Here is a 72,089-nt window from a genome sequence, read left to right on the forward strand (position 1 = left end):
CATCCCCAGTAACATGTGGGACGCCTTCCAACCTGGGGGACTGATCTTCCGGCGCCATATCATTAATGGTATTGTGACTGGCCATAGGGTTTTCTTGGCAGGAAATACTGGAGTGGGTTGCCATTACCTTCTCCAGTGAATCACATTTTGTCAGAACTCTCTGCCGTGACCTGTCTATCTTGGGTGGCCCTACACAGCAGAGCTCACGGCTTCATCGAGTTTCGCAAGCCCCTCCGACACGACAAGGCAGTGATCCAAAGAGAGGACTTACCTGACCACTGAGAGAATAAAAAATCTATTCGAATCCTGTAAGTGCAACTTTTTTAATTTTTTTTTTAAATCATGCAAATTTTTCCTTTTTTTTTAAATCGCAACGTTAAATTAAGCTACTAAGATTTCGCCTGGGGTGTGTTCCCCTTTAGGTTGCTATATGTGATGTTTTCAATTCTTAATAGCCGTAAAACCTGCCGTGAACAGAGGCACGAAGTGACGGCATGACAACAGTAACACTATTCAGTTACCTTCACCGTAACCATTTCCTGCCTTCAGTTCAGACACATCTCTCGATAACAATCGCCGTTTAACCCGCTCAGAGGCAAACCAGTGAGGAGAAAGAAGTTGCGGGACCCTACCTTTGAGGAGACGGAATTATGCATGTAGGACATGCAGAAACCGGATTTCGCCACGTACCAACTGTTGTGTTCTCTTTAGCCAACAAAATCGATCCGATGACGTCACGTGACAATGTCAGAAGTTTAAAGCCCAAGCATATCTTGGGCTTTAAACTTCTTGCTTGGTTCTAAGAGCAATGATAAAACGTGGCAGGATTCCTTAGGAAATTTTCAATTAAGCCGAATACCAAGCAATCACCTTTTATATACATACAGTGTATAATACATACCACATGTCCCTGGTAATTTCAGCCAAGTGCTTACGAAAAACGAAATATTAGAGGCGAGCGAGAGAAACCATGCAGTTGCATATCGTTGGTAACCACCTTGCACACCACAGGCAATTTTTGTGTTTTAACACTGGACGTTAGTCAATTTTATGGTAGAATTTCTAAATATTGACCATAGGGGAGAAATGAGATTGCAAAGTGGGAGAGCACCTTCAGAAACTCCCATTGAATTTTTCGCTATAAAAAAAACCTGCCATGTATCTTCTTCCTCAGCTCAAAAGAAAATTTGCGATATATTAAAAGGAAGCACGGGAGATTAGCGCACTCATGCATTACGCAAAATATTACTAGATTAAAAAGTGCAAATTCCCGCGACATACCAGCGATGGTAGAAAACCAAGGGCTTTATTTCCTTGCACTTTTGAAAGATGTACGGCCGGGGATGTGTTTTTATCTGCTATAATTTCAGGGGTAATTGGGGAGGACGGGCACGGGCAAAGAATTTAACTCCTCACCCCCTCCCACTCAGGTGAAAAATTGAAGGCCATCCTGGTTTTCCTGAAGTCACAGGGAGCCGTGAAGGTACACGTAGCAGAGGACCAGAGAATAAGGTCGGCTTGTCGTTCCGATCACAGAGTCCAGCACCAGCGCGCCGCTCGTGCCAACAACAACCGCTTCGTCGTCGTCGGCACCAAACACGGCTGTCGCGCGGCGCTAGGCACGTGGCATTATTTTTTTCTCCTCTCACCTTGTCATCGGGACGATGTTTTCTTTCACGGGGGGGAATAATGAATGCCACGTGCCTAGCGCCGCGCGACAGCCGTGTTTGGCGCCGACGACGACGAAGGGTTGTTGTTGGCACGAGCGGCGCGCTGGGGCTGGACTCTGTGATCGGAGCGACAAGCCGACCTTATTCTCTGGTCCTCGGCTACGTGTACACTCACGGCTCCCTGTGACTTCAGTCGTATATATATATATATATATATATATATATATATATATATATTATATATATTGCGCTTGGGGACGCCGACGACGACGAAACGGTTGTTGGCTCGAGAGGCGCGCTGGTGCTGGACTCTGTTATATAAACTAGAAGCCGACCTTATTCTCTGGTTCTCGCCTACGTGTACCTTCACGGCTCCCTGGGGCTTGAGTCGTGACAATATACTTTGCGGCTGGCTTGGTTGGTTGGTTTATGATACAGAGGAATACAGCGCAGTAATACCGACAAGAACAACAGTTGCAAACAGGGCAAACTAAGGTAGGTTTGTGTCCATCTTTCTTGTCTGTGGTTCTGGTGCGCTGTATTCCTCTCTACACTCGCCAATCCTATGTCGGATAAAGCTGCATTTATAAAACTTGCTTCGACGGGTGGTACCTTCTTTTAGTATTGTAGCTTCGTAACTCAACGGTCTCCTTTCGCCGCATTTTTGTCCTCTTCGCAGATATGCACACTGAAGACAGTTATTGGCAACCGGTACTACGAAGCCGGTAACTTCTCATCTGCCCTGCGATGCTTTCAGCTAGCAAAGCAGGTCATGGGCTCGACCATCGAACCTGGTGACCAGGAGGGACGCGATCAGCGCAACGACATGCTGGCCACACTGCTTGCCAACGAGGTCCAGTGTGCACTGCGTACACATGACTACAAGCGGGTGCGTTTGACAGAAAGAACATTTAGGTTGTCGAATTTGCGAAGGCTCATCTAAGTTGAACGCCCCTCTTATTTTTAGTTTTGTTAGCAAAGACTGGTTAATCATTATTTATAGTAATCGCAACTGCTACAGCCGCATATCTGCTGGGCGCCAATTTTTCGATGTAGTTTCTACCATTTTGAACGGTTTAGAACGACCTGTGTACAAGGAAAAATTTGCATGCCTTGTTTGTAGTAGATTTTAATGTAATGGCGTCTACAGTAGAAAAGGTGGTGCAAGGTGACTACATAATTCTGAATGATCGAAAGGGTCCGCGATGCAGTCATGACGTAACGCGTACTGACTCCGCCGAAATTTAGAAACATTGTGACACAAGTGGTGGTTCCAACCTTCTGTTGCGAGTCAAGCTATATCCATTACGCCACCGAGTCACTTTGTTCGGCTGAGTAAAAAAAGGATACTGTGGTAGCGATAACTGTGTCGATATCTGCGATATAATACGCCAGAAGGACGCCCTCAGATCTTAGGCTACTGATTATACCGCATGTGTCCCTTGTAAGCAGTTCGTGATGATGTTGTTCTAGTGCGAATAAACAACCGCCAGCAAACGGGCTTTCTCCGTCACTCTTATAGATAACTTGGGAGCCCTCTTATAAGCGATCACACTGAATGCAAGCGCAAAGAAAGAACTTATGATGGATTGATCGCACAGTGGGCGACGGCCGTCTGTGCATATCAATAAAACGTAGCAAAACATGGATATGATACTGTAATGTTGTGTTGCAGTCCAAGCGTATCGATGACACGGATCCCCTACATTTACCTTTTTGAAATTTTGCACCGCATGTAACTCTGAGCGCTGATATTCGCTTTGAAATGGGCAGAAAAATGTTAGAGCTTTCGCTACAGTCATGCTGCACGTATCACTCGCAACCGAACAAAAAGCTTCAAGGCAACGGAAAGGCACTTATTTCTAGGAACGCCTGATAATAGCTAGCTGTCGGTGGTAGAACTTCAAGGCGGACGTACAGGGTTTGAAGCTTCCCACTGGTCCATTTTCCAGGAGAAAAATAGCGCAGAGTGGAATACGAGAGCTATCGTTTGGGAAAGCACGTCGTTTCACGTCGTCATCGCCATCAACATCGGCGTTGTCCCTCGTAACCAGCTCTGCAGGCAGGGCAGCGCGCTCTCCATCCTCTCCGATAGAGAGCGCGCTCTTCGATCACAAAGCTTGCTTCATGACAGTCAATAACTGTTAGTGGAGTGTTTCTTGAAGGAATATGCGTGAAAAATAAAACTTCTGTAATTGTACATACATGTCTGGCTCCAAATCTTTGTTTCAATCTATCGAAAAGGTGAAACACTGTGAGCTGCGCTCAAATTCTCATTAGAAAGCAACGTAATCGTCAGCAATTTTTTTTAACTTGCTAATAGTCTTTAGAATGCAAATATTACAGCACAAGTTTTATGTGCATTTATTACCCATTGTTACCGTACATGCATATCGAGTATTCGTTTTTGTTTTCTTGCTCTGTTTTCACTTATCTTAAATATGATCTGCTTCCACTTTTGTTTCTGTATGCACATTCGTTAAATGTCTTTTTTTTTTGTTGGCAATTTTGTCATGATGGTTAAATATTCTTTAGTTATTAGTTCCATCCGGTGTATGTGCGTTTTTGTCGCTTAGTGCCATTTAGAGGTGCCTGGGCCCAGTGAAGCTGCTTTTATCAGCTTTTAGCCCTTTCATCTCTCTGGGATGCACTCTCTTCCTGGAAAATAAAGTGAATTGAATGCAGTTAACTGCCCATTTTAAACATGAAATACTTTTATTTCCCGTTGTCAGCGACCTTGCGCTGACGTCGAGCCAAATCCGAGAGGCGTCATCCGGGCACCGCCACGGCCACGGAAACATCCGGACACCGAACGAGATTCAACGAGAAGAGTTCACCCTCGTACTAGACCGGCCGACAAGTGCTAGGTGCTGACTAAACTAGTTAATTTCCATTCAACGTTCGTTGAAATATCACTCAAACTGTGTATTGAAGATACGCTTAATATTAACCTCACATTTCTAATAATACCATGAAAACGACTGATACATTGCGCCATGCACCTATCAATTGGCTGTCAGGGGCCTTAGAGAAAGGGCTGCTCTAGGGTAAGCGATCCAGTGCGAGGGGGTCTATACGCGGAACAGCGGTACCAGCGCCGTCCAAGTAAGGGTGCCACGATCTCATGTTCGCCTAGCCGAATAAACCTACAGGGCAGTGCCGAAAATAAGGCAAAATATTCTGCAGTTCTGCACTAATGTTAGATATTTGTGCAATTTTGTCTATAGTACTTGTCAGCAGTCTGTAGTTTTTTTTTTTGTTTTTTTTTTTTACATTGTGAAGTTTGAATCTTACGACAAACATGTGTTGTCACAGCATGTTAACGGTCAAGAATTGCACTGAAACTCTACTTTTACAAAGAAGAAATTTATATAGATTATTTTTTCGACTGAGAGTAATTATTCCATGCTTACATATGCTTGGGCTGTGGAGCAGGCAGTAATTTTTCTATAGTGCACTCAACGGATCTCTGACGTAGTCACTGTGAGGCTTTAACGAGGATGCAAGTAAACGATGTTTTTTCTTTTTATCTTGCGGGCTATATGTAGAATCTAAGGCGGGGCAAAGTAACTTTAAAGAGAAACAACAAAACTGGGTGTTTCTCACGTGCTCAACAGAATTTACGCAGAATGTTTAAGCACTACGCAATATAACTTTTTTTTTAAGACAGGAAGTAAGTTTCGCATCATTAAAGTAAATGCAGTGACGTACAGTCGTGAGCAAAAGTGGTATACAACACTCAGCCGGTGACGCAGCTCGAGAAAGCTGCATCCCAACTTTACCTAGCAACAGCTATCTAAGATCGAGACAATAGTGGCAGTTCCCCATTTAATCCACATGCGTGTGTCGATGTCGCTATCCCTTACGCTGTCGCTAGATGGCATTTCGATGCAGTTTTCCCCAGCACTGTCACTGGCGGAGTGTTGTACTTTGCTCACGACTGTACGTAGCTAGCTTCAGACGACTGCTCAGAGTCTTTCAGCATTTAAATATTTGTGTAGTGCGTTGTGATTTAGGACAAAAACAATTTTATGTCATGTTGTCACTTGCCATTTTCATACTCCTACAACGAAATGCAAGAAACAAGGAAGCTGCACGAAATTAAATTTTCTCAATTGTTACCAAGCCGCCTTCTTAAAAAGCTTTTCGCAATTCTGAGCACCGAAATATTCTGGACGTGAGAAAAACTGACCCCCTTTCCCATTTGAAACCTAATATATGGTATAGAAAGCCATATCAGATGGCTCCGAAGCAGACCCCTTGGATTATTTAAAGTTCACAGAATCGTAGCGGGTAAGCCTCTATAGACAAGAACAGGAGGGGTGGGGAGGGGGTTGGGTGTTTAAGGCCATCATACTCTGTCAGAGCATGAAACTAATTAGGCAATGAAATTAATAGTGTCTGGGTAGAAGAGATGAACGTAGCTATGAAGTGGCTTTTCCTATGATGAAGTGGCTTTTTCTTCTTTGCCTTCTCGAATTCCGGCGACGTGGCGAGCAGCAAAGTGATGCGGGCCCTGGGTGCCACCGAAATCCGAAAGGAGGTCCCGGAGGAGGATTGTGCAGCGCGTCAGCCTCGCCTGAGGACCGAAGGCAGAGTGCATCCAAGAATCCGTGGCAGGATCCGCGGGGCGCTGCAGGCGCTGGTTCATGCGGAAGCCGGCACAGAGCTCAACTTTGACCCAGAGCACCCGCGGGTGGAGATAGATCACATGCAGCAGCTGTGCGGACCTATGGGCCTCACGCTGCAGCGGATGTCAGGGGGAGGCCACAAAGTGCGTCGCGCCCACGACGTCGCCTGAAGGGCAAAGCCACAACCACACAACTTATATCTTGAAAGCGGACGTGTGTACACACGAATAAATACGAAGTAGGCCAGCTCCCTTCTCCTTGCTCGTGTCTTCAGACATGTGAAATGCTTTTTGTGTGGTCCTTGTTTTGCGATGACCACGCGTTTCGCCGTTCGTCCGTACACAGAAGTGTTTAGTAGGAGCAAGATTCGCATTATCTCAGGGCGGGAGAAAAGGAAAAAAATGAAAATTCATTTTGAAGAGTTGAAAGATACAGTAATAGCTGTCGATCGGCGCGTCAACCGAGATCGGAGAGAAGGGAGGAAAGTAAGTGCGGATGAAATGTCTTAGTGAAAGGTTCAGAAATAGTTTCGACCACCCGCGGTTCTTTAACATGTGTTCATATTGCGCTTCAAGTCATCACACGGGCGCTTTTTGCGTTTCGCCATCAAAACTCAGTTCTCATGGTCGGGTTCAAACCCAGGGAACTTCGGCTCGCCTTCGCTTAGGTAATAATTTTTAATTGATTGTATATCCTTTTCGTTTTTTTTTTCAGTAGCCGAACAGTAGTTGCAACGTCACAGACGAGGGTCCACTCCAGACGTTCACGCGTGCGTGCACGCGTGAACGTCTGCGCGTAGCTTACTGCACGCGCAGGAACACGCGCCCACACAGAGAGAGAGCTTTTGTTCACCAAATGCGAAGTATATGCGCTGGGAGGTCGCTGTTTGACTTTCGGTTCGAGGCTAAAATGTCGCGGCCTAGCCTGAAAATGAAATTTCTGAGAACACTGCAGAATCTACACTGGAAAAATGCACAAGCTTGAACGTTGCTGTGCTGTCCGCTTTGCTTGTGAAACGTGTTATTTCCTTTATGAGAGGACGAGAGCCGGCGAAGATGGTGAACGCCGGCCTAAGTTGGTCAGCAGCCTCAGTCCGGGCCGCCGCAAGTGCCAGCCGCCTCGCGAGCACGGCGGGCCAGGGCCTTTTGGGCCCCGACCGACGAGCACCTGAGGAGGAAGGCCTCCCAAGCCTCTTGAGTAAGGGCGAGATGGGAAGGAAAGCGGAGACTAGACTGACATGCCCACACCATGTGGGATAAAGAGCAACGACTCTCTTCACAGTGCGGGCATTCGGGTTTAATGTTTGACTCGTAGCGAGCAGCCTGGGCCGGACAACCAAAAAGCGTTGTTCTGCTGCTGTCGCAGAACGCTGTCAACAGTTCCTTCGCCGAAGGTGGGTACCGTTGGTGCCGAGCTTCGCAGTTGTCAATAACTTCTCGGGGCCGCAGCAGGGGTCGCCCTAGCTCGTCATCGGGGGATCGGAGTTTGGGTGCCCGGAGGATAAGCGCGCGGGCAACGGCGTTGGCCGCTTCGTTCCCTGGTAGTCTCCGATAGGCCGGCGCCCACACGATGCGCCTAGGCTGGGGTTCCACGTCACGGACTGCATTTTAAAGCGGTAAGCCGGTGTGCCCACCTCACCGCGCATATAATTTTCATAGGCCAACCTCGAGTCGGTGATGACCGTTCGGCATTGGGGGTCAGAAACCGCGAGGACAATTGCGACTTCCTCGGCCCGATGAGCACTCACGGCTCGGAAAGAGAGCCCATATTGACCTGTGTGTTGCGGTGCGCTACCGCCACCGTGTAGTGGCCCGAACGGATCGGACCAGCCACATCGAATTAGTAGACTAAGCGATGGCTTCGTGGATATCGGGATTCATATTGCGTGGGACAGAGTCTACACACATCTTCTGTCGCCAATCCACGGGGATATTTAGAGCTTCGTTCTCCGGAAAACAGGGTGTTGCGATTTTTAGGCGCTAGAGCAGACATTGTCCTGGCCCCGTTTGCGCCAAGCCTGTGTAGTGGCTAACGGTATGGGCCTCCCGCAACTCCCAGTGCAAAGCGCACCCAGACAGAGACGCCGGTCTGTGGAAGTTGTGATTGGGAGGCCCAATTCCCACTTCAATGATGTTGGTTGCGGCACTTAAGCTGCGCTGAGGTGTAGGTACGAGGTAAAATATAGAATGGGGCTGGTAACGTGGGCCTGCGCAAGACGGAGCGCGTCGCCTCCACGGAGACCCTCACCCCGGTTCTATACCCGCCGCAGCGTGTGGCCCACCATTTCCAGCTTAAGTTAGGCGATTGTAGTGTCTGCTTAGAACTAACAGTGAATTGGAGGCCCAAGACCCGGACCTCACCCACCTCGCGCACATGCCCCTCGCGCAGAGATGTTTATTGAGGTGGGTTTGGTCTTGGCAGCTCGAATGTGTAGTAGTTCAAATTTGGTGGGGCGCAGGTGAGCCGGCAGACATTAGCATATGTCTCGACTATGGTGGCTGCCTGCTGGACGCTCTCCTCCATGGCGCCGATGGATCCCGTGTTGATCTAGAGGGTGATGTCATCGGCATAAAGTGAATGGTGCACACCCTCCAATTGCTGCAGTAGTTTGAGATGGCCCATCAGGGCTATATTGAACAAGGGCGAAAGCCCAGCACCCTGGGGTGTACCTCTGGTTCCCATGATTCAGTGAGTGACGGATACCGCGTGTTTCCTTTCTTTTAAGCCAATTCTAGAAAGCCGGTGTACTTTGATGCGTTCAATGGAATGCTTGTGTTGGACAAGTGGTGCGCGGTGTACCTTGTGCAGCATCAACGCTTAGGCTTTTGCATTTCTCCACTGCAGACTCTGCAGTGCTCTCGGAACTTTTCCGGCTGCAGTTGGTTGATTACCTCTCTTTGGAAGCTTTCTAACCATTCCCACCTATATGTGCCCGCAAATCACACCCTTTCCCACTCGTTCACGTTCACACATTTCAAACAGCCTGCCACCGGAAGTTAGGCCTACGTCACCGGATGTCGAGTACAACGTGACCACAATTAGGCGTCGCCATTACTCCTCCCGGCTATTTCGACGTCTGATTGACTAATTGAATTTAATTAGATACTTGACCCATATGCCACCAAATTTCTGTCCCAGCGAGATTTATTCGCCCTCTATCTTTGGCTTTGGCTCGCGTTCTGCGCACTCATGGTGTGCACGTCACTCCCGTTCCTGCTTGTAAGTGAATAAACTTTATTGAATTAAGACAAAACCAAAGGTAACGTAAATGGGCCCTTAGTCCAGAGCCATAAAAATGATTTAAAAAAAAAAGGATTAAGCATCCGGAAGGACCCTGTTGATATGGCACACGAAGGCCCTCCAACATGCCACCGCGTCTGCCCCTTCAGGTGGAGCGAGCCACTTCCGAAGTGAACTAGGTCGATGACTGGGTAGAAGAGAGTTTATGTACTGTTGGCGGGATTGGAGGCTGTGTGGGCAGTCCCACAGTAGGTGCATGGTGTCAGGGTATCCCGAGCAATGAGATCATTTAGGGCGGGAAGGGCATCCGGCGATATAATTGAGGATGTGAGGGGTGGGAAAACTATGTGTCCGTGCTTGTCGGACACGGCAGGAGTCTTTGTAAACTGAGGCACGAGCTGGTGATCGTTAAAGACAAGATAAAAAAGATAAGTTTCCTGGCGTCATTTACAAGATACCCTGCGTAGATTGTGACTATACTGCTATATCGGCGAGAGCAGCAACTTCGAAAGACGACTGAGGGACCACAAGAACGATGTCAGAAACAAGACTGTTGCCTCTAATGCACTTGCAGAACACGTGGAAGCCGCGACGCACAATATAGCCTGGGAAGAATCATCCGTCATCAGAAGATAAAAGGATTGGCTTTTAGGTCGATATCCTTGATAATCCGTGGCAATTCATACTACAGAAAGAACCCTTAACCACAACTCAGGCAACCTGGCGCCTACGTAAGATGCCTGGGGCGTTTACTACGACGCACTAAAGCTTTATGCTTTGTGCTTTCCGCTCAGTGATCAAGGCTTCCGTATGGAAGCTGAAACGCCTGTCTTCATATTACTAACAACAACGTTTGGTCAGCGTTTTCTTTTCTTAATAGTATACAGAGGTCCAACGGCAAGGCACGCTTACTCAACTGCGGCGAGCTATCGCCGGTTACAACAACGAGCTCGGTGCACGCGCGAACAGTCGTCTCTTGCACACAACTCACGACGCGCCAGTCGAACTCATTCGTGTTACTTGCTGGCACTGTGCCGTTGCAAGTGGCGTACGTAGCATACATTGCCATTTATTTCGCTTGCCTTTAATGTGCAAGTTAAACTGAATAAGTAAACAAGGTGGCTTTCAAAGCAGCAGTGCCATTATTTGCCTTCCGGTGAACCACAAACTCGAATCTACAACGCACTTCCGGGTGAGCTAACGAAATGATAGAGTGAGTCACGGGTAGGCACAAAGAAGAGTCCAAGAATATTGAACGAAAACTGATGAAAGCAGGTCTGCGCTAATGTTCCAAGGTGTTAAATTCCTATGAGCAATAATCTCTCGGAGCCTTGAGAGCTCCTGGGATGTCTGGCGTATAGACATTCCAGGAACGCGGTCCTCCCGAGAAAGCCGCTGCGGTGGGTGCCCGCAGTCGCTAGTAGAAGATGTGTGGCCGGATCTGGCGACACTTCTCGGCATGTGACGCCATCGAAGCCAGAGAGAAGCCGTCGAGCGTGATCTCGACCGTGTCGTTGTCCAGGCCGCGGAACTCTGGCCACTCGCCGCCTTCGTGTAGCCGCGGCAGCGCCCTGCGTAGGGAGAGATTGATTCCGCTCATCTGCTCTTATTATTTCCGGTTTGCTCTGGTTTTCGGGGTTTGACGTCCAAAAGTGACTCAGATATGACGGACGTCGTAGTTGATAGCTTTAAATAATTTCCACCATACGGGGCTATTTAACATGCGCCCTCATCGCAGACTGTAGGGCGAAAGGAAGATACTGAGCGTTTCTGGATAAGACTTTACGGCCACTTATAGCGAATAACATGAGAATAAATAAAAAACAAAATGATGGTACAAGTAACCCCATGGGGCGCTGCATACAGCTTTAAGGATGCGAGGTGACGATCTTTTGTAGCTCTAGTAAAAAATAAAATAAAATTAGAGTCTCTCTTATCAACGAAAGTAGCTTAAATTTTTTGCAGCACCAGCGTACCATCATCTGAAATGGGTCACAGATGGCACAGGCTTCATTCGTTACTCAGTATCGCCCAGGTCATGTCACGCAGCATCACACCCTAAAGCCCTTCTACTATCGACCTCGCTGAAGCTCAGAAGGAGCCGGATACAAAAGTGCTTCCGATCAACAGTCCACGAACCGTAACCTTACTTGGTTTTCAGTCAAAGTGAACTTCGTTTCAATGTCTCGCCCCTGGAACTATACTTCGTCTCACAAGATGTTTGCAGCACTGCGAAAGGCAGAGGCACCCCGGGCCAATCAGGATCACGCGCACTACAATAGACAATTGTGCTCCTACGCGCCTCTTGCCCCTCCAATTAGGTGGGGGGGGACTGTAGGAGCACAATTCTCTATTGTGCGCAGGGGCGAGAGGCAGTTAGGAGCACAATTGCAAAGGCTCCTCTGCCTTTCGCAGTGGTGCAGCTATTTTGTGAGACGAAGTATACATGCCATCTACGCTGAAGCTGGCGTATTAAAGTGCGCGTCCCAGATCCGCCTCGCTCACTTTTATTTCTTACAAATTCCACGCACCTGTTCGTCGTTTAGCCCTGAGCTATGGAATGCGCAAATGCATGCAACCTTGAAATTTCACCCACTTCCACTCCGGCGGGCTTGTGTGCGCGACAGATTCGCGGTAAAACGCCCAACGCTGCGTGGTGCTTCCGAGAGTACGACGTTCGCCGTGATTGCAGAACCATCGAATACCTGCACAGTGCATTGTCACTCATGTTGCTCTGTTCGCAAAGCAACAGTGTACGCCTCTACTCATCAGCGCTGTAGTCGCGGTATACGCTCGCTCACAATGTCACGTGTTACTTTTCAGCCACCTAATCAGCTTTTCTTTTCTGTTGTCGAGAGGAAAAAGTTCGTTAATGACTTACTCCGCATTAATTCCCAACCAGAGACGTTTCACAACGTGCTCCACTTCAGCCGAAAAAAAAGAACATGATTAAAGTATACTCCAAATTCGTTTGTCGAAAATTGTTGTAACGGAAAGAGGTAAATAACTTTCACACGCATGACTCAGTATCGAGTAGCAGAGAGACTCATCGGAGAAGATGTGAAAAGTACAGATGATATGGTGTGGTGAGATGATGTACATTTGGTCTAAAGTACTTACGACGCTGGACTGCAAGCCCAAGGAAGCGGGGTCGACTGAGGTCATGGCAATACTTTTTTATGGGGGCGAAAAACAAGGGTCCGGAGTTTTGTGTAATGTCAGTGCCCGTTAAAGAGCCGGCCGAAATCATCAGAGTCCTCCACTACGGCCTCTCAGACCATGTCGCTTTAGAGCTTTAACTTCTGTATGTGATATGCCGTGCTTTTCGATGTATTATTCCGCTGACTTACAAGCCTCTGCACACTGTAATGCTATGAAACTGGATGGCATAGCCAAACGTAGTGAAGTGGCATATTGCTGTTGGCTGTCATCACCTCCCTAGGGCAGTTACCAGGTTAAGCATGTTTCTCCATTTCATGCAAGGAGACCTGAAAATGTGCATAAGCGCTCCAGGAAAAAGTGTCACGTGCAGCAGAAGCAGTACAACGCAAGTAGTGCGTTTTTCAAATGGTCAACTTTTGTGGTCTAATTGACAGCCACCTTAGTTTCTGTTGTGACTTCTTAAATCTGTACTTCAACTGACTACTGATAGCTGACAGAAAGCAGCCTTGTTTCAAGATATATTTATAAAAATTCTCGCGCTTCATGGGAAGTTAGCTTCTCTGCAGCTGTGCCTGCAGATAAACGCTACACAATACAGATCACACGGTAGCATATTGCTTCGCCCATGACGCAGCCGCCGCCAGGTGTGAAGTATTCGGAGTCGTTATACCTCAGTTGTCACCGTGAAAATAAAAGTTGAAGTGGTGGTAGTAGACACTGCCCGACAAAGCGGAAGATTAATACCGCCTTTTCGTTGCTGCGGGTTCTCTCCACTCGAGTGCTGCCACGTCAGCCTGTGGTACTTCTGTTATGCGCAATGGCGAGCCCAATGCATATGCAGCGCGTCCAGCGCCCCATCACGTTTGCGGGCAGTGCTGTGAGCGGGCCGGAAACGCGAGTTATTTTGTCACCTGACATCATGAGGTACGAAACAATTCAGACTTGAGTACGATACGCATCGCTGTTCCTATAAGAGCAAGTCGCTACTCGGGACTTCAGATGAAAATGCGGGTCAGTGCCGCAAAGTCCGAGACGATTGACAACCCTAGCTACAACATATGAGGCAACCACATTGCCACCATGCCCTTCCCCCTTCACTTCCTTCTTCGCAAGCCAGCCGCCTGTGCACCTAGTGAAAGACAAGCCAAGAATCACCGCCGTTGTTCTTGCGACCATCGCATCCTCATTTCGAACCTCCTTCCATTCGGTGAACCCCACATTCTCCCATCTTCGAAATATTGCTGTTATCTTACTGGCTCCGCCATGTGGCGAGCTCGGGAGACTGGCACACGCTCGTCGTCTTCGCTCTCGGTGCTCGCCCGCCAGTCGGTTCCGTGCCTTATCTTGGCGGTGCTTTTACTTAGTTGTAAGTAAACCTGCTGAACCAGTTTCAATGGTTTCTGTGACATTTTTGGTGGAGGTTCTGGGTGGATCCCATGCACGAAGAGCCTCTGGCTGCCCCCTACGCCCATCTACACACCGTGGACACGACACCTGAGCACAAGGCGAGCCGTCGCTTGAGAGGCGAGTGTGGTCCTCTTGTTTCCCCACCGCGAACCACGATGACTACAGCGGCAATTCAGACCACTCAGCTTCCCGTGAGTGCCCAGCAGCTGATCTGCCATACTCCACGTATGCCCACGCCGTTTCATGGCGGCAAGTTCGAAGACGTTGAGGACTGGCTGACCAGCTACGACCGGGTCGCTGTGTTTAATGCGTGGGTCGAGGAGCGGAAATTGCAGAATGTTTATTTCGCACTAGAGGATGCCGCAAAGATGTGGTTCGAAAACCATGAGGGTACCATTTCCACCTGGCAGGATTTCCGGTGGTAGCTGTTCGCAACATTCGGCAGCGATGAAAGAAAAGAGATGGCCTAACTCGCTCTAGAGTCCCAAGCACAGCGGCCTAATGAAAGCGTCGCCATGTTTGTATAAGAAATGACTCGCCTTTTCAACCGGGCGGATCCGTTCATGTCGGAGGTAAAGAAGGTGCGCTACCTTATGCAAGGCGTCAAGGAGCAGCTGTTCGTTGGCCTTGTACGTGACCCTCCACGTACTGTTGCTGATTTTACGAAAGAAGCAACAAGTATCGAGCGTGCCTTGAATCAGCGATTTGTACATTTTGATCGCTCTGCGAACATCGCTGCCGTAGACTTCCGCTTGCCAATGGCCGGAAACGACAGGGAAGCCCTTCGCGAACTTATCCGAAGCATCGTGCGCGAAGAGCTGCAAAAGCTACCCTCTCTCGAACAACATCCACGTGTTGGGGGCATCTCGGATATTGTGCGCGAAAAGCTCAGCCAAGCAGTGCCATCAGTACCGTCACCCCAGCCGCCTGCGTCACAGATCATGACGTACAGCGACGTGTTGCGTACCCCTGCGCCTGAACAATTGGCACCCTGCAACCCTGCTCCTCCCGCTCGGCCTCCACCCCAATATCCAGTTTCGACTGATGTGCCTGAAGCTCGACCACCCGTTCGCAAAGCACACGCGTGGCGCACGCCGAACAATCTGCCTTTGTGCTTTCACTGCGGCGAAGCCGGTCACGTTCTGTGCCACTGCCCGTACCGTCGGATGGGCTTGCGCGGATTTTCCCCGGATGCCCCTCGGCCACGCTATGGCGAACGACCTCGGGACATCGACCAATACCTCAGCGACCACGTCCCACCTGCGTCCCTCCGGCGACGCCAGTCCAGGTCACCACCGCCGAGACAGTTTTCAACCAGCCGCCGTTCTTCCCTCAGGGAGTCCCCAAGTCCGCACCGGAAATACTGAAGACGGCGACCCTCGGGGGTAGGGCCGCCGTCGATGGACACTACGACCAACATCCTCCGCTCACCGATTCGATCACACTGACCGACCTCCGACCCTTCGCTCCTACCAACGGTCCGACCACTTTTCGACGATCGCTGAAGCTTTCCTCCGACGCCCCCAATCGACGCACCGCACGATCAACGAGTCCGACGACCTCCCGACGATCACAGAAGCTTACCTTCGACGCCGTAATTCGACGCAACGAACGACCCGTCAGCCCGACGATCTCTGACACGCCGCACTTTGTCGACGGTGAGCTACATTCCGCCGAGATACCGATCGTCGTTGATAACCACAACACGACTGCCCTTATAGATACCGGCGCTGATTTTTGCGTTATGAGTCATGGCCTTGCTACCATTCTGCGAAAAGTCCTGACTCCTTGGCACGGAGCTCCGATAAGGACAGCCGGAGGGCATGTGGTAACGCCGCTCGGAGTGTGCACCGCTCGCGTCGAGATTCACCACGTAACTTTCTCGTGTTGCTTTGTTGTGCTAGCAGAGTGCTCCAAGGACCTGATTCTCGGCCTTGATTTTCTTAGAGAAAACGACGCAATCATCGACCTCCGTGACTTCATGGTGACTTTTTCCACTCACCGCGCAATTTCCGACGAGTACATACAGCACAGCGACGACTACACAGGCAGGCCAGTTTTCCGAGTGTGCGACGACCATGTCACTCTACCTCCACGCACCAGCTTGTTTGTTACAGTTCAGTGCGACACCCTCCCCCCCCCCCCCCCCCCCGTTTTTCAAGGTCTCGCGGAAACGAACGTGGATTTATTGTTGAGCCTACAAGTCTGCGTCGCTCGGGGGGTCTTTGCCCTGAGATATAAACGAACTGAACTGCTTTTACCGAACTTTAGGGCCGAATACCGCCATTTACCGCAAGGTACAGCTATCGCTTATTTTGACGAAGTCAGTGCGCCATCCGCCCATTGCGCCCTTTCGCTGGCCAACGAGAACCCTCCCGAGAGCACTGGACATACTGTTCAGACTGACGTGAATCCTGCTTTGTCTCTTACCCAGAAACGCCGCCTTCAAGCAATTCTGGACACTTACCGTGACTGCTTTGCCGTCACTTCCAAAGTGAAATAGACGTCAGTAACCAAACATCGAATTATAGTTGATCCCACCGAGCGCCCTATCCGCCAACACCCCTACCGAGTATCGCCGAAAGAACGAGATGCTATTTGGGCGCAAGTTGATCAAATGCTCCGCGATAATGTGATCCAGCCGTCCACAAGCCCATGGGCCTCACCAGTTGTGCTGGTCGCTAAAAAGGACGGAGCACTCAGATTCTGCGTCGACTATAGGAGGCCTAACAAAATTACGAAAAAGGACGTCTACCCATTGCCTCGAAGCGATGACTCGTTCGAACGACTCCGCCACGCCCGATACTTTTCATCGCTCGAGCTACATAGTGGGTACTGGCAGATCGAAGTCGATGAACGTGATCGAGAGAAAACCGCATTCATTACTACTGACGTACTGTACGAATTTAAGGTGCTTCCATTCGGTTTGTGTTCCGCTCCCGCAACCTTTCAAAGAATGATGCACATTGTCCTAGCCGGCCTGAAATGGCAGACGTGCCTCGTCTACCTTCATGACGTTGTCATTTTCTCTGCGACCTACGAAGAGCACCTCAAACGATTGACGGCCATGCTAAATGCCATCCGCGGGGCCGCACTTTCACCAAACCAGAAAATGCCACTTTGCATTCCAACAGCTCAAGTTCCTGGGTCACGTCGTGAGTGCTGAGGGAATTAGCCCTGATCCAGAGAAGACGGCTGCCGTAGCTGATTTCCCGACCCCCCCTGATAAAATTCCGTGCGTCGGTTTTTGGGCCTCTGTGCATATTACAGGAGATTTGTGCACGACTTCTCCAGAATAGCGGAACCATTGACTCGTCTAACAAAGGATGACCAGCCTTTCATCTGGGCCGACGAGCAGCAAAGGGCCTTCGAGGAGCTTCGCAGCGCCTTCAAACAACGCCCGTTCTTGACCACTTCGACGAGGAGGCCGACACAGAATTGCATACCGACGCCAGTAACGTTGGCCTCGGTGCAGTTCTCGTTCAGTGGCAAGAAGGCGTTGAGCGGGTGATTGCTTACGCCAGCCGCACCCTGTCTCGTTCCGAAGCGAATTATTCTACTACCGAAAAGGAGTGCCTTGCAGTTGTGTGGGCGGTAACAAAATTTCGGCCGTATTTGTATGGTCGGCCGTTTGGAGTGGTCAGCGACCACCACTCACTCTGTTGGTTAGCGAACCTTAAAGATCCTTCAGGCAGGTTAGCCCGCTGGAGTCTCCGCTTACAGGAGTTCGAAGTCACTATTGTGTACAAGTCCGGCAAGAAACACAGTGACGCTGACTGCCTATCCCGAGACCCTATTCCGTGTTCTTCAAGTGAAACAGATGACTCCGTCTTTCTGGGCGCTCTCTCGACGCCAGAACTCGCTCAACAGCAGCGGGACGACACCGAACTGCGGCCCCTCATCGATTACCTCGAAGGAACCGCCTCATCGCCGCCTCGCCTTTTCACGCGTGGCCTGTCGTCGTTCTGCTTGCGTGACGGTGTCCTCTACAAGAAAAACTACGCTTCCACAGACATTCAGTACCTGCTGGTTGTCTCAACGCCGCTCCGTACCGACGTTTTGCAGGCATGCAACGACGAGCTTTCTGCCGGACATCTCGGTTTTTCGCGCACCTTGGCACGAGTACGACAAAAGTACTACTGACCCAGGCTTGTCGCTATGGTTCAGCGCTATGTTAGGACGTGCCGTGATTGCCAACGTCGGAAGACACCACCTGTCAAGCCGGCCGGCCTGCTGCAGCCTATTGTTCCTCCGCGAGTACCTTTTCACCAAGTCGGTATGGACTTGCTCGGGCCATTTCCTACGTCATCATTGGGCAACAGGTACTTTATAGTCGCCACAGATTATCTAACCCGCTATTGTGAGACGAAAGCTCTTCCCAGCGGCACGTCTACTGATATTGCGAACTTTTTCATCTTTAATCTAGTCCTTCGTCACGGTGCCCCTGCGATGGTTTTAACTGACAGAGGCACGGCATTTACTTCAGTTCTAAGCCAGGAAGTGATGCGGCTCAGTGGCACTTGTCATCGCAGAACAACAGCTTACCACCCTCAGACGAATGGCCTTACTGAGGGACTCAATAAGACCATCGCCGATATGCTTTCTATGTACGTCGACGAAGATCATAAGAACTGGGACCAGATACTACCGTATGCAGCATTTGCTTATAACACGCAGTCCAGGAAACGACCCGCTTTACACCGTTTCGTTTGGTGTACGGTCGCGAAGCTGTCACCATGCTGGACGCAATGCTACTGCCAGATGTTGCCCACCCATCGATTGCCGGTGCCGACCAATTTGTGCAGCATGCCGAGGCCGCTCGCCAGCTGGCTAGACTGAGAGTCCTACACAGCAAGTTAAACATGCTCGACGGTATAACCTTCGTCACAGGGAGGTAATTTACAACCCTGTCGATCCGGTTTGGGTGTGGACACCTGTTCGCCAGCGGGGTCGCTCCGAGAAGCTTCTGCGCCGCTACTTCGGCCCGTACGAACTACAGCGCAAACTCAGCGACGTCACCTACGAAGTGACCCCGCAAGGAACTGTTCGCTCATCCCGACGGCAAGCACAATCGGAAGTTGTACATGTCGTCAACATGAAGCCCTTCTACTCCCGCTAGGCCAAGCTACATGTGTTTTTTTTTCTTTGCTTCCTTTACCTATTTGATGTGAACGCGCATCCTCGCCGACTACGGTTATCCTCGACCTCGCCACTCGGCATCGGGACGATGCCTTTTCCACCGGGAGAGGCAATGCCGCAATGTTATCTTACTGGCGCCGCCATGTGGCGAGCTCGGGAGACTGGCACGCGCTCGTCTTCTTCGCTCTCGGTGCTCGCCCGCCATTCGGTTCCGTACCTTGCCGGTGCTTTTACTTAGTTGTAAGTAAACCTGCTGAACCAGTTTCACTTATTTCTGTGACAATATTTAAAGTTGCGCTGCACTGCCCATTGTCGCCCCCTGAATAAGGGACCGAGGTGGTCCCCAAAACGCAATGTCCCGTTCGTCCAGTGGCACTTGCATAACTAGGTACAATGCTATAGCACCATCCACAGGTCGCGCGAGCACCAGGAATGCGTGAGGACTTGCCCGTCCTTGGCGAAGGCGGCCACCAGCTGTATGAGGCGGCGGCTGAGCGCCTGCTCCTCGGGCGTTCCCAGGCCCCGGCGCAGCGGCACGCCGAACACGAAGTCCAGGTCCTCGTACTGCGCCGCCTGCGGGTCGGGCCACACACTGAAGCTCGGCTTGTGCACGAACAGGTAGCTGCGCACGCGGTTGTTGGACAACGACAACTGCTCCGCCAGATACTGCACCGGGCACGAGAAGAGCACGTCGCCTGCGTCACATCCCCGCCGGGGTCAATTTCAAATAATTTGGATAAACGTGCTGAGACTGCGCTGATGCACTGAGGAAGCAACCTAAGCAAAGTGAAGCATTGGGAGCATTTTCATTTTATTGTAAAGTAGTGATCAGTGAGAAATTTGTTAGTGTAATCGCTTATGCATTGAATAATAATTGGTTAGGAAGTAGAAGAAAAGTCAATCCAATTCCGTCAATGGGATCCAAGTCCACGGCTTTGGCATTTCACATACGATTCCCTACCAGCGAAGATATATGTATCCTCGACCTTAGGCATTAGACACGCTCCCTATGCTTCTTGGTCTCGGTGTCTGTTTGCTTCCTCATTGCATACGTCACAACGAACCTCTCATTTCCCTACCGTTGGCTTGGCTTGAGTTTTGAGAAAGCAGCGACACTAGGTAGTTCAGGTGTATAACCTGCAGAAAAGCAATCAAATTCGGTTTCGATGAAGCTGACATCCTGCGGCGTAAACAATTAGTAAACACTGCATGAAGTTCGTCGAAACTTATCCCAGCCGCAAGCCTGCGGTAGAGTAGCTAGTTTACATGCTCGCATCAGCAGAAATGAAATCTGCAAGCAAATTTGGTCGCATCAGCTAAACTCTTCGCGCTGAATGGGTGCGGGCCGCGAAGCAGTCCTCCCGCGCAGTGCGCTTCCAAGCCAAAAGCTCAGATGGCAATTAGCTGGGCGGTATCGAACAGCATATGTGAATACAGTTCACGAAGAGCTAAGTGACGGACGCCTCTTCGTGATTCCAGAACGCCAGATGTGGCTGCATACCGAGGAGTTGCTTGGCGAGAGCCAGGTTCCCGGTGCGGTTATCCCACTGGCTGGCATAGAGCGCGACCAGCTGCGGGGCGTCCAGCACGCCGTACGCGGCCAACAGCTCTATCAGGTTGATGCGGGAGCGGCTGACGTACAGCTCGGCAAGAACGACGCCCTCGCCGGAGACTGTACCGAGCAGCACGTCCTTCGAGTTGATCGCATCCGGCAGCAGTTGGCTCGGGAACGCTGCGCACAGTGCCTAAGTTTATGTATACTCAGGGTGTAGAACCTAACCGGATGAAAGTGTTTTGGCCATAACCACCTTTACCCCCTTTTACCCCTTGGCGCCGAAGCTCTGTGCTACTTATGTACTTGCGCAGAGACCTTGAGCAAAACACGTTCCCCCAAGGGAAGCAGGTGCAATTATCCGTTTGGTCAGCGAGCTGGGATCGAGCAATTGGCGAGCGAGCAGGCATCTGGTTTACGAAGTAAAGGATGGTTAGTGTATCCATCGCCGAATCAGGATTATCGCGAGTCAGGAAGCTTGATTTAGAAAAGCCGACCTTGTTTCTTTTCTAACTGCACGACTGCGGTCATACATTCACACAAAGAACGTTCCCGGCAGCCACCGCAACAAGGACGGAGGCAGAACCAGCAATCAAACACCAAAACCTGCACAAACTTAACCTCAAATCCACCACGTCGCACGACCAAGGGAAATGGAGTAAAGGAAGAAATGATTGGTCTCTTTTTCATGGCAGTAACAAACTCAAATACCTCAATGATTCATTGGGCTGGAAACGGCTACAATGCGCAGGTAAGTGGCAATAGGAAAGTATAGAAGTCATCATGTCCTTGCTGAAGGCGAGAACACATACTAAGCGCAACGCGCGATACCCCCCTTCTTTGAAGCCACACACATCCCGCGTGCCCTCCCAAAAAGCTGAGAGTGCGGCGTACCGGGTAGGAACTCGGTGTTGAAACTGGGCCCAAATGCGAAGTCGGTGTGGGTGACGGGCTGCGCGAAAGCTCCTGGCGCCACATCTTGCAGGCAGGAAAGCGGCACTTTATTATCCTCGCCCAGGGCGCCGCACTTGAGCTTCAGCTGAAGCGCTCGCACGTTGCGTTGGCTGGCGCTCGTGTTGTTCTTGAAAAGGCGCAGCGCAGAGCCGCTCTGCAAAATCAGCCTACAAGGGTCGCGAATAAAAGCACGTTCACAAAATATTTTAGATTTGATCTGCGCAATTATTCGTTCGCAATCGCACGTTTGCAAGCATCCCGCGGGCGGTCAGCTGCTAGTCGTGTCACAGGTATCTAATTGATTCCACTCTAGTTCATTCCTAGCTAAAACACTAATTTATAATACCTTAAGGATCTAACATAATTGGAAGATTGAGTGTGAGGGGTTGACTTAAGATTGGCCTTCAAGTCTATGACACTGCAGCTTTAACAGCTTCCCTTTGTGATGCTCTGCCAGCTCTGAGAGTGGGGTCTTTACCGCTCTCTCTTTGGAGTTCCAGGTTAGTTATACAAGGCAGCAGTTACTTATATAGACGGGCTTTTGTAAACTTTGAGCTGACCTCGACAGTAGTTCACTGTGGTGTAAGCAGCAATTCACGCTGACCATTTTAACGAATATAAGCGTATTTGGATGAAACTCAAATGCCCAAGTGCGAGTGAACTCTCGCTTAATCTATACAAGTCTGTTTCCTGACTTACACCGTCCTTGTGGGCATACCAATTTACTGTGCGGATGGCCCACTGGCTTTCCCTCCCGCATATCACGTTCACTCTCAGGGAACTGCTTCCACATGCACTCACTCAGGTTCACACAAACTCTCCAGCTTATCACTCACTCATAGTCATGAATGACCGAAGGAATCGAAGCCTCAGTTTGGTGAAAAGCCTGAAAGGCACATTGAACTTCTCGCGTCAAAACAACGGATAGCACACAAAGGCTTCGCTATCTCGCTTTGTTCGAGTTCGCGCTTGTAGAAAACCACATCATGATTCCTTACCTGCGCACTGACTTGACCCAGTGGTCGAGCGGCGACAGCAGGTGGTAGCCGATGGACACGGCGCCGGCCTCGTATCCGTGGAGAACCAGCCGGCTGGGGTCCCCGCCGAAGTAGCGCACGTTCTCGCGTGTCCAGTCGAGCGCCAACCGCTGGTCGTAGAGCGCCAAGTTGCCAGGCGCCTCACTCGTGTTAGGGTTGAGGAAGCCCAGCGGGCCGAGCCGGTAGTTGGGCACCACCACCACCAGGTCACCCAACGCCGACAGCAGCTCACCGCTCAGCGAGTCCTGACTGTTTCCCCCGTAGTAGAACTGGAAGCCGTGCAGGAACAGCAGCACAGTCAGTCCCTGCGCGCGACGACAAGAAGCCACGGGCCTTCCTCCGGCGAACTGACAATGACCGCCTCGTCCACTTGAGACGAGTCATACGACAGTAAGATCGCGTGGCCTATTCTAATTAGCCGCATTAACCATTTAAATGACGCCCATACGTCCGACCACCACAATCATGCAATCGCCACAGGAACCTAGTAATTGCAATCACTACAGTTTCACAGACTGGTAATTGTCACCCACTTGTAGCACTTACGGGTCATATGACTGCCTCATTTTCGTGTGATTGATTAGAAGCGCCGACCCACCTACCACCGGCATACAACAAAGAATCCAACGGAGCAAACACAGCCACTAGTCGCAATCTTCCTCGCTTCCTATATATATATATATATATATATATATATATATATATATATATATATATATATATATATATATATATATATATATATATATATATATATATATATACAGCAGACGACAACACTCACGCCACACTTTACGGCCCTTAAAGGAGTGTGGACGACACATTTCGATAGTCTGACATTTCTTTTTAATATTAAGGCGAAACCCTTCATATTGCCGCATAGAAGACGACGCCAAGGATGATGACTGGCCCCACAAACGCGAGCCTGGAAGAGAAGGAAGTTTCAGCGCAAGACTCGTCCTGGTTGATTATTAAACCCGTCTTATCTTTGGGTAATCCTTGGCGTTCTATCGAGACGTGACACTGGTGGAGCGCTGGGGTATGCATAAGACTCCTTCTGGCAGTCCGCAGCGGATCCCAGACATCGACACGCCTGTCCATCGCGCTAGCCGCCGCCTTCTAGGCCTAGCCCCGGAGTACAACTATCTGCCGAGCGACTCTTCAAACGCCCAAGTCCATCATGTCTCCCAAGCCATGGCACATCCCAACACGCCGGTAACTCTTCAGAACGTCAAGGTGCCAGTGCTTTCGCGGGGAAGCGTTTGAAAGATGTCGAGGACTGGCTTGACCAGTTTGGGCGAGTGGCCAAGATTAATCAGTGGAGCGCGGATCACAAGCTTTGTAATGTTTATTTTGCCCTTCAAGATAATGCTAGAACGTGGTTTGAAAACCACGAGGCCAACTTATCCACATGGGATGACTTCCGCCGCCAGCTCGTAGACACCTTTGCGAGAACTGATCGACGAGACAATGCGCTGCGCCTGCTTGAAGTGCGTGTCCAGGAGCCGAATGAGAGCTTGGCTATGTTTGCGGAAGACATGGCTCGCCTTTATCGCCGTGCCGACCCTGCTATGAGTGAGCCAAATAAGTTACGGCATCTCATGCACGGTGTCAAAGAACGGGTGTTTGCCGGCTTAGTACGCAACCCACCTAAAACAGTGAGTGAGTTCATTAAGGACGCTACAGCTATAGAGCGAGCCCTCGAAGATCGGTGCCGCCAATACAACCGACCTGTCAACTGTGCCCCGACGACTGCGGCGGCGCTGACTGCAACAGATCATACCACTCTTCGAGACATGATTAGAGAAATTGTCCTTGAGGAGCTGCAGCGAATTACCGTTACGAAAGCTCAGTCGTCAGAGGCCCTCATGCAAGCTGTAAAGAATGAAACTCGGTGCTCCCTATCACCGTCTGCTCAGTGCAACCAGCTTCATCCAGTCGACAACGCGGCAGCCATTTCCGAACCATACCGCGTTCCACAATCGGTCAACTACACGGCTAACATTCCTGCACCTTATCACGAGCCGCAATCTGAGAGCTACGTCGCGGTCCTACATCGCCCGCCTCCAGACCACGCCCCACCGAGCTCACCAAGCCGTCAGGAGACGTGATTCTTCCAGGAGCCTCAGTGGGCGCCTTCCAGGCGCTCTCAACCACGTCGAACGGACAGGTGGCGCAGTTATGACAGCCGGCTACTCTGTTTCCATTGCGGACAACCTGGCCACGTATATCGGTACTGCCGCTACCGCGAAGAAGGGGAGGCCTTTCCGTCTACTTCTGCTCGCCGCAGCTTCGACGCTGACACTGCCCAAACCGAGGACGGCTTTCCGGTCAGCAGGGAAACCGAATCTCCGGGCTTCCGCCGCCGCTCCTCTCCATCGCCACAGCGTTATTCTCCGCCGATGCGTCGTGGCAATGCTGACGTTGGCGGACGGCGGTCCCCTAGCACTCACCGGGAAAACTAACAGCCGCAACTTCGCGAGGGGAGGTTGCACACAGTCGAAAAGTGTCAAAACCCTAACCACCGCCGAAACTGCCGACAACCCGTGCTTCTGACGCTGCCGTTATATTGACATTGCCGCACTACCACCGGAAATGCCGCCTACATTACCGCCGAAAATGCAGAACCAGATGAGCAGCCCCGACGACGAAGCTGACACGGCCAACCTTGCCGCACTTCCGCCGCAAATGCCGAAAGAGACGAGCAACCCAGATAACGTTGTTAGCGCTGACCTCGCCGTTTCCATTGATGGGCTGGAGGTACATGCTCTGGTGGATACCGGGGCGGATTTTTCAATTATTAGCCAGAAACTGGCCGACACGCTGCGCAAAGTAAACACCCACTGGACTGGGCCAGTAATAAGAAGTGCTGGGGGCCAGCTACTGGCACCGACCGGGAAGTGCACTGCCCGGATAGGAATAGGAAACGCGGTGTTTGTTGGCAGCTTCGTTATTCTCCCTGAATGTTGCAAAGACCTCATCTTGGGCATGGACTTTCTGCGTCTTCATGGGGCTGTAATCAGCATTCGTGACAGCGTCGTTGCCTTCACCAACAATCATGAAGACCTTGGTTATGCGGAAGTACCACTGATGCCCTTACGCGTCGCCAATGAGACGGTGACATTAGCTCCGCGATCATGGTCTCTTGTTGAAGTGAAGTGCGAAATGGTGCATACCAACGATGGTATCGCCGAAAGGGCAGTCGCCCTGGTACTAAGCCGAGGTGTTTCTATAACTCGAGGGCTAGTCAACGTGACCAATGGGCAGACCGAACTGCTTCTGACAAACTTCAGCGACGAGCGTCAGCAAATTCCGAAAGGCACAACTGTGGCCTTTTTCGACAGCCTCCCAAATGTGCAGCACTGCTTCTCACTGCAACAGGAAGGATCAATGTGCAAGACGCGCGTAACCATCGTCGATGTGAGTCCAAATTTGTCTTCTTCAGAACGAGACCGTCTTTTGGATCTCATAGATCTATTTCGTGACTGCTTTGCTTCCGAATCGCGGATCGGCCAAACGCCTTTGACAAAACATCGAATCATCACGGATGACTCGATTCGCCCGATTCGACAAAATCCTTACCGTGTGGCCCCGAAAGAATGTGAAGCCATTCAGCGCCAGCCCGCCGAAATGCTTAGAGACGACGTTATCCAGCCGTCACCGGTGGTACTTGTTAAAAAGAAAGACGGCAGCTTACGATTTTGCATAGAGTATACCGCAAGCTCAACCAAGTAACTAAAAAAGACGTGTACCCTCTTCCTCGCATCGACGATTCCCTTGACCGCCTACGAAATGAACGTTACTTCTCATCAATGGACTTGAAAAGTGGATATTCGCAGATAGAAGTAGACGAGAGAGATCGGGAGAAGACAGCATTCGTCACTCCCGACGGATTGTACGAGCTAGTTTAAGGTCCTTCCGTTTGGTTTATGCTCTGCGTGCTCTCGAGACTTAAGTGGCAAACATGCCTGGTGTATCTTGACGACGTGATTGTGTATTCGGCCACATTTGAAGAGCGTCTACGCCGTTTGCTAGCTGTATTTCAGGCCATACGATCTGCGGGCCTCACACTAAAACCCGAGAAGTTCCACTTCGGGTACGAGGAGCTGCAGTTCTTAGGTCACGTCGTTAGCCAAGAAGGTGTCCGGCCTGATCCTGAAAAGCTCTCCGCAGTCGCCAAGTTCCCAACACCTACGGACAAAAAGACATTGCGGCGTTTCCTGGGTCTTTGCGCCTATTACCGCCGGTTTATTGCTGGTTTCTCACGAATTGCCTGGCCATTAACTGCGCTGATGCGTGACAACGCTGTCTTTCGCTGGGGTGAAGAACAGCTGCGGAGGCGTTTACAGACACCACCTGTCCTGGCGCACTTTGATGACGGCACCCCTACACGGCTTCATACGGATGCCAGCAACGTGGGCTTAGGTGCTGTGCTGGTGCAGCGCCAGAATGGTGTGGAAAAAGTAATTGCTTACACCAGCAGGACCCTATCTAAGGCAGAAGCGAACTACTCGGCAACCGAAAAAGGATACCTTGCAGTGGTATGGGCGGTTATGAAGTTCCGCCCTTATTTGTACGCTCGCCCCTTTCAAATCGTTAGCGACCATCACTCGCTCTGTTGGCTGACGAATCTAAAGAACCCTTCAGGGAAACTCGCGCGTTGGAGCCTTCGATTACAAGAATTCGACATAGCAGTTATTTACAAATCTGGAAAAAGCACACGGATGCTGACTGCCTTTCGCGAGCGCCGGTCGAACCTTCCACTATGACCGATGAAGACACTGCGTTTTTAGGTGTCATAGATGACGCAACGCTTTCCCAACAGCAGCGAGAAGACCAGGAATTACTCCCTCTTATTGATTGCTTTGAAAAGCGACTACCGTTGTGCCTAAGATTTTCACCCGAGTAATCTGTTCATTCTTTATTCGCAACAACGTACTTTACAAAAAGAACCTCCGCCCTGGGGGAAACAGTCATCTACTCGTCGTCCCATCTGCTCTCCGCAGTGGTTTTGCAAGCGTGTCACGACGAGCCAACCGCTGGTCACCTAGGCTACACCCGCACGTTGGCTAGAGTACAGCACGGATACTACTGGTCAAAACTGCCGGCACAGTGAAACACTATGTACGTACGTGCATAGAGTACCAGCGCCGTAAATCACCCCCTGTAAAACCAGCTGGCCTACTCCACCCTCTTGCCAACAACACCTTTTAACCAAATCGGCATGGACCTCCTGGGACCATTTCCGACGTCCACAGCCGGGAATAAATGAATAATTGTCACCACCGATTATCTAACCCGCTACACGGAGACCAAGGCTCTGCCAAGGGGTACCGCTGCCGAAGCAGCTAGGTTTTTCGTTGAGAACATTGTCCTGAGGCATGGCGCTCCGACGTTCATTATAACTGACCGAGGAACTGCATTTACGGCCGAACTTTTGGAGACCGTTGTCCGCCTCAGTGGTACCAGTCACCGTAAAACTACAGCCCCCAAACCAATGGGTTGACGGAAAGCCTCAATAAAACCATCGTAGACATGCTTTGCATGTACGTTGACGTGAGCCACAAGAATTGGGGCGAAATTATTCCCTACGTCACGTTCGCCTACAATACGGCACGCCAAGACACCACTGGTATGACACCATTCAGCCTCCTTCACGGGCGACCCAGTAACAACTATGCTGGATGCAATGTTGCTCCCGAATGCCGACACCGACGATCTTGATCAGGACGCCGAGGAAATCGCTCAGCGTGCAGAGGAAGCTCGCCAATTAGCGCGTGTGCGGATCAAAAATCAGCGTGAGCATGATGCACGACTCTACAATCATAGACGCCGACATGTCATGTACGAACCTGGCGACAAAGTGTGGGTCTGGACCCCTATTCGCCGCCGTGCACTCTCCAAAAAACTATTGCGGCGATATTTCGGGCCCTATGTTGTTCAGCGACGTTTAACCGACGTCACTTATGAGGTGGTGCCAGACGAGGTGTCGACATCAAAGCGACGCCAGCAACAAGCCGACGTTGTCCACGTTGTACGCATGAAGCCGTACAACTCGGACTGACCTTGACCTCCTACTTCCTTTTATGCTCATCGGGACGATGCTTCCTGAGGAGGGAGGCAAATGCCGCATAGAAGACGACACCAAAGATGATGACTGGCACCACCAGCGCGAGCCTGGAAGAGAAGGAAGTTTGAGCGCAAGACTCGTCCTGGTTGATTATTAAACCCGTCCTATCTTTGGGTCCTCCTTGGCGTTTTTGAGACGTGACAGTATGCTGACGAGTGTCCGCCCGCGAGAAGTGTCGCGCTCCTTCGCTAGATTGCGCGGGATACCGCGAGACTATGACGTCAACACCTGGTGACATCATCGGTCATGGCCGAACGTGGTGATCTCGACGTCAGATCCGGTCACATATAATAATCAGAAGTGACGTCATTATGACGTCACATCCGGTCATGTCATGTCTGGTCATAACCGATGACGTAATCGGCTATTCACGCATATACGAAGTTGATCCCGCCAGGCGTCCGATGCAGGCGTCCGTGTTGCGCCTTTCATTTGGCGCTTCGTCGAACGCCTCTCCGCGCAGCATACAGAAGACGTAGTAAATCAGGAATCAGGCGTAATTCAAGCAGTATTTCCGCTTATCGCACTTTTGTGGTCCAAAGTGCCGTGAAAACATTTTGTAACCGACATTATTAAACGTGGGTCACCACGTGGCATTCTTCTGCGCCTGATATACAATACAGAACTGATTTCCTTTTCATATACACTTAACTATTGCTGTATTAACTATTCGCGCGATATTCAGCTGTGATGACTGGGCTAAATTAGGCGTCCTGACTGTGTACAGCTATGTACTACGCGCCATCCTATAGAAAACGTGCCAGGAAAAACTTGGTTTTCCTATCCCATTAAACTTGTTTAATGTATACATTTGATGAAGTCATCCCTGATATCAATACGGACCGAGCATTTATGTTTTAACACTTCAGTTACGTCTTTTCTTTGAACGTGCCTAACGTTTTGTGATTGATAACATCGAAACACTTTTTTTTTAAATGTGCATAATTTCATAGTTTTCTTATCAATTCAATCTTTAATTTATTGTTATACTTCTCAAGCATCAGCTTACAGTATGCTAATACGTCGTCTGGTATCAATATGCTTAGCTGCCTTGAAGTTGTTTATATTTCGCTATTATACAAAAAAAATGCTGAAGTTTATATCGAGTTATCCCAGTGTAACGTCTGTTAAGCATGACTATTCATCAGCCTGACGCCTGCGCTTAAGCGTTGACGCCATTCGGACCAACACGCGCCTCTTCCATAGCGAAACTGAGCAATATTCGTGCTTCCGGAAAGCGCTGCGGCCATATGCTCGCTAGTTGCAATTCATATTGAGCGCGATAGTGTAGTCGTGAGCAATAATCGGCTCGTACCACTGCGCTCATTTCGTCACGGTGTGCGGCGTACTACAAGACCACTGCCTCGTGTTGGACTCGCCGACGTGGGGGCCTGCATTGTGAAGCGTGGTCTTAACTTTTGTCACAGAGGAAGACATTAAAAGTCATATCCTAAGAAGTGTTTTAATTTTTTTTTGGGGGGGGGGGAAGGGGGGGGGATCAAGCGGGCGAGGCTAAGAGCCGCACGTGCGTGAGGGTGCGATGGCCGACGCGCCATTTTTGGTGGTGAGTAAATTGCGACGTATCCGTTCGTTTAGCTAGCGCGAACTGTCAACTATGTAGACTTGCAAGTGACGTGTTACAACTGTATCAAGGGTTCCCGCTGCACATCGCGTTGTTGCGAACCTATAGATTCCAGGTTATGTGCATTTCAAACAGAACTACGTTGCCGACACTAAATATGTAAAACATGCTGGCTGGGTGGGCCGTTTATGCTGCAAGCGCGTGACAGTATTTGCGCGACCTTTCGTCACCGAAATTATGCAACTGAGATGCTTCGCTTTGCAGCTGGAACAGAGCCTGTGAAAGCTTCGGTCGGCAGTCTGCAGACTATACTTGAAACCCGTTCTGCGGCCACGGAAGTTTTGGAACTGGGGCAATTATTAATTAGCTGTCTCTTCAAGAGGTGCCTTGCGTCAGTAGCAGCTAACTGTTAACATATTTCATAAGATGCAAGTCGTATTGTATGCAATTCGCAGCCGACCAATTTTGCTTTCGAGTTTTGCTAGTTGTAACACCGAGCAGGCAGCGTTATGTCCCGGAGCAAGAAAATGCCGCTAAAGACTCTATGCACACCAAAACGAACTCAAAGCGAGCCGACGCGCGCCAATGCCACCGACGACCAGCGACATTGCGGACAAGGCATGACAAGGCTCGCGCTGTCTAGTAGTACGGCATCAGTGAATACCTCGTATAGCGGAATCGCGCTTCGGATGCGAAAAAAAAAAAAAAGCCCAGTATAAGAGAAACACATTCAATGAGGCCCGCCTTGTATTGCATGTCTCTTTCTCGTGTCCTTGTTCCATATCGCTGTGTTAATTTGTGGACAAAAAACAAAGAATCAATTAGCTTAGACCAAGATCCCCTTTGAGATGCCGCTTGCCCAACGATCGTGAGACCGGCGCATAAGACGCGTTTTATTCTGCATGGAACAAAAGCCCTGTGACGTAGAATGAAGGGGACGCTTCACCAGAACCTTCGTAAGGCACTTGTCTGCCTGTCAAACTTACAACTGAGTTACTGCAAGCTGCAAGTGGGTGCGCTGTTATTGTCTGGCCAGAATAACGAAGAGCGGTAGTTAAGTTTTATATAGGCAGCTATGCAGGTGGTACCATTGCTTAAAAAAAAAACACAGACGACAACTTGGACGGGTGTTTCTTCATTCTACCTTCTGCTCTAATGTGAACTTGGAATCATCGCGGTAACCAATTCGACGCATTACAACGTTGTCAAAGCGTTGCAAAATGGAGCGGGAGGACGCTTACTCGAAACTCACTTAAAGGTTCCGGCTTGTTCGAACCAAGCTTTCATGCATCGAATTTTACGTGTTAAGACTGCCCCCCCCCCCCCCCCCCCCCACCTTAAGTAGACTCAATACTAACACATTTTCGGTCGGCCTCCGGTTGAAATTACTTAGATAGTTACAAGAATTCTACCTAGAGCCTTTTTTAATAATTATTTTCACTCCATGCCATTGCGGAAACAAAGGGCGCTCAGCCGCTCTGGATGCTGCACTCTCAGCTTTGGTATCACCAAAGTGTTTTCCTCTGCGTTATTTCGTGATTATTTCTTTCCTTACGTGCGCAAATTGAGGACAAGGACAAAACATAGGAACAATCAGTACCGTTTATTAACAGACTGCAACGTGCGCATTTAAAACTCGTTCTGCAGAGCTATATTCGAAACAAAGTGAGTGTAACGAGATTCGCTTTCACAAGCGTAATATACACGCAGTATTCGCGCAGTTAAAATCGATACCCGCCAGACTTAGCAAGATGAGCGACAATCCGCGTATGCGGCACCCGCCTTTGCGGTGAGGCTGGGCGTCCAGAGGTTGAGGCGCAGGCAGTCCTCGGAGCCCTGTTGGGCCGAGTTGAGCACGGAGAAGTTGCCCAACCGCACCGGGTGCTGCAGGCATGGGGCACTACCCGAGGTCGTCTGGCGCGTCCACCGGCTCGCCCGCTCGGGCCGCTGGAAACGCAGCGTGCCGCCCGCCGCTTTGCCGAACGGGATGCCCAGAAAGCTGTAGCACTCGAGGCCCCGCTCTACGAACTCCTGCGAGCCGCGGTACGAACCTGCTGCCGGCCAAAATATGGTGGGGCAGCTTATGTAGTTCATAAAATATACATATAGATGGGAAAGAGTTATACAATAGACACGCGACCTCTTATTGGCGCTATCACATGCCAACTCAAAGAATAATTGCTCGCACGCACGCACGCACGTGCACACACACACACACACACACACACACACACACACACACACACACACACACACACACACACACACACACACACACACACACACACCGCCACCACCACCACCCCCACCACCACCACCATAGCGAGTAATAACACCTTTTATTACCCCAGGCGGCATCCACGTGGATAGTGTCACGGGTCTTAGACAAGATGGTGAACAGCACAAGTCCCGTGATGAGCAGCATGATGACGAGCAGCACGGCATAGAGGATGAGCTTGTTGCGGGCCCGGTGGTCCGCCGAGGTCCTGTCTTTAGGGTCGGCCACGTGGCGCTCGAGCACCTTCTCGAGCAGCGTCTCCTCTTCCTCGCCCCGAAGACTGCCGCTGACCCAGTGAGGTGCTCCGGTCGCGCTCGCTGACTGCGAAACGAGAAACCCTCATATTAGCTAAGCTCTCAAAACTGCTCACACGCTCTGCTATCGTCGATCCGTCTTGCACTTTCCGTAGCAGCCAAGGGCTCACGGACAGAGGAATCCTTGAGACTGCGCCCTCGTGCAAGGATTCTGGGCATACTGAATAGCTATCTGAACCCACGCATTAAAGCCGTCTTTCCTACACAGTCTTCAGTATAATGTCGCTTGCTCGGAGTTTGTTGTGATCATCTATTATGCGAGCATCATTATATTACCTGTAAAAGTACGTTAACATATAATGTGGACTTGTATTTACACGTAGGAGGCTACAGGTACGGTCCGGTAGGTTTTACAGTACTTGTAACCATAAGTTAAGGTATAATATGTCCTTGCAATCGTACGTAGAGGGCAGCAGGTGGCCCGGGAGGTTATGGCGAGGACGAAGGAGTACGCAAGAGGAAATTGACTGCCTCGGAAAGAACCACGGCCCGTATTCCGAGTTTGCGTCGTTATCAAGGTGTCGCTATCTCACGTGACCTCGAGTCATCTGATTGGTCGGACACCGGAACTGGGTTTTGCTATTGCGGAACCGGAAGAGGTGACAACATCATGTTCTGGCGCTTCTCCCAATCAGGTGATTTCAGGTCGGGGAGATAGCGACACTTAGGACAACGACGCAAACTCGGAATACGGGTCTAGGACTGTAACTGTCGTTGAAGGTGGCGGCAATGTGAGAACGCAGGAATACGCATGATGGTGTTGGTTCCACGCCAGAATACAGGCCTGCATGTGTGGCTGAACCACGGATGCAAGCACGTTTTACGCGAAGCGTATACAGTGTAGCTCGCTTGGTCGAAAAGTCGTCGCCGTGCCCTAGCTTCGGCTCGGGTGTTGTCGGGAGACGTCAAACGTTTTCGGAGCGTAAGAAAAACAGAGGCTAGGCCAGTACTCTGAGTTCACTTTGTTTTCGCCACCACCTGGAGTCATTTGACTGCTGGAAACATCGAAACCGGTTGGCAGTTCGGTTGCTACCACTTCCGGTTCCGGCGTTAACATCAATCAGATGAGGTCGAAAACGGAGAAAACAACTCTTTTCAAAATAACAAAACCTCAGAATAAGGGCCGAGTAGTTGATCAAGTGCTAAGTAATGGATACGAAGTGAGGGGTGATGGGTGGTTGATACTAAATCCATGATATAATGGTTTATCATCGGCAACTAATGATAACTCAAATAAAAATAAAGAAAAATATAGGAAGAATATTAAAATAAGAATAAATATAACAAGAACTAAAAGGTGCTGAGTCATTGCCTCGTACCGCATCGTAGATAAATTTTATGTGATGAGTCATATCATAGTCAGTTACAAATAAAAATTGAAAGCGAATAGTCATTGCATCATAATCCGCCGTTCCTAACAAAATACATGGCGTAAACGAACGCCCGTAATCGCTCCTACTCTTAGACGAAATTAAACGTCCTCCTAATTTTTGTTTTTATTGATATCTGGCTAATTACTTCAATGACACTTAAGTTTTTTCTATAACTGATGCTGCTCTAGTGATAAAATGACCGTAAATTTTATGTCATTCGTGTATAGCTTTTGTGATTTTGCTATCATTCGTATTTCCAAGACTTGTACGTTTTGTATATCATTTCGCGTACTGCTTACTAAGGAAACATGTGTCGTTAATCAGTTCCCTGTATTTTTGCACGAATCAATAACTAGCTTTTCTCAGACCTGAACTTGAACAGGTAAGAACGGTAAAACGCTTCTGTGCTGTTCTGTAGTCGATAAAATACGAATGCCGCATATTGCCTCAAAATTTTTCATATCCGGCAAGCCACAATGAGATTTCGACTGAAGCCGACAAATCCCATTGAGTTAGCATCATGCATGAAGTCTTTCTTACCTTGGACATCCTCCGGGCTTCAGTTATTTTGCTCAGAGTGGTGGGTGTCAACTGCAGCTCAGTGGGCGAGGTTGAGCTGAGGTGAGGAAGCGGGCTGCCCTGCAGAGCGGTGCACAACATTCATTCCTGCTAAAAGAGACGATCAGTCAAAGTAGAGTTCAACCTCTGCGAGGGACACCCGATCAAACCGCTTCTCGTCAACGTGATGGATGCTTATTTGTGCCACAGGTGTGGATTACAGAATCTGAATATTAATCATGTCTCCTCCGAACCCCAATGTTTCATTTGCGGTACCTTCATCTGTGCTATTATCATTGATATAGCAGAAGTACGATGTCCTTCGATAAGTTAGGGTGTAACACTGGTAATCTTAATACCTTCTGAAGGCAAGACAGCCGCCCTCTTGGAACAGTCGACACGACAAGTTCACCTTCGATTGGAAGTATAGGGGCTTGTTCTATACGGAGAACTGTATGAAATGACCTCAAACGGACCCCATAAACGTTGTGATGCTTCTCTTCACCTCCGTTACTCCCATCTGTCTTTGTGTTCCCCCACAGATTATTCGATCGTACCAGTAGCGTAACTAGGGCAAAATTGTCTGCCACAGTGGTGCCACAAAACACCATTCCGGGGGCCTTCTAGTTATGAACAATGATCAACCCGCCGGATTTTAAAACGTAGAAACTGAAAGTCAGGATGCCATGTAGGTGCCATGATTAGCGGCCTTCGGCGTCACGCAACAAAAAACGTTCGGGGCTCTCGAGCTCCGATTTTAACGGTTATGACGCGACTGCGTTATTAATGGCTTTCGCCTGCTGCTTCTCGTTTGCGTATATGCAGTTTGCTAGTAGCTATAGACCAACTCAGCAGCTATTGCCAACTCGGACATGTCTCGTGATCTCATGACGTTACACAACCTGCGACCAATAAGTGTCCGCCTATGCCACCGGCCAATTCTGCAAGTCAAGCTCGTTATATTTCGCTCACAACGCCGACGCCATAGTTTTTTCAGAAAACGGACCTTTAACGCTGTCTCGTTAAAAGTGATCATTCACTCGGAGGAGGATTCGCAGAGGGCGCAAATCGCATCGCATGGCACGTACGTATTGCGCCTTGAGCGAGGCGAAATAGGATGACCCATCACTGAAGCTCCCGGGAGACTGCATGTCCTCTTGCTTGAGACAACGGATCGCCATGCTCGCCTAGCGTCAAAAAGGTGTCAGAAAGAGGCTACATGTTGCTGATGCCGCACAGTGTTCGCAAAGGAGAAAAGGCAACTGTACTGCAAACAGGAAGCTGTAGGCACACATGAAACGCAAACAAAAGGAGGGAGTTAAATGACTAGCGCAACAACACATATTTTCTCCTGGAGAACAAATAAAGGCCAGTACCTCTGTCTTTGAATGAGACAGATCTGCGTATATTATTGATCTGATCCAGCTAACAGCTTTTCATGGTATGATTCGTATTTTGTATACCTCTCCTTCGTGTCTCAATATCTGTTGCTAATCCAGCTTGAAGTATAGCAGTGTATCAGTGTATGACAAAGCTACAGCACCCAACGGTAATTGTGTACAATAAAGCTAAGGCAAAACATCTCTACAGAAAGGTTTAGGATTGAAGAGTCATAGCTAGCCTAGTAGAATAGTCTCCGTCCGTCTGTCCATTCATCCATCCATCCGTCCGTCCGTCCTTCCATCCATCGCCCGTCCGTCCAACAGCGCCTCCTCCGAGAGACTATATAATTGATTGGGCAGGTTGAATAGCTGCTTTGACCACACTGAATAAAACTTGTATTGCGCATGCGCTCATTTTCTCTCGCTCACGCCTGTACAGTGTTTTAAAATGAACTTTAGCGTGCTCGCTTATTGTTCTCATCAGCCCAATTTCGTCGCGAGTGAAGTACGTTGTATATGAAATGCGAACTGAAATAAAAGGCTACCTTCAAACTGAACCGCGACGCGAACGTTCCATTCTTTTCGTTCATGGCCTCGCAGTGCACTTGCCCGGCTCGACTGCTCTGCGTTCTCTGCCGTGTAAATGTGCTGGTTACGCCTTACTGTTGTTTTTTCCTTTCCCTTTCCGCCGTGATTTCAGCGGCTTTGGTACAAGGCTACTGATCCCAAGGATGCTGGATCGAATATTATCGAGTTTCACGATGGTCGGTCCATGCTAATGAATGCCAGGTGGTTGAAATGGGTATTTTAGCACGACCATGAAGCTGGCACTGCCAATAGAATAATGGTTTGCAGCTGTCATTATACGGTAGCCGCAGCTTTGCTTGGCTAGCTGCAGCTGCCTTGCCATATCGCAGTTAACGTAGGCATGTTTACTGTGCATGATGTTGTATGACTATGTCATTCCAGTGTCCTGAAATACGGTCTTCCTAACACTTTAGGTGCAGCCTGAGGATGTAAGCCTCAAAACCTCTACGGCGCCACAGCTTTGATGCCCTTCGAATGGGGCACCGCTATTACGCGGTTATGCCGATGTCCAAACTATACGGGCTGCATGTAATTTACTGAGCCGCACTGCTACTTCATGTCATATCATATCATACTCATAATCGTTTAGGTCCCACTGCTGCAGGCTCTCTCCTGTTACCTCCAGTGCTGATCATACACATTATTTTCTGTTACTTTCTGCTTTACTACACCGATACCGAACTTACACTATACGCCCCTGCCACTTTCGTGGAGTTTCTTTTGAGAACGCAGAAGCGTGTAAGTACACGTGTCCTCTTAAGGGAAGCCTTCGACACAAACAAGACGTTGGGCGAAGGAAAGCGCGAGCAGCTCGCGTTAGCAACTGCGGCGTCGTGTCCGACCAAACATCGCTGAATTCCGCCGAAGGAGCGGAGCACTGTCGTCACACAGCCAAACTGTATCCTGGGCCGGCCAGGGTTCCCTATGACCCCGCCACCGAGGGTCGAGCGCCAGCCGGCCGATTCACACACAATGCAAGCACAGGGGCCAGTTGGTTGATCATACTGGGGAATACTGCGCCACTTGATAGACAGAGACAAGTGAAAGACGACACACGAGTGAAGCGCTTCATTCGTGTGTCGTCTTTTACTTGTCTCTGTCTATCAATTAGCGCAGTATTCCCCAGTGTGTCACACAGAATATTAAGCAAACGGTGCAGCAAATGCATCGTCAGTCACAATTTCATCTCAAGCTCAACCTTCAGCAATTTCAGCCCCAAATTTCTGAAGAGTGCAGTGAGCATAAAACGGGAGAGGGGTTAAACAATGGTTTAAATCTAATTATAAGAGCAAAACCTCGGTTAAATTAATCATGGTTTCCCTTTGATTAAAATTTATCCCTTTCGAATGATGTGACGATTATGAGAACTAAGTGCTGCTGCTTTGAAAATTTGCTCCTCCTACCTGACATCGTTAACGTGCTTTTCCTCAACGCACTCAGGCTTCCTTACACTAGACAATCATTATGGACTCTTTCTTAGGTTGCCAACGGGGAGTAGTGATTAGTTCGCTCGTCTGGAGCACGGAAGGATGGTGTTTGAAGGTCCGGAGTGGACATGATTAGCTTGTTTCCTTTATTTTCTTTAAATTCCCTCTTCTGCCTTGGTCAGGCCTTGAAGGTCATTGGGCTCAGCAAGGGCAAATCCGTAGTTGCACCCTGAGTAGTAGAGCTTACGCTCTGGAACCCCGTCGGGCGAAAGTCAAGGAGCACGAGTAAAGTATGAATAATTCGCTCACTGCAAGTGACAACCAATCAACCCATGACCCTTGTGGGTTGTTGTCTTCGTGAGCCACCAGGATGCCTCGTTTTTCGCCGGGAGTTCTCTCTCGGGTCCGCTTCACTGCTAGAAACCCCATTACAATATTATGTGCGTGCATCCATGCGTATGTGTGCGTGTGCGCGCGTGCGCGCTTGTGCTTGTGCGTGTGCGTATCTGTGTGTGTGTACATCAATAATGTCAGCAGCCACAGTCAGCTTGCTGAGCGCAGGAAACAAACCGGTGTACGAAGCGGTGCTACACGAGAATAGTTCCAGTTCAGCGCAACCGTACTTGATGATGGCTTGATGGTCGTAGACAAAACTCCAAACCTAAAATAAAGTCGGTCATATGAGCAGGACAGCAGAAAGACGAATTCTGCGGCATATAATAAGCCATCAGTGACAAACCTGGCCTTGTAGGAGGCCAAAGGCAAGACACGCTACGCATTAGCGATGCACAGGCGGACAATCAGGTTAGGGCATCTTCATTTTTCGTAGCTTGTGGCACATTTTGTGGCTCGACACAGACACAGCAGTGCCAGTATCGACAAGTGACAAGACAGTCAGACCCTCCACAACTTCAAGTACAGTTGTTGACCTACTCGCAGTTCTTGGCTTGAGAACTGCGGTAACTAGCTTTCCTGAGGCACGTTGGGTATTGATGCAGCGGTGAAACCGAGCGTCGCGGTTTTGGAGAGCGGCGGCGAGCAGGCGGTCGGTTGGCAGAGGAATCAAGGTCGGCGGAAGAGGATGGACGTGGCGCGGGTTCAAGAGGCGCCTAGACGTAGGGAAGTGATTTATCTGCAGGCGACATGGCGACGAAAGTAACGCATAATGTGACCAGAGACATTACACTCATAACTAACCAGTATATTGTCCCAAGTGCGCCAAGGGTACGCACGAAGAGGGGTCGGCCGCGGGGGAATGAAAGCAGCTGGCTGCGAGGGAGGGGCGGAATGGTTTGGTTTGGTTTGTGTGGTTTAACGCCCCAAAGCGGGAGGATCGGAATGGGATAGCCGAGTCGGCTCGGGGGCGCCTAAGGCCATCGGCTGACATAGGCGGCGCTGCGACCGGGGTCTGCTAAGGAACGGTTAGTAGCGCCTAAGCCAGTTTATCACGAATCAGAGCCAAGCTAGACGGAGTGCCCTGAACGCTGTGAAGAAGGGACAGTTGTCGTGCGACATCCGTGTACAGTCTTTAATCTGGTCAAGCAACGAGCTTCTGGCCGCCGGCATAGCCAGGCTGGATTAACTGCATGAATAGTGGTTGAAAGAGAATGCGCTGCTTGCGGAGATAATCGTAGCTCTGGCAAAGCATGATCTCGGCCGCTGGGGTGGGGTTCCGGGCGACAAACATCTGGAATGCGTCTGCCTCGGTGCCTTTAAAACCATGTTTGATGTGATCCGCCTCCGGCATGGACGCGTCTACAAGGGTACACAGCTTAACATCTTATGTGTAACTTGTGAAAAAGTCGCCGGTTCAAGATCGCAGGCGCTGCTCGGCACGCAGCTTTCGGACAGCAGGACGGCCGATGATGTCAGAAAAGGCCCGTTTTTAAATGCAGACTAGATGGCAAAGTCTGCTCCGTGGTTTCGATACCAGAGGCTGACAACGTCTGTGAGGTAGAAAACTACTTGGTTCAGTTTAGTGGCGTCGTGACCGCTTACCCGCTCGTAGGAGGCAAGCCAATACTTCACATCGTGATCGTCCGTTGCGCCTAAAATGGTCAGGCCCTGCTGTCGGATAAAGCCGGTCAAACAACAGGGGTAGGCGAAGGAGCAGAGGTGTGGCTCACGTCGGTGGTTATAGTTGGCGCGATGGTTCAGCTTCGGAGCTGCAGTATGGTATCCGGATGATCGACCCAGCATGCTTCACCAAGACGAGAGGCCTCGTAATTCGACAGTCGTAGCTTTCAGTGCCAGCAAAGCGATCTTTCGACACGCGCTCGCGATGCGGCTGCTGCCGGAGCTCATCCTCCTTGCAATCATGAAGCAGGCCAGTATAGGACATTACATGGGCGTCCAATGATCCGAGTTCATTTCGGCTTCTTAGTATTATTCATGCTTCAGTGGCACTTTTATGAACTAAATAGAATGCAAATTATGTAGCATTGCTACTGATTTTAATGTGAATTGAATGTTCACTACTTGCGCGAATATATTTTTACAAAACAAATAATAATGCGGAAACGATTAAATGCTGATGACAACGCCGCAAAATGGTGCTATAATTAACGTATAGAGTAGAGTTATAGCTGTCAAAAGGTGTAACATTGATTCCACTATAGGGGAACGAACAAGACAAAATTTGGTGCTCTATGACCGTCAGCATACAAACGCAGAAAAAATGGAGATATTCGCGTGCTCTAAGACCGCCAACAAACAAATGCAGGAAAAATGAAAGGATTCGTTATGACAGAAAGTAACTTTTGTCTAGTTACATAGCATGGCGGTTATAAGAGGGAGCCAGGAGCCACTTACGCAAACGAAAGCAGAGGAGCTTTTCTACGCGAAGTATTAAATAGATTAACTGCAAAATATAGGGAAAAAAAACATGCCATCGACAGCACAGCGCTTTCTTCGTTCAATGCTATGGAGGAGGGTGGCGCTGGCAAACACCGTCAAGGATAAGCTATATACGCAATATAAATGCATGAGAAAATGCGACATTAAACAGCTGTCGGTAGCTCAGCGGTAGTGCACAAGACGCGCAATTCGGTGATCGCGGGGTCGGATCCCACCCGCAGGAATGTGCTTTCTTTTTCTTCTTCTTTCCAATCTTCTAATCTAATCTAATATCTTCACGTGTACGTTTAATTATTACTCCGCGCTAATAAAAAAAATATCCCCTATGCTTACCTTTGTGTCAGTGGCTGTTGGATATGACCATCATGTTATGTAACTGGACAAAATTACCTCTTGTCACTGAGAACGAGCGCTAATAAACTAGCGTAGCATATAAGTAGATAATACAAATGAGAGCTACGCACAAGTTTTGGCCTCAGACATAAGGCGACAGCAAACCAAGGTTGATGCAACATTAGGTGTCAGGCATGAGCGTTATGAACGCTGCTACATATTCGAATCGACAGCGATTCGGAGCTCAACGTTTCACTCTACTCATACAGGTCGAGGCAGCATGCGGTATGGCCTAGTCATGGGTCCTGCCTTTCGAACAGTGGTCGGAAAATCTTATTCGGCGGAAGTAATACAAACATAGTGTCCATTATTTCGAATGTATTCGCCCCGCTTCAATTCGAACTTTAGCATGAGCCACTGGATATGTTCGACAAATCAAATAGCATAAGCGGTTCGCTGTTCGAATATTTCGAATATTCGCTGCCTCTCAAAAGTAATTCGCTCCATCCTCAATCTTCCGCCCCACACGACAAGCAGTCGTCAGCCCCGTGACACTACTCACGCACAAAATGTATACAGTGTAGATCCAATTCCTCCTTCAAGTTGTATTTTAGGCTCAATGCAGCCTGTAAAAAAGCCGATCTAGAAATAAGCGTGCATTCAAGTTCGTGTGTCTAAAATGAGCTGCATTTAAGCAGCCAAGACCTATGATTTGTGCAAGTAATAATAAACAAACTAGTCTCCAGTTACCCGACGGTTTCTGGGTGGAGGGGAAACCGGTGGCAACGACTCGGTCTGGCCAACAGACGAATTGACCCTCAGGTCCCTGTGGCCAGCTGTGGCGGCTGTGGTGCTCGCACTGGCTGCCGAGTTCCCGGTGTGTCGGCGGCTCGTTTCTGATGGCTGCGTCGGGTTGCCGCCCGAGTGCGCATGGGGGGAGGCGCCTTCGTTCCCGCCTCTGTGCAGTCCAGATAAAGTTCATTTAGTGGCGCACAGACTCTAACGTACAGGTTACTGGACGACCAACATGCCTGAAGCCCCATGCGTGGGGTCCTTTCAGAACTCTGTCGCTATTAAAAGAAGTTATCCAGAATGTAAATTGTAAATTGGTTTATAATACAAGAAAAGCACCGGGATGTTCCCACTTGCCGCTGGATACCCGGAGAGCGCTGTAAGGGAAGCAAGGAAAGTTGGAGGATGGGAGTGGGAGAAAAGAGAGTACGAGATGGCGTTGTGGCTACGGAGTGCGGTGGTGGTGGTGAAAACGTTTAATAAAATATGAGGTTACATAAAGGTTGCTGTGGGGTCAGGCTTAGTGCCCTTCCCCTCACAAACACTAGGTGGAGTCCCTAGTACGGGACCCCAGTGGCTTCCGCTGCCGCCATTGCTCTTTTGACCAAGGCCTTTTGGGCTTTCAGGTCGGAGCAGGCGAGTAGGGTCGCCTCCCAGTCCTCCCGGGTGGTGTTTTGGTTAGGTGCAAAGGCAGGGTTGGAGGGGCACGCCCACACCATGTGGAAAAGGTCCGAGGACATTTCCCCGCAGTGTGGGCACTCCCCGGAGAAGGCACTGTCAAAGTGTTTAAGTGACGCCGGGCACATCATAGTATTGTCACGTAGTGGTGACGAGGTCGACGACACAAATGAAGGGGTCGATGATTGCACTAAAGAAACCTTTATTTGGGCTGACTTGCGCCCGCAAAAGAACTAAGCAACTCGGCGGCGGCGATAGCAATAAACGAGCTCGTCGGTCGTCGAACAAAGAATGCCCGTCACACTCGGCAACGCTCAATTTAAAGGCTGCACAGAAGAATCTAGATAACGTCGCAAACAGCTACCAGCACGGGCTGGAACATTGTGGAAAGACAAGCGAGTGGCCGGAACCTTCGAGACAGATCTCGGTGCGTCTTGCGCTACAACAAAACTGATAAAGGTGTGACTCGCGACATCGAGCAGTAACAAACAAAGATTACGGAACTGATACGCGGTCCAGAATCAGAGTGATAAGCCTGTATGCCGGCGGCTGTTAAAAAACAACAAATACTGTTTTGAAGGTTTCGCGGCAGTATTCGTAAGGAGGCGAAGAAACACGCGTTCCTCCGCTCTTGTTAACCCTTTACACGGGTGGGGGTAAATATTGTGCCTGTTTTGGTACAGCTGCGTAATTTCTCTGAAAGTGTAGGCTGGTGTAAATTCTTCTGAGGAGGAAGGAGACGAGGTTGCCCGGTTAGAAAGCGCGCGGGCGGCGGCATCTGCTGCCTCGTTTCCTTCTAGCCCAGAATGGGCCGGAGCCCAGACTATGAAGCGGTGGGATAGACTTTCCACGTACGAGCTGTTTTGCAGTAGTCGGTAGGTCAGGTCCGAGCTGTTTTTTAGTAGCCGGTAGGCCAGGTACGGGACCCAGCCCTGTTGAAAGTTCCTACACGCCCCTCGCGAGTCCGTTATGATTGTTTTGGAATCAGAATGTGTTGCTGCTAACGCGATGGCGACCTCCTCTGCCTGTGTTACGCTTCGGGCTTTAAATGTGAGCCCGTTTACCGGTTTGGACTCGTGGATCACTGCCGCCGTGTACCACCCCCCTTGGTGCGGGCCGGACGCGTCCACATAGTACACTCCGGGTTTCCCTTCGTAGTGATGAGCTAAGGCCTCTGCCCTGGCCATGCGCCTACCCTCGTGGTCGTCCTTGGACATATTAGTGGGGAGTGGTTTTACGTGCAGGGCGTATCGCCACTCCTGGGGAAGCCTTACTCTTTCCTCGGTTACAGTCGTGTGTTGTATGTGTAGACGGGTTAATAGGCGACGCCCCGACGGTGTCTGCGATAGTCGCGTGTATTGACTCGTTAGGTGGGCTTCTCTCAGCTCCTCGAACGAGTTCGTCATACCCAGACCTTGGAGTCTCAGGTTCGACGTGGTTATAGGGAGGTCGAGGGCCTTCTTCGCTATTTTGCGCGTGATCACCTCGAGGATGTTCTCGTCGTGTTTCTTGAGGTGGAGATAGGGGGTCGAGTACAGGATTCTGCTTGTTACAAAGGCATTGGCCAGCCGTAGAGCATCTTTGCTTCTCAGTCCCCCTTTTTTGTTTGAGACTCTGCGGACCATTCGGCCAACCTGGTCTCCCACCTTTTTTAGCTTGTCGAGTGTGGTCGTCGCTAGCTTACGCTGGTGAATGAAAAGGCCCAGTACTCTAATTTCCTCTCTCTCGGGTATCGGTTCTGATCCAAGTCGCAATTCTATTTTGTCTGTGCATTTTTTGGAGGGACGAATATGGACGAATTCGGATTTTTTTGGTGAGCACTGAAGGCCGCATTTTTTCGCGTACTCATTTACAGCGGTGGCTGCCTCCTGCAAGCTGGCCTCCATTTCTCCGAGAGAGCCCTGCGTGGCCCATATGGAGATGTCGTCCGCGTACAGCGCGTACTGCACACCCGAGACTTTCTCCAGGTGAACCGGGAGATTTTTCATTGCCATGTTGAAAAGAAGCGGGGATAGCACCGCTCCCTGTGGTGTACCTCTCGTGCCTAATAGAAAGGGACCGTGGTCGGCGTTCTGGATCCTCACGTAGGCCTGCCTGTCTGAGAGGAAGCGTTTTATATACTCGAACGCGTTCTTTCCACACCCCGTCTCCGAAAGGTGTGTCAGGATGGCCTCGTGCGTCACATTATCGAAGGCTCCCTTCAGATCTAGGGCCAGCACTATCTTATCCCCGTTCGGATGTTCTATTGGATTCAATATTTCTCTGCTAAGCTGTAGCAGGACGTCCTGAGCCGATTTATTTGGCCTGAAGCCATACATCGAGTCGGCGAAGACTCGCTTATATTCAAGATACTCGGAAAGTCTGTCTCTGACCATTGTTTCCATCAATTTGCCTACGCACGACGTGAGAGAAATGGGCCTGAGGTTGTCCGTATCTATGGCTTTGCCTGCCTTTGGGATGAAAGTTATGAGTGCCGTCTTCCATTCGGTGGGAAGAGGAACTTCGCCCGTCCAGATCGAATTGAAGTGTTCTAGCAGGGATTGGTACGCGTGGTCTGGTAGGTTTGCTAGGAGTTTAACCGTGATCCCATCCCTTCCTGGCGCGGTCCCGCGTTTCATTCTCGCTAGGGCTGCCTTGAGCTCGTATAGTTCGAAAGGTTCATCTAGTTCAACATTTTCGTCTCCACTGTACTTATAAGCTTCTCCCCTTGGGTCTTGGGTCGTGCTCAAGTACTGGTCTCGGAGCTTCAGCGCTAACTGGGCCGTATTTCCTTGAAACGCGTGTATTGCTCTCTGCAGGTGTTTCTGCGACTCGGTGCGCGTCTGGTTTGGATCTATGAGAGCTCGGAAGAGACGCCATGTGTTTTTGCCAGACATTTGCTTAGCTGCCGCGTTGCACCTCTCTACCCAGTTAGCGTCCGCGAGTTGCGCCGCGTATTCTGCCGCCTCTTTTGTTATCGCCGCGATCCGAGTTTTTAGCTTGCGGTTATGTTTCTGCCTGCGCCATCTTTTAACCATGCTGCGTCTGGCTTCCCAGAGGTGGAGGAGGTGGGTGTCCACATCCGTCACCGCCTCAGAGAGCTTTACCCGCGTTTCCGTCGAACGGAGACTGGTCAGCAGCTGTTTGGTCCAGGCTTGGTATCCCTGCTCCTGGATAGAACTAACATTATATTCTTTTCTAAATTTTGCCCAGTCCGGCATCCTAGTCTGCCCCGTCGGTCTGGTAAGGGGTTTAGTGCGGATCGTTATGTTGATCAGACAGTGGTCACTACCGAATGTTTCCTCCGTATTCGTCCACTCCACTCGCCTCGCGTTTTTTGAAAAAGTTAAGTCCGGACAAGTGTCCCTCTGCGCCGAGTTTCCAATTCGCGTGGGGTACGCCGGGTCGGTGTGTAGGGTTAGGCCTAATGTGGACGCTGCCTCCGCTAGCTTCCGTCCTCGTATGTCCTCTCGGTTGTAGCCCCATGAGAGGCTCTGCGCATTGAAATCTCCTAACACTAGTAACGGATCTCGTCCCGCTTCCCTGACAGCCCTACTCAGGAGTGTGGAGAAGGTTACATTTTTTGCTTTAGGTGGGCAGTACACGTTCAGGATGTGGAGCGGCGGATCATCCTTTTTTATGGGCAGGAGAGTCACCATCACGTATGAAAAGCTGGCTTGTAATTCCAGATCTATCAAATTTGCTGTGAAATTTTTGTGCACGAAGATGCATGTTAGGGGGTCGAGTTGGAACGTTTTATAGTTCGTGAGGCTCGCGTTCCCGCCTGGCTCCTGTACGGCCACCACTGCCGGAGTATGCTCGTACGTGGAAAGGTGCATCCTAAGGTCCGCTCTCTTAGTCTTTGATTTAAAGCCTCGACTATTCCACTGTGTTAAAATTATAGGGCTCTCCTTAGTTCGTCCCGCCATGTTGTGCCTGAAGATTGTTATTCTGGAGGGGGAGCTGCTGCAGCTTCTCACCCTCACTGATCACCCTACGCATCTTGTGAGTTACGGGATTCGTGGGTCTCCTTGTGTTAGCATACTTGCGAATCGTCATCGCTTTCGCTATCTGTCGTGATACTATGGAGGGAATGGATTCTTGGATCTTCCTCATCATAGCTTCTAGTTTGTTTTCCATGCTAGGCTCTGCGTCGCTTTCCATCGCCTCCTCTTGCTGAGGCGGCTGAGATTTAGCTAGTGCAGTTTCTAGTTTGCTGGTTAGTAGCTCTATTTGAGCTTTTAGGGCTGCTATCTGTTTTCTTAATTCAATTTCTACCAAATTTGGTGTAGCTGGAGAGGTAGTATTGGGAGGAGGAGGGGCGACCCCACTCACCGGCTGCTTCCCGTTCTTGACCATGCTGGCCCAGTTCCTCTCTTGATTGTTTTGTTTAGAATTTGACTCCATGTTAGTCGAAGGGGGCGGGAGATTCTCGCTCCTTCTTGTCTTTTTCTTGTTTTTCTTCTTTTTCTTGTTCTTGTTACTGGATTGTTGCTGCTCGTTCCTTCGGAATTTCGCAGTGCAGTCTTTAGAGTTCGTGGCGTGTTCGCCGCCACATACCGCACATTTTGGATTGCACTCGTGAGGGGCCCGCACCCCCTCCACAAACGGAGCTTGCGTTCCGCAGAGTCCGCAATTTTCTTGCCTCGGTGTCGGGCAGGCGTCTGCCCTATGTCCCACCGTGCCACACAGGTTACACGCTGGTATGGTGCGACGGTAAGTGGCTACCGGTATAACTTCCGCGTTATACAGCACAGCTCTGGGCTTGTACTTCCCTTCGAAGGTGACCCTTGCTTTGTTCGAAGTGCCGAACTTTCGGATCTCCAGGATTTTGTTCTCTCCGCGAAAGCTTCTCACCTTCCCTCGCAGGGATTCGGTGGTCTCCAGATTGGCCACAGTGATGACTCCGTGTACCACGTTGTCCTCACTTTGCTTTACGTGTCCACGCAGATAGAGGTCTTGCCCTTGCGTTCGGATTGCAAAGTCGCCGACCAGTCTGTCTGCCGCATGGATGCTTGACGTGCCCACAATGATCAGATTTTGATCCGGGGACACTGTGAAGAAAAAATTTTCTGCTTCGGCCTCCCCGACTCGCTGTCGTAGGGCTAGGCCCAACTCGCCGTGTTGCAAGTTCTTCAAGTTTGTGGCCGTTAGTGGTTTGATGATTAGCACCACGTCATCTGGTCTGAATCTGCACAGAAACTTGGGCTTCCATGCAGCTCTGACTTGCGTTGGGCCTCCGGTTGCGCGCTCACCGGGTTCTGAGTCGGGTTGCGCGTGGCGGCCTCCGTGTGCTGACGTGGCCTTCCTTTGCGCGCTGGCTTGGAGTTTCTGGGCTCGCTTTTCAAAAGCCCGGATCACATTTTCACTGCAGGCTTGCTCTCGGCTGGTCTGTGGCAAGGTTGTCCATGTCATGCCTTCCGGGTCGTAGCCGCGTTGCTGGTTGGCGTTTGCCATGTTCGCCAGGAGCGGCCTTCCCGCCGTGGGACGCCGGCTGAGCCACGGCTCCACAGCGGATAGGAGCAAAAGTGCTCCAAAAAGTCGAAAACTCCGTCCACCGCGTTGAGAGTGGTCTCCCTGCGTTCCGGATGACTTGATGGCTCTTCAAGGTCCAATAGTTTGGGATTCGATGCGTTATTCCACCGCTACGGTCGAAAATCGCCGGAGCCGATGTTCCATGCGTCCGCTCGCTACGCGCGCTAGAGAGCGCTCTCTCACGGAGTGCGGAGTGAAGGCTGCGGAGTGATTGCGATCACCTAGGGATCATCAACCTGTCTGACATTGCACAGCACGCAGACACATCTCCGATTCGCCTCCATCGAAACGTGGCCGCAGCGGTCGGGCTCTAATGTAAGCTGAATGTAGTGATGTCGATTTTAGTCATGCTTCCTGCTATCTCTGCCCGCTAATAACCATACAAAATACTAACCTAGAAACAATTACCTAATCGGGCCATTAAGCATAGTGCCGGGAAATATACGTATTCAGGAATCCAGCAGCCACTAAATGTAAGTGGAGAAGAACATAGTGGAATGTTTCTGAGTGTGGCTAGAGCGATGGAATGTAGCACGCTGCGTCATCTACTGCTGCTGCGAAGCGCCGGCTCAACAGTTCAGAGGCTCAGAGAAAGACACAGCGGACTGGACTTAGTCGTTCGAGCGAACCCCGTACCTACGAACTCCCAGAAAATGTTATATATAAAGCGATTTTCGTTTGCGCCGCCCCCATACTTTATTGGCCTGGCCCGTGGAAGCCGTGCCGAGCCGCAGAATTCTTGGCCGCACAACTGTGATGGCCGTGCACGATGACACAACAACGGTGACAATGGTGTGCAGACGCAACAATAAGCTCCATGCACATAATTCTTGCGGGCGGAATTAAGTTATACACGCGAGATAAGTGTGGTGCTGTCAGGCGCTGGCGAGCAAACCACACACGTGAAGAGCTCGCCACTCGGCGGTAGGATGTTGCAAGATAGAATATAGATGGTGTGCACTGACGTCGCGACAGCTGCCAAATTGTAAGACAGAAGCGGGAGAAAGATTTCAGTGCCGGTTATATTTGCCACGTGCACTGGCATCGCACAGCCCACAGGCGCATTGCTCTTTGCATCCATCGAAACGTGGCCACCGCAGCCGGGATTTCATCCAGCATCTTCGGGAATGGTACTCCAGCAACCTCCTAGCTATATATTGGCGCATATGAGACGACACAAAAGATGACATCTGAGACGACAAGCGCGAGCCTGGAAAAGAAAGAAGCTTGAACGCAAGACTCGTTCTGGTCGACCATTCAAACGATCTATCGCTAGGCCCTCTTTGGCGTTCTACCGAGACGTGACACTGGTGGAGGTGCTGGGGTATGCATAAGACGCCTTCCGGCAGTCCACAGCGGATCCCAAACATCGACACGCCTGTCCATCATGCTAGCCGCTGCCTTCTAGGCTTGCGCCGGAGTACAGCCATCTGCCGAAAGACTCCTCAAACGGCCAAGTTCCTCTGACCTCCCAAGCCATGGCAAATCCCAACCCTATGCCGGTGACTCTACAGACCACCAAGGTGCCAGAGTGCTTTCGCTGGGAAGCGTTTGAAGATGTGGAGGACTGGCTTGACCAGTTTGAGCGAGTGGCCAAAATCAACCAGCGGAGCGCCGACCAGAAGCTTTGTAATGTCTATTTTGCACGAAAACCACGAGGCCAGCTTATCCACATGGAATGACATCCGCTGCCAGCTGGTCGACACTTTCGCGAGAACTGACCGACGAGACAATGCGCTGCGTCTGCTTGAAGTGCGCGTCCAGAAGCCGAATGAGAGTGTGGTTATGTTTGCGGAAGACATGGCTCGCCTTTTTCGCCGTGCCGACCCTGATATGAGTGAGCCAGGGAAGCTACGGCATCTCATGCATGGTGTCAAAGAACAGGTGTTTGCCGGCTTGGTACGCAACCCACCTAAAACTTTGAGAGAGTTCGTTAAGGACGCTACGGCTATAGAGCGAGCCCTACAAGACCGGTGCCGCCAGTACTACCGAACCCGTTAACTGTGCTTCAACGACTGCGGCGGCGCTGAATGCAACCGATAGGACCACTCTTCAAGACCTCATAAGAGAAATTGTCCTTGAAGAGCTCCAGCGAATTACGGCTACGAAGGCTCAGTCATCACAGGCCCTCGTGAAAGCCATCAGGAATGAAATTCGGTACGCCTTATCACCGTCTGCACCATGAAACCAGTCTCACCCCGTCGACAACGCGGCAGATATTTCGGAGCCATACCACGCTCCACAACCGGTCAACTTCACGGCCGACGTTCCTGCACCTTACCACGAGCCGCAGCACGAGAGCTATGCCGCAGTCCTTCGTCGCCCGCCTCCAGACTACGCCCCACCGAGCTCATCTAGCCGTCAGGAGACGTGATTCTTCCATGGACCTCAGTGGGCGCCTTCCAGGGCTTTCAACCACACCGAACTGACAGGTGGCGCAGTTATGATAGCCGACCACTCTGTTTCTACTGCGGACAACCTGGACACGTGTATCGGTACTGCCGCTACCGCGAAGAGGGGCAAGCCTTTCCGCCTGCTTCTACTCGCCAACACTTCAACGCCGACTCTGCCCAAATCGAGGACGACCCTCCGGTCAGCAGGCGAACCAAATCCCCGCGCTTCCGCCGCCGCTCCTCCCCATCACCACAGCGTTATTCTTCGCCGATGCGTCGTAGCATTGCTGACGTTAGCGGACAGCGGTCCCCGAGCCCTCACCGGGGAAACTAACAGCCGCAACCTCGCGAGGGGAAGTTGCAACCAGTGCCAAACCCCTCACCACCGCCGCAACCGCCGACAACATCTGCTTCTGACGTCGCTGTTAACATTAACATTGACAGTGCCGCACTACCGCCGAAAATGCCGCCTACATTACCGCCGAAAATGCCACCCCAGATGAGCATCCCCGACAACGACGCTGACAGCGCCAACCTTGCCGCACTTCCGCCACAAATTCCGAAAGAGACGAGCAACCCGGATGAAGTTAGTGCTGACCTCGCAGTTTTGTATTGACGGGCTGGAGGTACATGCTTTAGTGGATACCGGAGCGGATTTTTCAATTATTAGCCAGACACTGGCTGATACGCTGCGTAAAGTAAGAACCGAATGGACTGGGCCAGTAATTAGAAGTGCTGGGGGTCAGCTACGAGCACCGACAGGGAAGTGCACTGCCCGGATAAGAATAGGAAACGCGGTGTTAGTTGGCAGTTTCGTTATTCTCCCTGACTGTTGCAAAGACTTCATTTTGGGCATGGACTTTCTGCGCCTTCATGGGGCTGTAATCAGCATTCGGGACAGCGTCGTTGCCTTCACCAAGAATCATGGAGACCTTGGTTATGCGGAAGTACCACTGATGTCCTTACACGTCGCCAATGAGACGGTGACATTACCTCCGCGATCATGCTCTCTTGTTCAAGTCAAGTGCGACGTGGCGCATACCGGCGATGGAATCGCCGAAAGGGCAGTCACCCTGGTACTAAGCCGAGGTGTTTCTATAGCTCGGGGGCTAGTCAACTTGACCGATGGACAGACTGAAGTGCTGCTGACAAACTTCAGCAACGAGCGTCAGCAAATTCCGAAAGGTAACTCTGTGGCATTTTTCGACAGCCTCCCAAATGCGCAGCACTTCTCACTGCAACAGGAAGGGCCAATGTGCAAGACGCCCGTACCCATCGTCGATGTGAGTCCAAATTTGTCTTCTTCTGAACGGGACTGCCTTTTGGATCTCATATATCAATTTCGAGACTGCTTTGCTTCCGAATCGCGGGTTGGCCAAACGCCCTTGACTAAACATCGAATCATTACGGAAGACTCGATTCGCCCGATTCGACAAAATCCTTACCGTGTGGCTCCGAAAGAACGTGAAGCCATTCAGCGCCAGGTGGCCGAAATGCTTAGAGACGACGTTATCCAACGGTCACAGAGCCCCTGGGCTTCCCCCGTGGTACTTGTTAAAAAGAAGGACGGCAGCTTACGATTTTGCATAGACTACCGCAAGCTCAACCAAGTGACTAAAAAAGACATGTACCCTCTTCCTCGCATCAACGATTCCTTTGATCGCCTACGAAATGCACGTTACTTCTCATCAATGGACTTGAAAAGTGGATATTGGCAGATAGAAGTAGATGAGAGGGATCGGGAGAAGACAGCATTCGTCACTCCTGACGGATTGTATGAGTTTAAGGTGCTTCGGTTCGGTTTATGCTCGGCACCAGCAACATTTCAGAGGCTGATGGACACTGTGCTCTCCGGACATAAGTGGCAAACATGCCTAGTGTATCTTGACGACGTGATTGTGTTTTCGGCCACATTTGAAGAGCATCTACGCCGTTTGCTAGCTGTGTTTCAGGCCATACGATCTGCGGGCCTCACCCTAAAACCCGAGAAGTGCCACTTCGGTTACGAGGAGCTGCAGTTCTTAGGCCACGTCGTTAGCCAAGAAGGTGTCCGGCCTGATCCTGAAAAGCTCTCCGCAGCCGCCAAGTTCCCAACACCTACGGACAAAAAGACATTGCGGCGCTTCCGGGGTCTTTGCGCCTATTACCATCGGTTTATGCTGGCTTTTCACGAATTGCCTGGCCATTGACTTCATTGACGCGTGACAACGCTGTCTTTAGCTGGGGTGAAGAACAGCAACAAGCTTTTAATGAGCTGCGGAGGCGTTTACAGACACCACCTGTCCTGGCACACTTTGATGACGACGCCCCTACACTTCTTCATACAGATGCCAGCCACGTGGGCTTAGGTGCTGTGCTGGTGCAGCGCCAGGATGGTGCGGAAAAAGTTATTGCTTACGCCTGCAGGACTCTATCTAAAGCAGAAGCGAACTACTCGACAACCGAAAAAGAATGCCTTGCAGAATCAAAAACCCAAATAAGCCGCATTGGCACAAGGCGCTCTACAGCTTGGGTCTGTATGAGCAGCAAGGCTGACGGACCAGACTAGAACAGCAGCTGCCTCTACAGGGACCCTGGAATGGGGGTACTTACCATCAAATGCCAACCTTTTTTATTTTCCTTCAGTAAATGTTTCTGACTGGCCGAGTGCCTGTGGCTTCAAAATCGACAAGTTTTATATTGAGAAATGTCGATACTTGCAGTCCTATTTGCTGCAATCTGATGGGCAGAGGTTGAAGATTAAAAGCAGCTCGTGCGGAACAATTAAGGTCCGCGACTGGAATGCATCTGTGGATTGACCACTGCGGAAGAAACCCCTCGTGGCTGCTCGCCTGAAGCTCGGCCGCTGGAAGGAATGTTTGACATTGCAGCGGCTATGTACTCACGAACGAGGCATGGTCATGCGGCGGTCGTAATTGCAGAGGCTCCAATTACGCGGAGAGCGACTCTTGCCAGAGAAAGCACCGACGGCTGGTAGCAATGGCAGCTGACGCGGCGGTCTTCTTCTTCACTCCGCGCGCTGGAACATGCCTGCTAGGGCGCGTGTCCAGCAACCTGCTTTCGTCTTCCAGTTGCTGCTTTACGAAATCCAATTTGACAGGTAGTGTGGTGATAATAAATCGTATATGTCAGCACCACATACTAACACTTGTCGTGTGACTGTCTTTCACATACCAGGACAAGCTGCACTTATGGAAGATCGAGCAGCTCTACCAGCCTTGCCATAGTGTTCTAAAAACGAGCTATGAGCTTTTAGTGCCACACTATACCCTAGTATATAATCACAGCAATGCAAGAGCCAAGGCGTAGAACCTCGGCTCCAAGCTTTACAACAACAGTTGATGTACTCTCTGCGGGTAGAGTCGTTTTATTAAATATATGACCCACGGCTCAGGCGGCAGGAACGGCTTCGGAGCCGCACCGCAACGCTGCTCAGTTTGATCAAAGTCACTCGAACTGAGTTTCAGTGACTTAAAGCGGATGCTCGTTGTGGACAAAATTACGAAACACTGCGCCCTCACTCTTGCACGGGCACGTGGCACCTTGATAAATTCCATCTGCTTCGCTCATTTGTCACTCTGCGAAAGAGGGCACCAGGATTCTCTACCCCTCAAATCACTTTTCTTTTTCATGCAAGTATACTTCAAATACGTACTACGTACAAAGTATACGTACAAGGTATTTACTAACGTAATCGATAATAGAATCAGGACAACCTTAGACTCCAATCAAGCAAAGGATCAAGCAGGGTTTCGGAAACGGTACTCTACTATCGATCATATCCATACCATCAATCAGGTGATAGAAAAATGCTCGGAATATAACCAGCCCTTATACATAGCATTCATTGATTACGAAAAAGCATTTGACTCAGTTGAAACCTCGGCGGTGAAGCAGGCATTGCGAAATCAGGGCGTAGAAGACCCGTACGTGAAAGTGCTGGAAGATATATATAGTGGCTGCACAGCAACCATAATTCTGCATAAAGAAAATAACAAAATTTCCATAAAGAAAGGTGTTGGGCAAGGAGACACAATCTCCCCAGTACTATTCACAGCTTGCTTAGAGGAAGTATTCAGAGACTTGGAATGGGAGCAGTTAGGGATAAGGGTAGATGGAGAATACCTCAGTAATCTGCGATTTGTTGATGACATTGCCTTGCTAAGCAACTCGGGAGATGAACTGCAAATAATGATTGATGACCTAGACAGAAAAAGTAGAAAGGTAGGCTTGAAAATCAATATGCAGAAGACTAAGGTAATGTTCAACAGCCTCGGGAAGGAACAGCAGTTTACATTAGGTAGCGAAATACTGGAAGTAGTAGGCGAATATGTCTACTTAGGACAGGTAGTAACCGCAGATCCGGACCATGAAAAAGAAATAACAAGAAGAATAAGATTGGGATGGTGTGCATTTGGCAAGCACTCGCAGATTATGACTAGCAGCTTACCGGTATCGCTCAAGAGGAAAGTATACAACAGTTGCATCTTGCCTGTACTCACCCATGGGGCTGAAACGTGGAGGCTAACCAAGAGAGTTCTACTTAAGTTGAGAACAACCCAGAGGGCTATGGAACGAAAAATGGTAGGGGTAACATTAAGAGATAGAAAGCGTGCAGAGGGGGTCAGAGAAATAACTCAAGTTACCGACATTCTAGTGGAAATTAAGAAGACGAAATGGACATGGGCAGGACATGTAGTGCGAAGAAAGGATAACCGATGGTCACTGAGGGTAACAAACTGGATTCCAAGGGAAGGAAAGCGTAGCAGGGGGCGGCAGAAAGTTAGGTGGGCGGATGAGATTAAGGAGTTCGCAGGGGTCAAGTGGATGCAGCTAGCACAGAACCGGGTTAAGTGGAGAAATATGGGAGAGGCCTTCGCCCTGCAGTGGGTATAATCAGGCAGATGATGATGATGATGATGATGATGATACTTCAAATATTTTCTTTGCTACCCAATTCTTGGCCGATCCCCCTCTGTGGATATGTGCCATAAGTTATTTGGTCAACAACAACAACAACAACAGCAGCAGCCGGGCTTACCCACTACAGAGAAAAGGCCTTTCCCATATTACTGCAATTAACCCAGTCCTGTGCTATCTGCATCCACTTTACCCCTGTGAACATCTTGACTTTATCCACCCACCTAAATTTCTACCACCCCCTGCTACGCTCCTCCCCTAGGAATCCAATTCGAAATAGAAAAACGAACATACAAAGTCTACAGAGCATTCAAACTCAAGCTCTGTGAACCTGTTTGGGATTGTCGATTGTCGCGGCGTCGTCTCACTGATTAAACGAAGCGACCCGTTCAAACCGGACGAGCCAGTCATCGACGTCTTCATTCTGACTGCCGTGGAAAGGCTTAGGCAGTCGTGGGTTCTGTAGAGTATAATAAGTTGGAGCTTTCATGACAGGTCGAGGGGGGGGGGGGGGGGGGGGGCTGCTGTGGTGAATTCCAACGGCCCGTGCTCAGGTGGTAGGCCTAGGTACCTCCGGCTAGCGCAGTGCACAGGAGTATCGACTGGCACAGGACCTGAATCCTCGGCGTGCCGAGGAGTGCGGGACATATACTGGGATCGACACCCAGCACCTCCAGGAGCAGGTAAAGATCCGAACACAGCGCGCGAGCTGATTTCAGTGTCCTCTTCTTTCAGACGCACTAAACACATAGGAACACCAGGTGGCAATGTGTGTGTGTGTGTGTGTGTGTGTGTGTGTGTGTGTGTGTGTGTGTGTGTGTGTGTGTGTGTGTGTGTGTGTGTGTGTGTGTGTGTGTGTGTGTGTGTGTGTGTGTGTGTGTGTGTGTGTGTGTGTGTGTGTGTGTGTGTGTGTGTGTGTGTGTGTGTGTGTGTGTGTGTGTGTGTGTGTGTGTGTGTGTGTGTGTGTGTGTGTGTGTGTGTGTGTGTGTGTGTGTGTGTGTGTGTGTGTGTGTGTGTGTGTGTGTGTGTGTGTGTGTGTGTGTGTGTGTGTGTGTGTGTGTGTGTGTGTGTGTGTGTGTGTGTGTGTGTGTGTGTGTGTGTGTGTGTGTGTGTGTGTGTGTGTGTGTGTGTGTGTGTGTGTGTGTGTGTGTGTGTGTGTGTGTGTGTGTGTGTGTGTGTGTGTGTGTGTGTGTGTGTGTGTGTGTGTGTGTGTGTGTGTGTGTGTGTGTGTGTGTGTGTGTGTGTGTGTGTGTGTGTGTGTGTGTGTGTGTGTGTGTGTGTGTGTGTGTGTGTGTGTGTGTGTGTGTGTGTGTGTGTGTGTGTGTGTGTGTGTGTGTGTGTGTGTGTGTGTGTGTGTGTGTGTGTGTGTGTGTGTGTGTGTGTGTGTGTGTGTGTGTGTGTGTGTGTGTGTGTGTGTGTGTGTGTGTGTGTGTGTGTGTGTGTGTGTGTGTGTGTGTGTGTGTGTGTGTGTGTGTGTGTGTGTGTGTGTGTGTGTGTGTGTGTGTGTGTGTGTGTGTGTGTGTGTGTGTGTGTGTGTGTGTGTGTGTGTGTGTGTGTGTGTGTGTGTGTGTGTGTGTGTGTGTGTGTGTGTGTGTGTGTGTGTGTGTGTGTGTGTGTGTGTGTGTGTGTGTGTGTGTGTGTGTGTGTGTGTGTGTGTGTGTGTGTGTGTGTGTGTGTGTGTGTGTGTGTGTGAAAGAAATAGGCCAACAGTAGGCGAGGCCAAGGAAAGCATTGGATAATCACAGAAATTAGTATTGTATTCTGTTTAGGGGAAAGATAATTAAACACAAAGTAGAAGAAAAAACAACGTGCCGATGGTGGGAACCGGACCCACGACCTCCGAATATCGCGTCCGGTGCTCTTCCAACTGAGATACATCGGCCGCTGTCCCCCCTGCTACTTTCTTGAGTATTAATGTTGTCTGTATACGAACCTTGAGAGTGTTCACCAGCGCCACCCTCTTTCATGTATTATAACGAGCACCCTCATTTCCCCTTCATTTATCTGCTTATATATATATATATATATATATATATATATATATATATATATATATATATATATATATATATATATATATATATATATATATATATATATTGAAAGGGGGTGTTTACTGTCCTTTAACAGGGATAATAGCCCAATCCAAGTTGCACAGAGAACCACACAAGAGCACAGCCAGTCTAGGCCTTCCACAAGCGAGCTCGAGCAGTGCAGCGGCACTTTGTCGTTCTTCTCCTCGTCTTTGTGATACCCTCGCCTAGTTCCTCCTCGTGGAATGGGAGCAGTTAGGGATAAGGGTAGATGGAGAATACCTCAGTAATCTGCGATTTGTTGATGACATTGCCTTGCTAAGCAACTCGGGGGATGAACTGCAAATAATGATTGATGACCTAGACAGAAAAAGTAGAAAGGTAGGCTTGAAAATCAATATGCAGAAGACTAAGGTAATGTTCAACAGCCTCGGGAAGGAACAGCAGTTTACATTAGGTAGCGAAATACTGGAAGTAGTAGGCGAATATGTCTACTTAGGACAGGTAGTAACCGCAGATCCGGACCATGAAAAAGAAATAACAAGAAGAATAAGATTGGGATGGTGTGCATTTGGCAAGCACTCGCAGATTATGACTAGCAGCTTACCGGTATCGCTCAAGAGGAAAGTATACAACAGTTGCATCTTGCCTGTACTCACCCATGGGGCTGAAACGTGGAGGCTAACCAAGAGAGTTCTACTTAAGTTGAGAACAACCCAGAGGGCTATGGAACGAAAAATGGTAGGGGTAACATTAAGAGATAGAAAGCGTGCAGAGGGGGTCAGAGAAATAACTCAAGTTACCGACATTCTAGTGGAAATTAAGAAGACGAAATGGACATGGGCAGGACATGTAGTGCGAAGAAAGGATAACCGATGGTCACTGAGGGTAACAAACTGGATTCCAAGGGAAGGAAAGCGTAGCAGGGGGCGGCAGAAAGTTAGGTGGGCGGATGAGATTAAGGAGTTCGCAGGGGTCAAGTGGATGCAGCTAGCACAGAACCGGGTTAAGTGGAGAAATATGGGAGAGGCCTTCGCCCTGCAGTGGGTATAATCAGGCAGATGATGATGATGATGATGATGATGATGATGATACTTCAAATATTTTCTTTGCTACCCAATTCTTGGCCGATCCCCCTCTGTGGATATGTGCCATAAGTTATTTGGTCAACAACAACAACAACAACAGCAGCAGCCGGGCTTACCCACTACAGAGAAAAGGCCTTTCCCATATTACTGCAATTAACCCAGTCCTGTGCTATCTGCATCCACTTTACCCCTGTGAACATCTTGACTTTATCCACCCACCTAAATTTCTACCACCCCCTGCTACGCTCCTCCCCTAGGAATCCAATTCGAAATAGAAAAACGAACATACAAAGTCTACAGAGCATTCAAACTCAAGCTCTGTGAACCTGTTTGGGATTGTCGATTGTCGCGGCGTCGTCTCACTGATTAAACGAAGCGACCCGTTCAAACCGGACGAGCCAGTCATCGACGTCTTCATTCTGACTGCCGTGGAAAGGCTTAGGCAGTCGTGGGTTCTGTAGAGTATAATAAGTTGGAGCTTTCATGACAGGTCGAGGGGGGGGGGGGGGGGGGGGCTGCTGTGGTGAATTCCAACGGCCCGTGCTCAGGTGGTAGGCCTAGGTACCTCCGGCTAGCGCAGTGCACAGGAGTATCGACTGGCACAGGACCTGAATCCTCGGCGTGCCGAGGAGTGCGGGACATATACTGGGATCGACACCCAGCACCTCCAGGAGCAGGTAAAGATCCGAACACAGCGCGCGAGCTGATTTCAGTGTCCTCTTCTTTCAGACGCACTAAACACATAGGAACACCAGGTGGCAATGTGTGTGTGTGTGTGTGTGTGTGTGTGTGTGTGTGTGTGTGTGTGTGTGTGTGTGTGTGTGTGTGTGTGTGTGTGTGTGTGTGTGTGTGTGTGTGTGTGTGTGTGTGTGTGTGTGTGTGTGTGTGTGTGTGTGTGTGTGTGTGTGTGTGTGTGTGTGTGTGTGTGTGTGTGTGTGTGTGTGTGTGTGTGTGTGTGTGTGTGTGTGTGTGTGTGTGTGTGTGTGTGTGTGTGTGTGTGTGTGTGTGTGTGTGTGTGTGTGTGTGTGTGTGTGTGTGTGTGTGTGTGTGTGTGTGTGTGTGTGTGTGTGTGTGTGTGTGTGTGTGTGTGTGTGTGTGTGTGTGTGTGTGTGTGTGTGTGTGTGTGTGTGTGTGTGTGTGTGTGTGTGTGTGTGTGTGTGTGTGTGTGTGTGTGTGTGTGTGTGTGTGTGTGTGTGTGTGTGTGTGTGTGTGTGTGTGTGTGTGTGTGTGTGTGTGTGTGTGTGTGTGTGTGTGTGTGTGTGTGTGTGTGTGTGTGTGTGTGTGTGTGTGTGTGTGTGTGTGTGTGTGTGTGTGTGTGTGTGTGTGTGTGTGTGTGTGTGTGTGTGTGTGTGTGTGTGTGTGTGTGTGTGTGTGTGTGTGTGTGTGTGTGTGTGTGTGTGTGTGTGTGTGTGTGTGTGTGTGTGTGTGTGTGTGTGTGTGTGTGTGTGTGTGTGTGTGTGTGTGTGTGTGTGTGTGTGTGTGTGTGTGTGTGTGTGTGTGTGTGTGTGTGTGTGTGTGTGTGTGTGTGTGTGTGTGTGTGTGTGTGTGTGTGTGTGTGTGTGTGTGTGTGTGTGTGTGTGTGTGTGTGTGTGTGTGTGTGTGTGTGTGTGTGTGTGTGTGTGTGTGTGTGTGTGTGTGTGTGTGTGTGTGTGTGTGTGTGTGAAAGAAATAGGCCAACAGTAGGCGAGGCCAAGGAAAGCATTGGATAATCACAGAAATTAGTATTGTATTCTGTTTAGGGGAAAGATAATTAAACACAAAGTAGAAGAAAAAACAACGTGCCGATGGTGGGAACCGGACCCACGACCTCCGAATATCGCGTCCGGTGCTCTTCCAACTGAGATACATCGGCCGCTGTCCCCCCTGCTACTTTCTTGAGTATTAATGTTGTCTGTATACGAACCTTGAGAGTGTTCACCAGCGCCACCCTCTTTCATGTATTATAACGAGCACCCTCATTTCCCCTTCATTTATCTGCTTATATATATATATATATATATATATATATATATATATATATATATATATATATATATATATATATATATATATTGAAAGGGGGTGTTTACTGTCCTTTAACAGGGATAATAGCCCAATCCAAGTTGCACAGAGAACCACACAAGAGCACAGCCAGTCTAGGCCTTCCACAAGCGAGCTCGAGCAGTGCAGCGGCACTTTGTCGTTCTTCTCCTCGTCTTTGTGATACCCTCGCCTAGTTCCTCCTCGTCTTCATAATATATTCGCAGAGTTCACTACAATATATATATATATATATATATACCGGGTGTCCCAACTAACTTGAACCAAGGGTTACAAAATAATGTCTTTGAGGTAGGTCAGTGAAACCACTTGCATACAACTGCCAGCCTGTTTGCGCACTACAGGCAATTTTTTGTTTTGCAATTACTTAATTAGATAATTATGTTAATTTCTCTAATTTATTAAATATCGACTTTAGACCAAAAATGTGAATTGGAAAGTTGTAGAGCACCTTCAGAAACCCCCATTTCATTAATTGCGATAAAGAAAGTCTCACGTGTATCTTTTTTTCCGGGCTCAGAAGAAAGCCCGCGAAATACAAATAATACCACGTGACTAGTGCATTTGTGCGCCTCGATTGTGGTGCTCTCAGTCGTGGTTTGAGCGAACGAAATTAGCTGCGGTCGTGTCTTCTTGGCCCCGTTAAAGCGGCAGGCCGATATGCCTGCGATGGCTTTTTCGCCCGGTTCAGACAGCCGGCCCACGTGGCGGTGCAGTAGCAGCGAGAGCGGCGAGCTGACACCACCGAGATTCTAACAAGGCCTCCTTCTCTCCCATAAGCGAAAGCCACGACAAACGGATGAGCGATAAGGTATCAGCCACTGTATCTGCGCATACATGCTTCGGTAAAGGGGCGAGATGACATCATGTGACTCGACTAAAATTAGCGCTGCACCTTCATTTGCTGGTTCTTTATCGTCATCCGCCTGTCGTGATGTAGGCTGCTGCGGTGCGCAGGTCTGGCCAAAATCGCGGTGGCGACGGGCGAGCTCGAGCTCATTCGAACCATCGCCAACATTTCTGCCTGCCGCTACAACGGGACCATCGGGTCACGGCCGCAGCTGATTTCGTTCGCTCAAACCCCGACTGAGAGCACCACAATCGCGGCGCACAAATGCGCTAGTCACGTGGTATTATTTGTATTTCGCGGGCTTTCTTCTGAGCCCGGAAAAAAAGATACACGTGAGACTTTCTTTATCGCAATTAATGGAATGGGGGTTTCTGAAGGTGCTCTACAACTTTCCAATTCACATTTTTGGTCTAAAGTCAATATTTATTAAATTAGAGAAATTAACACAATTAGCTAATTAAGTAATTGCAAAACAAAAAATTGCCTGTAGTGCGCAAACAGGCTGGCAGTTGTATGCAATTGGTTTCACTGACCTACCTCAAATATATTATTTTGTAACCCTTGGTTCAAGTTAGCTGGGACACCCGGTATATATATATATATATATATATATATATATATATATATATATATATATATATATATATATATGATGCAACTGTTGTATACGTTCCTCTTAAGCGATGCCGGTAAGCTGTATAGTCATCATCTGCGAGTTCTTGCCAGATGAGCTCATCCTAATCTTATTCTTCTCGCTGTTTCCTTCCGGATATGCAATTACTAACCGTCCTAAGTAGACATATTCGCCTACTACTTCCAGTGCTTTCAGTGATTCTACTGTTCCTTCCCGTGGTTGCTGAAAATTATACCTTAGTCTTCTGCATATTGATTTTGAAGCCTGCCTTTCTACCTTTCCAGTCTAAGTCAATCATTCTTTGCAGTTGATCACCATAGCTACTTAGCAAGATAATGTCATTAGCAAATCATAGATTACTGAGGTATTCTCAATCTATCTTTATCCCTAACTGCTCCCGTTGGGAATACTTCCTCTAAGCAACCTGTGAACAGTACTGGGGAGACCGTGTCTCCTTGCCTAACATCTTTCTTTAAATAAATTTTGTTTCTTTATGCAGAACTATGGTTGCTGTGCAGCCACTATACAGCACATCCTCCAGTACTTTCACGTACGGCTCGTCTACACCGTGATTTCGCAACGCCTGCATGACCGCCGTGGTTTCTACTGAGTCAATTGCTCTTTCGTAATCAATGAATTGCTATGTATACAAGGACTGGTTATATTCCGAGGATTTTTCTACCACCTGGTTAATGGTACGGATATGATCCGATAGTAGAATAACCTTTCCGAAAACCTGCTTGATCTTTTGCTTGATTGCAGTATAAGGTTGTCCAGATTCTATTAGCGATTATCTTAGTAAATACTTTATACCCAACAGCCAGTAAGCTGATTTGTCTTTAATTTTTCAGGTCCTTAGTGCCCCCTTTCTTATGAATTAAGATAATGCTTGCGTTCTTCCATGGTTCCAGCAGAGTCGATGATACCAGGCACTGCGTATACAGGGTGGCCAGTTTCTCTAGCACAATATCCCCCCGTCCTTCAACAAATCTACAGTTGGCTGATCCTCTCGAGCTGCATCTCCCTGAGTCGCTTTGGGACGTTAAACGCCACAAACCAAACCAAACCTCTTTATAGTTTCTAACGCTTTCTTAACCTCGTCCTTCGTCACTGGCGAAACGTCTGCTTTTCTCTACTGCGAATCTCATTATTGTCCTGATTACTTTGGCTACTGTAGAGATCACTATAAAACACCTCGGCTATTTTAATTATCTTGTCCATATTCGTGATGACGATGCCCGCCTTGTACTTTAGCGCATACACGTAATTTTTGCCTATGCCCATTTTCTTCACTGCTTTAAGGCTTCCCCCGTTCTTTACAGCACGCGTAATTATCTTTATGTTATCCTTCTTTATATAGGCCACTTTACGCTTATTGATTAGCTCTGATATCCTTGCAAATTCAATCTGGTCTGTTGGATTTGAAGCTTTCATACTTTGGCCTTTCTTAATCAAATATTTCGTCTCCTTAGACAGCTTACCGGTATCCTCTCTATCTTACCGCCTACTTCTACAGCGCACTCAGTAATGATATCTCTGAAATTATTGTTCATTGCTTCTAGGCTAATGTCGTCATCCTCGGTTCAAGCTGAATATCTATTCTGTAGCAAGATCCTGAATTCTTCTGCCCTCCCCCTCGCCGCTAATTCATTGATGGACTTCTTACTGAACTGTTGCGTTTCCTCTTCAGATTTAGACTAATTCGAAGCCTTACGCGCAACTCACTCACACTTTACACCAAGAAGTCAGAGGTAGCTGAACAAGCAGCGATAGCACTATAGCTCTAAAAGACTCGAACTTCACAACTGTATACAGAGACTCAAGAGCATTTCGCCAAGGGCGGGATAGACAAGACGACGCTACGTATCTTAGGCGGAAGTAACATCACCGATCACTCTATAGTATGGTTCCCGGCACACATGGGCAGCTTGGGGGCGGCCTGCGGAATCTCAACGAGATCGCACACGAGGCTGCGCGAGGACTCATAGACCGCGTCCCTCCGGTTTCCCCCGCTACTCCACATATCGAGTACAGAGATCAATTATTCACGTACAACGAGCTCATTAAGCACTTTTATCTAGGCAGACGAGCATTTTCCCTCCCGGATAAGAAATTAACCCGCACCCAGTCATTCACGTTACGCTTGCTCCAAGCGAACTCATACCCCAACCCCTGGCGCATGAAGCACGTACATCGCCCAGACTACGACGGACATGTGTGTGAACGGTGCACTGAACGTGTAGACTTAAACCATACGCTGTGTGATTGTGCACCGAGCGACGCCTACGCCAAAACAAGGAACATTGGGACAAAGTGTTAAAAAGTGCTTCACTACATGATCAGCTTCGGGCTGTCCAGGAGGCCTGCGCAGCGGTGGAGAGCTTCGGGCTCTCTGTGCCGACGTGGGAGCTGCCCTCTACACCTGGCGCCTGGCCGAGTGTCCTTCAGGACCCCTACTGTGGGTAATAAAGTTTTACAAACCAAACCATCATGTGGTCACTGCATCGCACTTTCCCGATTGCCCCTACATACTGCATAATGCCGGGGTTAGAACACATTATGAAGTCAATTTCATTTTAGTCTCCCCGTGAAGATTTCTCCGTGTCAAATTCCGGTTGTTCCATTTGCTGAAGAAGGTATTCATGATTCTTAACTTATCGCGCTGTCCAAACTCAACTAGTAACTCCCCCCTGCTATTCCTAGAACCAATGCCATAGTCACCCACTGCCTGGTCCCCTGCCTGCTTTTTCCTACCTTGGCATTAAAGTCGCCCATCAGTGCAGTATACTGAGTCTTTCCTTTCCGCATTGCCGATTCTACATCTTCGTAGAAGTTGCCTGGTCATCATGATTACATGTAGGTACGTAGGCCTGTACAATCTTCAGTTTAACCGCTTATCGAGCTTAATTACGATGTCTGCCACATTCATTATTGCTGTAGGATTCATCTATATTACCAGCTGTATACTTTACAAAGAAACCTACTCCTAGTTCTTGCCCATAAGCCTCGATAACACAGTACAATCCAGTCGAAAAAACTACAGAACCGTGTCAAAAGTACGACAAAATATTCTGTAGTTCTGTCATAAACGTCAGAATATTCTGTAGTTCTGTAGTTATTCTGTAGTATATTTCTGTTGTCTGTAGTTTTGTAGCACTTTTCTGCTGTAACTACAGAAATTTCTGATGTTACTACAGAATTTTCTGCTGTCACAACAGGTTTCCCGTTAAAAACCACACAGAAATTCTGTCGTAACAGAAAATTGTCTGTAGTTTTTTTCCGACAGGGATATGCCCCTTCTTCAGTACAGTATATGCCTCATTCGGTCTCCGAACCTCACTAAGCCCTATGTAATTCTATTTCATTCTAGTCCCCCCCCCCCCGGCCCGCGCCTCAAGTGCCTCCGCCGCCACCTCACGGCCGCCAAAGGTCTTAACGCAGTGCGCCCGAGCTGCGGCAAACGCCAGTAGTATAGTGCCTAGAATATACCAATAGAGTGTCTCATATAGGCATCCCACCTAGTGTATATACCTCTCTGTATTATAATAAATGTTTTAACCACCACCAACACCACCACCACCGCCAGCTGCGTCGTCTGCTTCAGACTTCCCTCCTCTCTTGACGTGATGGCAGGCACCTCTTTAAAGATCCCCAGGTGGTCGAAATTACTCCGTAGCCCTCCACTACGGCTCCTCTTTCTCTCTTTCAACTTTCACTCCCACCTTCCTCCCTTCCCTTACGGCGTGGTTGCGAAACAAGTGAGACAGTTACCGCGCCTTTCCCTTCCTATAAAGCAATCAATCTGAGCCGCTGGAGCTCACGACTGCTGCACTCCACCCGACCATGGACTTAACAGCGCTGCTGAACTAGCTTCGCTAGCTAGGGTTCTAGCATTAAACGTTGCCAAGGATGCCTTCACCGATCCTTCCAGACTCTTTTGCAACAACCCCGCCGCCACATTCTGTTCCAATGCCCGGCGGATCCCCCCCCCCCGAGTTCTGGAGCACCTCACCGCCATGGGAGGACTGGGAGGCCGTGCTGTGCTCTGATGACCCGGTCGGCAGTAGATCGCCATAATCTGGGCTGCCGACGTCATGAACCATAGGAACATGAAATTTTGAGTGTAGTGTGGTTGTGCTGCGGGGGCCTACATGTTCCAAACTTCTTTGATTTAACAAAGTTACTATACCTGCAACATCGGCAGCAAAGTCGCATTTTCTCTGTGAGGGTGACCGTGCCGTTGTCGCACCACACCTTGCGTCGTTGCCTAGAAACTGCTTTGTGTGGACACCTGAACCGAAATGCAACAGTCCCAGCCTGACATTGTATTGGTTTATAGGAAACAAAAGGCACAGTATCTGTCACATTTGTTCATACGGCTCTTTCCTCTTTCTCCACTTTCACTCGCACCTTAGTCCCTCCCTCTAGGCGCGGTGCATGTGTCCACGGAGCAAGTGTGACAGATACTGCGCATTTCCCTTCCTGTTAGGTATAATTAAGGCTGCGTATGGGGCCCATATTTGGAATTCGCGCCAAAGTGCGACACCTTCTGCGAACGGACGACAGTATGAGCCATTAACGGCTTTCGCCTTAATACTTGTGTGAATAATAAGGCTCAATAATTTTTCTCGTTGAGCTGCCTTGAGGGGAAACAGCTGCTGATGCGTTCAACTGAACGCTGGTTGTGTTCGATACAATGATCGTCGCCCACAGCCAAAACTTATGGTCTACATTCGGCTCAGCAGTCTTGATCTACATTCGGCTCAGCAGTCTTGAACCCCTGTATTATTTCATTTTCCCTCGCCCTGAGATAATGTGCATTTGTTTGCCTCCTAGCCAGTAAGCTCTATCCCTGTACGGACGAATGGATGAAACGTGCAGAAATAGTAGAGACTACACACAAACCTTTAATATGTCTGAAGACACGAGCAAGGAGACGGAATCACAAAGAATTTATTCATGTGTGCAAACACCCGCTTTCAAGAACACCTCAAGCACACATCAGCTGTGTGTTCGTTGCCTCGCCCTTCAGGCGACATCGCGGGCGACACGCACATTGTGTCCGCCCCCTGGCATACGCTGCAGCACGAGGCCCAGGGGTCCGCACAGCAGCTGCACGTAGTCTATCTCCTCCGGCGGATGTGCTGAGTCAAGCTCGAGTACAGTGCCGGCTTCCGCACGAATGAGCGCCTCAAACGTGCAACGGATCATGTTACGTAGTCTCGGATCCAAGCTGTTTTCGATTCTCAGGCGACGCTGGCGCGCTGCTCGATCTTCGTCCGGGACCTCGCACACATTTTGGTCTTCAGCGGTACCCAGTTCCCGCATCATGTTACTGCTCGCCACGCCATCGGAACTGGAGGAGGCAAGGCCACCAATAATAAAGCCACTTCAGAGGTAGCTTTATCCCTTCAGTAACTTTACCCGCTCCCTCCTCCAAGTTTCGTGTTGCAACAAACAGTGCATGATGCCAATACACATCCTTCCGACCCCCCCACACACACACACTTGGTTTTCTTACCGTCTATAAAGGCTCACCAGCTACATTCTCTGTGAACTGTAAAGAATCCTCTGGTACGGCTCTTTATACCATCTCTTAGTCGGGTTTAAAGGGGCAAGGGCGACAGTTTTTCTTATAATTATATACTTGAAATATCGAAAAGCTTTGGAAGACAACCTTTTTTTTTTTTTTTGCAACAGGAGAAAATTTAATTCCGTACAAATTCTTTGTGGCTTGCATTTTGTAGCAGGGGTCTGATATGACAAGTGACATAAAATAACATAAAATAGACTTTATTTACCTGAATGGCAACTCACTGCATTAATATTTCAATATTGAAAGACCCTGAGCAGTCTTTTTAACCCAAGTGAGCGAGTGCACTTACTTTAAGGGGGTCAAATTACTTGCTGTTTTAGCAAGGAAATGAGTGAAATTGCGTATTGCTAACAATAGCATCCTGCGTAAATGTGGAGTACGTTCATAAACTCTCAGCTCAGTTGTTTTTTAATCACTTTTGCGGACCTTAAAGCTAAAATATAGCCCGCAGGATTAAGTAGCCCACTCCCTCTACATCCCGCGTTAAAAGCATCGCAGTCACTACTTTAAACGTTTCGTCCGTTTTTTTTTTTTTTTTTTTTTTTTTTTTTTTTTTTTTTTTTTTTTTAGTGCACTGAACAAAAATTACTCCTCTCTCGAAAATTAGGCCTCTCTCGACGTCCAGAGTAAATGTAAGCATGAAATGAAAAAAGAGAAACTTTTCCTTTGTAACATCGGAATTCAGGTACAATTTATGTGCGATCTTAGTACAGAAATTTGTGAAAAATGTCTTTAGTAAGATCGGAACTCTGAGCAGTTACAATATAAAGGTACTACAGAACTACAGACTACCGAAAAGTACTAGAGAAAAAAAACCTGCACAATAATCTGACACTAGGACTAAACTACAGAATATTTTGCCATATTTTTGACACTGTTCTGTAGATTTATTCGCCTAGGTGAGCATGGGACCATGACCCCATTCTCGGGGACGGCGCTGAAGCCGTTGTTCCGAGCACCGCCCCTCTCGCATTGTATCACTCGCTTACACTGGAGCAGCTATTTCCAAGGCCCCTGACAGCCAGTTGACGATAGGTGTATAGTGCCATCTATGTGTCTTTTGCACGGCGTTATTAGAAGTGCAAGGTTAACATTATCCGTGCTTTCAAAATGCTCAGCTTGAGTGATATATCGACGAAAATTGAATAAAAATTAGCTAGTTTGGGCAGCACCACCTAGAATTTGTATGTCAGTCCTGTACGAGGGCGGAGAACTCGTCTCGTTAATCTCGCTCAGTGCACGGATGTTCCCGCTGCTGTGCCCGAATGATGGCTCTCGGTTTTGGCTCGACGTCAGCGCAAGGTCGCCGACACTGTAGCTAAACGAATTTTATTATTAAAGTGGGCGGGTGACTGCGTTGTGCTGTCAGCGTTCTCAAAACCTTTAGCAAGTTTTAAAAAAAGACTCGGTTAGGAACAACCAGGATGAATGAATAAACGCGACACCCGGTAAATTATCATTGTGTGATCAGTGCGGCAATAACTAGATTACAGCAATAATACCGCAGTAGGAGTGCGACCGTGGCGTGGCAATTTCGATGTTCAACGAAGGTTTCTATGGGAGTCAAACATGACCGTTCTTCTCGCGATGAAACGGAGCGTCCGCGGTCCAATTTGTTCCATTTGTGAAGATGTCGTGTCCTTCCCTCCCTCTTGGCTGCTTACTCTTTGTGAAGCGACTCGGTCAAAATTTGCTTCCATCGATACATAATTCAAACTCGTGTTGTGTAGTTTTATAGATTTTAAAGTCTCAAAACCACCGAAGCTATGAGGGACGCCATACTGGAGGGCTGCGGACGTTTCGACAACATGGGGGTTCTTTAACGTGCACTACCATCGCGCAATATATGGACATCTTGTTCTTCGCCTCCATCGAAAAGCGGGCGCCGCGGCTGGGATTTATTCCCACGTTGAACAGTCGAACGCCCTAACCGCGGGGATAGAGCTTTGTGCAATCGAGCTGTCGGCTTGTCCAAAACCTTTCTCCTGATCTTTATGTAACACTAGACGGTGCTGCCAAAAGCTCGATAAATCTAGCTGGACCTGAATTTAGCCCTACTTGAATCTCTTAAGAAGCTGTTTTTTCTTTTTTTGTATATGCATCCGCAGTGTCTTATAAGATATTGTGAGCGGCGCCCATGAAATAAATTCATTAAAAAATAACAAGGGTTCAACGCTGCTGAACCAAATATTGAGCGAAAGCATTAGCTGCCGGTGACTGGGCGTTCTTCTTCTTCTCTTTTTCTTCTTCCTCAGCCCACATATAAAGCCCCGCTTTAAGCAGGTCATATGAACGTACCTTAGTGGCCTATAGGGGTAACGAATGCCAGAGTCCTAGCTTCTGACGTAACCGTTCCATGTGAAACGAGAGACCCAAGTTGGCAGCTCCTGCCAGCCCGTGTGTCACGTGGGGTGTGACGTCACGTCGTCACGTGGGTACGACGTAACTGCGGCCGTGTCACGCGAAGGCTTGAAAGTGCAAGCAGTATCGCTTTCGCAATAAAAAACGCACACCATGTACAACAACAGACGGTAAAGGGTTACAATGAAACGCGACTGGGCTGGATTGGGTCTCTCTCTACCTTTTCCCTTCGACGCAGGATGAAGCAATCATTCCTGGCTGCGCACATTCAGCCTCTTTGCGTTCTTCTCTGGTCGATATCGCTTGAATAAATAGTATTTTAGCGCAAATTCGCCACCAATGACCCGTTTGTAGCAGCACGTATAGGTTTAATGCAATGGCACAGGACGGCACAATCAACGCAGCATTCCCACCACTTGCTTTTATTTTGAACGCCCGCGACGGATAACGAGACGCATAGAATGGTCCGAAAGCAAGCAGGCCTCGCCAAGCTTGTTAAGAGCGACAGCTCGGTGAGACTACGAACCACGCGCGCACGAAAGAACTCTGCTCGTCGAGCACCGATCTTAGGCCGCCACGGAAGTCCGCACAGTCGCAAGCAATGTTGCTCTTGGCACCTATAGTACAGTGGCAGGTTGGCAATGAGCGCATCATCGCCTACGCCAGCCGTGCACTCTCTCGTTCCGAAAAGAACTATTCGACAACCGGAAAAGAATGTCTCGCGGAGATGTGGGCACTCGCTAAATTCAGACCGTACCTTTAGGGACGACCGTTCAGGGTCGTCAGCTACCATCATTCCCTGTGCTGGTTGGCGAACCTCAAGGGCCCTTCTGAACGCCTTGACCGGAAGAGATTGCGCGTCTAACAGTTCGAATTTACTGTGGTGTATAAGTCTGGCACACCGACGCAGAGTCTCTCGCGCGCACCACTGCCACTCGACATGGCTGACGCTGATATGGACGACCGACCTTGCTTGGAGTAGTCACAACGTCAACCCTTGCTCAAATGCAGCGCGAAGACCTTGAGCTTTGTAAGCTCATTGATTACTTTGAAAGCCGCACACCACTACCACCTTGCCTTTTCTCGCGGGCGCTGGCCTCGTTTTCTACGCACTGAAGTCTTTTACAAACGAACGCTCGAAGACTCCTCAGCCCATGTAACTATTAGTAGTTCCTGTTGCTCTTCGCGCTGAAATTCTGCGCACCTGTTACGATGAACCATCGTCTGGACATCTTGGCTTCAGTCGCACATTGGCACGAATACGTCAGAAGTATTACTGGCCCAAACTTGAGGCCACAGTGCGGAAGTCATGAGATCCTGTCGTAACTGCCAGCGCCGTAGAACACCCCCTCTGAAGCCTCCCGGTTTGCTCCAACCTGTTCCTCCGCCAAAGTCTCATTTTCATCAAGTCGGTATCGACTTATTGGGACCGTTTCTTAAGCCATATCAGGGCCACAGATGGATTGTTGCTGCCACCGATTATTTATCACGTTATTGCGAAACGAAAACCCTCCAGGGTGGTACTGCTGCCAAAACCGCTCAGTTTTTCACCAAAAACAGTGTGCTTCGCCACAACG

At 49.4% G+C, this 72,089-nt stretch overlaps 2 protein-coding genes across 2 annotated transcripts in view; both read right to left on the bottom strand.

Annotated features, from left to right (window-relative positions):
- Positions 1 to 10,958: 10,958 nt before the first annotated feature.
- Positions 10,959 to 36,208, bottom strand: LOC146184969 (acetylcholinesterase-1-like). Its single transcript, XM_084605852.1, has 9 exons — positions 36,116 to 36,208; positions 35,010 to 35,108; positions 32,851 to 33,103; positions 32,287 to 32,555; positions 22,754 to 23,097; positions 21,696 to 21,922; positions 20,751 to 20,981; positions 19,698 to 19,944; positions 10,959 to 11,112 (listed from the first exon to the last, which is right to left on the bottom strand). Exons 1-9 carry the CDS (start codon positions 36,206 to 36,208, stop codon positions 10,959 to 10,961), a joined length of 1,917 nt encoding a protein of 638 aa, XP_084461978.1.
- A 31,375-nt stretch (positions 36,209 to 67,583) lies between these two features.
- The window catches only part of LOC146184970 (peptidyl-prolyl cis-trans isomerase FKBP35-like), a 22,237-nt gene continuing 17,731 nt past the window's right edge, over positions 67,584 to 72,089 (bottom strand). Inside the window, exon 6 of the mRNA XM_084605853.1 lies at positions 67,584 to 67,911. Coding sequence (XP_084461979.1) covers positions 67,584 to 67,911 — 328 coding nt within the window. The remainder of the gene's footprint in view (positions 67,912 to 72,089) is intronic.

This window comes from Amblyomma maculatum, chromosome 6 (assembly GCF_055883805.1).
Source record: "Amblyomma maculatum isolate TAMU_Amacu chromosome 6, ASM5588380v1, whole genome shotgun sequence".
NCBI lineage: Eukaryota > Metazoa > Arthropoda > Arachnida > Ixodida > Ixodidae > Amblyomma > Amblyomma maculatum.

What these genes read in the sequence shown, in the direction of transcription:
- LOC146184969 (XM_084605852.1), bottom strand. Translation starts at nt 36,208, where the DNA reads ATGGCGATCCGTTGTCTCAAGCAAGAGGACATGCAGTCTCCCGGGAGC. An exon ending in AAGCCCGGAGGATGTCCAAG is followed by an intron (nt 33,104 to 35,009) that starts GTAAGAAAGACT and finishes CTCGTTTCGCAG; the next exon opens with TCAGCGAGCGCGACCGGAGC. An exon ending in CGCCCAGCCTCACCGCAAAG is followed by an intron (nt 23,098 to 32,286) that starts GCGGGTGCCGCA and finishes CGTCGCGCGCAG; the next exon opens with GGACTGACTGTGCTGCTGTT.